This window comes from Mesoplodon densirostris, chromosome 14 (assembly GCF_025265405.1).
Source record: "Mesoplodon densirostris isolate mMesDen1 chromosome 14, mMesDen1 primary haplotype, whole genome shotgun sequence".
Lineage (NCBI taxonomy): Eukaryota > Metazoa > Chordata > Mammalia > Artiodactyla > Ziphiidae > Mesoplodon > Mesoplodon densirostris.
This window is the reverse complement of record NC_082674.1, coordinates 64,890,338-64,958,546: the sequence shown is the minus strand read 5'-3', so window position 1 is coordinate 64,958,546 and position 68,209 is coordinate 64,890,338. Positions and strand designations below refer to the sequence as shown.

Below are 68,209 nucleotides of genomic sequence, written 5' to 3'. Positions count from 1 at the left end.
AGCCCATTTCCTGTAATCAAGAAATGGGGGACACAGAAAGGCTTTTGTGCCCAGGAGCCCACAGGGCCCTGCTCCGTATCATCTGTTACAGAGGCCCACAATTTATTTTGATTTTGCTTTAAACAGTTGATTATCTTAAAGCAATTTAAAAGAAATTTTTTTTATTGGAGTATGGTTGATTTATAGTGTTGTGTTAGTTTCAAGTGTACAGCAAAGTGATTCAGTTACACATACAATTATATCTATATTTTTCAGATTCTTTCTCCTTATATTACAAAATATTGAGTATAGTTCCCTGTGCTATACAGTAGGTCTTTTTAGGTTATCTGTTTTATATATAGTAGTATAATATTAAAGCAATTAAAAAAATAAATTTATTTATTTATTTTTGGCTGCGTTGGGTCTTTGTTGCTGCATGCGGGCTTTCTCTAATTGTGGCGAGTGGGGTCTACTCTTCATTGCGGTGCACGTGCTTCTCATTGCGGTGGCTTCTCTTGTTGCGGAGCTCAGGCTCTAGAGCGCAGGCTCAGTAGTTGTGGCACACGGGCTTAGTTGCTCTGCGACAGGCGGGATCTTCCAGGACCAGGGCTCGAACCCGAGTCCCCTGCATTGGCAGGTGGATTCCTAACCACTGTGCCACCAGGGAAATCCCAAGGCAATATATAAAGTGGAGAAAAACAGTCTTTTATGTTATGTGTTTACTCTTTCCAGTTACTTTGTGTAGATTTGAATTTCCTTTAGGTTTCATTTTTCTTCTGTCTGAAGCATTTCCTTTAACATTTCATGTAATCCAAGTGTGCTAGCAGTGGAGTTTTTCAGCTGTTGTTTGTCTTAATGTCTTTATTTTGCCCATATTTTTGAAAGATACTTTCACTGGCATGGAATTCTAGGTTGACTTTTTTTTTTTTTTTTTTTTTTTTTTGCGGTATGCGGGCCTCTCACTGTTGTGGCCTCCCCCGTTGCGGAGCACAGGCTCCGGACGCGCAGGCTCCGGACGCGCAGGCTCAGCGGCCATGGCTCACGGGCCCAGCCGCTCCGCGGCATATGGGATCCTCCCAGACCGGGGCACGAACCCGTATCCCCTGCATCGGCAGGCGGACTCTCAACCACTTGCGCCACCAGGGAGGCCCTAGGTTGACTTATTTTTATTCAGCATTTGAAAAGGTATTGTCTCTTGGTTTGCATTGTTCTTGATAAGATGTGTTTGTTCATTGTTAACCTAGTTTCTCTTGTAATCGGGAAGAACCTTTGTATCCTGTTACCAGTTAATCACTAAAGGGATTCTGCCTGTAAGCTTAAATTCTACATAACGGCACATCTCGGGGACCCCTGCCTCCCAGATAATGAGCATTCAGCTAAAATACCTGTATTTAGCTTCCGGGAAACCTCCTGAGCAGGCCCACCTGTGAATGACTGCAGGAGGGAGAAATTAACACCTCCCCTCCCGAGGCTGACGGGAACCAGGAAGTGCTTGGCTTTAGTCCCGCCCCTTTTAGTATAAAAGGAGCCTGAATCTAATTCAGCAAGAGGATTCTTTGGGCCACGGGCCCGCCGTCTTGGTCTGCTGGCTTTCTAGATAAAGCCGCTATTCTTTGCCCAGCAACTCACCTCTCAGCTTATTGGCCTGTTGTGTGGTGAGCAGGACGAGCTTGGACTGGGTAACACCATCATTCAGACTCTCTGGAGTCTGCAAGATGTTTCCTTCTATAAGCATCTCTTTTTAAAGCTAGTATTTTTCCCACGTCGGGTAACACCTTAAACGCTGAGATTAACGACTCGGCAGGGAAATGGGGAATAAAGAGGGTAAATAAGGAACCGCGCGGCCCTGGTGAGCACTCCAGGCGTTGCTGTGGAGGCTGCCGCCCTCTCCTCATGTTGTCTCGCCCGGGCCTGCCAAGCGGCTTCCTGATGCCGGAGGTCAGCGCCCCGGCAGCTGCAGACGTGCTTTCTGGGCACCAGCCTGTGCCAACCTGACAGGCGCTCAGCGCCAAGTATTGTTTACGAATGGCTTCCCTCTCGCTTGGAAAGACTCAGGGACGCCAGGGCTCCCCCAGCCGGGCTGGCCTCACAGGGAGGCAGGGCAGCCTCGGACTCCGGCCGCTCTCCTCTGGGCCTCACCCTCCTCCCGGTCCGCTTGGGCAGCAGCACAGCCTGCCTGCTCCCCAGAGTTCACACGGGAGCCCGAGGGGCGTCGGAGGGCTCCCAGGAGCCTCAGAAGCCGCCGGAGTGGGCGGCCCCAGGAGGAGCAGCTGGACATGGCCCTGCCCTTGACCGTCACGGAGCAGGTGTTTCTGTTTCCCGTCAGGCTGTCTGGGTGCAGTTCTGCCTGAGCAGGGCCAGTGCCCTAGTTCTGGGTTTCGTCTCACAACCCCCTCCGGTCCCACACTGAGTAGCCTTTGTCAGCAGTAAAGGGACACATCCTCCAGCAGCTGCATTTTCACTTTGTTTCTCCAGAACTTCGGGGTAGGAAGCTGACCCTCGGGGCAGCCGTCATGAACGTGGAGGAACGGCACCAAGGACGGTGCCGACCGAGTGAGCCAGGGCGAGGCTTCGTGGGACCAGGTGCTCGGCCTCCCCCCAGGCTCCCGGGTCACCACTCCTGACCTGGAACCACCACCGTTGGGACCTGAGGCCGCCGTGCGGGGGCCGGTGCCCTGGGGTGGTTTACTTGTGCGGTTGTCTCCTCCCGGGAGCCTGGGCAGGAGAACTGGAGGTTTGGGGCCACGCGGCTTTGACCTCATGGGTGACCACGGCTTGTGGTGGCTCTGTCCACACAAGCGACGGTTACCACAGAGGCAGGAATTTAAGGAAAGGCTGCTTGGGCCTCCCTCACTGAGGCACAGGCCACTTGCAGGCACCTGAGAGTGGGTGGGCCTTGTGGAGGACCTTGACCTTGACCCCAAACCACAGTTAGACAGGCCTGGGGGCAGCAGAGCCTGAGCACAAGCCAGTTAACAAAAGGGCAGTGGTTGAGGCCAGAGGGGGCAGGCGGGACAGAGCCCAGGACACACCTTCGGGAGCCGAGATTCTTTGCTCGGTGAGACACTCGAGCCTGCCCGGTGGCCGACCCCCTCCCGTCATCGGTGGGCATCTGTGCCACGACCCTGTGGACTCCTGATCCCAGTGCTCTGGCCACAGCTGTATGTGGACTCGCTGCATACACAGCCGTGTCACCTGTGAGGACTGAGGCCCAGCCTATCTTTATTTTTTGCCTCCTGAGGGGGCTGCCAGCTCCGGTGACGTGTCTAATGGAAGGGGACGATTGTGCCAGCCTTCCTCGCCCCCAACCTTAAAGGTGCTTTCAGTGTTGCATCGTAAGTGTGATGCCTGCACTGGTTACTGTTTGCAGATACCCTTTATCAAGGTAAGGAAGTTTCCTTCTATTTGATATTCTAAGAGTCTGTTGTTCTCTTAAATCTCAAAGATGCTAAATTTTATAAATATTTTCTGATTCTACAGGGATGACCATATGATTTTTCTTTTAATATTCATGCTGTGAGTTACACTAGTTAATTTTCTAATGTAAAAACGTCATTGCCTTCCTGGATATGAGGAACTATCTTTTAAAATATATGTTCCTGCATTCAGTTTGTTAGTAATTTGTTTAGGATTTTTGCATGTTTGTTTATGTATGAGATCAGACTATAATTGTCCTTTCTCAGAATGTCTTTATTAGGCTTTGAAATGAAAGCCATGTTGGCCTTGTAAAATGAGTTTGGGATGTTTCTTTTATCCATTTTTAGGGAATGTATTTGTTTCCTATTGCTGCTGTAACCAATTACCACAAACGTAGTGGCTTTAAACAGTACAAATTTATTTATCTTACGATGTTGGTAGTCAGAACCGGACTAAAATCTAAGTGTCAGGCACAGCTGTGCGCCTCTGGAGCCTCCAGGGGAGAATCCCTGTCTGCCGTTTCCAGCCCCTGGAAGCGCCCACGTTCCAAGGCTTGTGGCCTCTTCCGCATCGCAGCCAGCAGTGCTGCCCCTCCGACCCTGCTTCGCCAGCCACACGTCCCTCCAGCGGGCCCCCTAAGACCACCCAGGACCACCTCCCGGTCTCAGGTCCTCTGCAGCCTGCTGCCAGGTGAGGAAGCACACTCGCAGGCCCAGGACCGAGGGCGTGGGCATCTCTGGGGTGGGGGCAGTGTCCCACCTACCACGGGAGAGCTGGTCACATGCCTTTCCTCTTGAGACACCTGAGAGGATTCGCGGCCCAAACTGTAGGGGGATTTTAATTATAAATTGTCTCTTATTAAGACATTTTGTATTTCTTATATCAGTAAATTAACTTTTAAAATTATTTTCTGTTGATGCTTCTGTATTTTCTGATTTATCAGTGACACTTTAATGGCCCAGGATCTGTAGGGAACCCTCTTTTCTCATTCCCCGCTCTTGCCTTTTAACTTTCAGCCTTTAAGAAAAAAGACCGGCTTACTGAGGCATAATGTACAGAGGGGAAAAGGTTGCTGACGTGGCCACTTGCACGTGCTTTACAAACGTCGGTAGCCATGCAGCCCCCTCACGCCATGGGTCTGGGGACCTGCGCCAGCCGCGAGATGCCCTCCTGCCTCGGAGGCCAGGCCGCCCCCCAGCAGGGCTGTCTTCTTCCCTAACGCCGCCCTTGGCCGAAAACGTAGCTACTTTTGGCTCAGCGTACACGATGCACCTTTTCCTATCAGGACAGGAAGCTTTAGCTCACTCTTGTAAAGTGACGCAGCTGATTTTTAAAAACTTCTATCTAGAAAAATCAGAGCATGTGATTACTGATTTATTTGGGTCTAAATCTACCATATTACTAAATGCTTTTTAGCTGTCACACCTATTTTATTCCCTTTATGTCCTTGCTTCCTTTTGGATTATCATTTATGACACCAGTTTTCCTTCTACTGGCTTGAAAGGCACGTGTTCCCACGCATACGTGGTCCTTCCTGAGTCTCACGTTACCCGGCTGATGGGACTTTTATCCTCTTCCCAGTTAATGCAAGAACCTCCTCACTGCATGCGTCCCAGTCTCCCAACTTAACATGCCGCTGCAGTCTTGAATTTTTGTTCCCTCTATATTTCTAGCTCCACAGGACATTTTCATGGTTTTACACAACGTATTCCTTTGTGTGTCAGTGTTTTTGAAACGTGACCTAGTTATCCTCCTGCATATGCAGTAGTAGGACTCCTGGCCTGGACTTGAGTCCACGTCCGCCGGCCCCTGGCCTGGCCCCTCCCCCCAACACACCTCTCCCTCTGCTCCGTGAGCATCTGGCCTGTGAATCAGACTTCCGCCTGCTCACTGGGCTAGGCTTATGAACCCCTTGTCTGTTCCCTGCCTCCATCTTCCCGGTGTTCTCTGTTCACTGAACCTCACCGCCCCCCGGGTGCACAGGCTTCGTTGGGAGCCTGCTGTCCCCAGTATCCGGGTGGCCCTCCTCCCCTCCTGCTTCTGAAGCTGCTTCAGTCCTTCAAGGCCCAGTCACACCCACCCCCTTGCTTCCCTGTGCTCCACGGCCAGGGGCAGGAGCACTTCTCAGGCCGCTCCACAGGGCCCTCATCAGTTTGTGCTCCCATTTCCTGGCCAAATGGGAAAATGGGGCCTAAAATGAGTTCATCTTCAAAATGGGGATAGTACTCATCCCTGCGGTGCCTGGAAGCTGAAATCATGGTCTGTATGAAAGAGCTTAAAAATTCAGAGTCGTCGGTACAAAGATTAATGGTTGGCGGTGAAAGGCAATTCTGTTTTACATGCTTTACGGAAAAAAAATAAAACGTCTAGCTTTATTTTGTTCCCAGGAAATTTATTAACTTAAGCGTCAGTGGATAATACCTCACTGTGACCTTGGAGAATTAATAAGCTTTGTAAGGAGAAGCTGAGCGTTACTCAGGCAGATCTCACTGTATTTGCATATCCTGTGCCGATTGGCGCCATTTTTCCAACAGCATTTGCTCACTTCGTGTCTGTGTTGGTAATTCTCACAGTATTTCAAACTTCCTCATCATTATATTCGTTACGGTGATCTGTGATCGGCGATCTTAATGTTACTGCCACGGCTTGCTGCTTGCTGAAGGCTTGGGATGGTTAGCATTTTTTTTAGCAATTATTAACTAAGGTATGTGCACTGTTCTTTAGACATAAGCTATTGCACACATGACAGACTAAAGCACAGTGTAAACTTAACTTTTATATGCACTGGGAAACCAAAATTCATGTGACTGACTTTATTTGGATACTCGCTTCATTGGGTGGTCTGGACCCGAGCCCGCACTATCTCCGAGGTCTGCCTGTACTGTAATTGTTTAAAAACATTTTTGTTCTTTGCAGTGCAACTCTTCTAAAATAAAATCTTATGTGGAATCCCAGATACACGAAGTGAATTCAGGATTCACACTGTGGGCGTGCACGTGTGGCGAGTCTTCCTCACAGCACAGTCACTAGCAGCCCAAGGTGACGGCCCTTCTGTTCAGCTCCGGGTCTGAGGTAGGTTTCCGTGACCTTTTCAACTAGGAATTGAATAACTGTTTTAACATGCCAGCAACCACTCTGGCATTTAAAAGTAACTTTATGAAAGTTCAGGATAGCTGGTTATACACAGCTTGATATAATAGGCTACGAACAACCACCACTCACTCGCAGCACATCACCGAGCTCGCCGCGTCGCTCCTGGTCTAAGGCTCAGCGCTGCAGCACTGGCCGGGCTTGGGAGGCCAGGCTACCTGCCCTCAGGGACTCACCAACTCTCCCGCTCCCACCTGCCAGAGGCTGGGCATTACTGATCCTGAGAAGAAAGTGCAGAGCTTTTTCTGTGATGCTTGTAACTTACTTTACTAAACTGCAGAAATGCAAAAATGGAATTTAAAGTGTTGGTCCAGATAAGCTGTGCTACAAAATGAAAGGTTTTATTTGCAACTTACGCAAATTCCTGAAAAAAATACACTGCTCAGAATCCGACATGGGCTAAGTAAAACATTCTGTTATCTGAAAAATACTGGTAATATACCTCTGTCTTAAAATAATTCAAACATATAATTAAATTCTCATAGTTCTGGTAAGATGTTTAAGATCACAGTTTGCCAAAAGAAGAGTTACAGTCATTTAAATGCAGTTTAATGAATATGTAGATACATTTTATTTGTCAAGTGTAAATATCAGTTTCATTTAGAATATTCAAGTACAAAAAATGAAAACTTATGACTGTTAAGAAAAAGTTAGAAGCCATTAAATCGTTCTGCAAATACTGAGGCACTGAATTCAAATGTCCTTTACAATACGAATTATCTAAATTTTTATCTTTAACATTCAGATGTTCATAGTAACTTTTTTAAGAAATATTTTTAATAAGATGATTCAACTTTATTATTTATTTTCCCTGGAAGACAGTTTGAAACAAGTATGTAATACAGACTCATGCAAACAGTGTGAAGACACCCAGTTCCAAAGGTACTTATCACCAGAAAAGGGCTTATTTACCTGAGTGTTTCTGCTTTAAACATGTTGTTTCATCACAACAACCCATGGACCACAACACTGAAGCACATACTATGTAATTTGATGCAAAAGCTTAGGATCATGTTACCAACTGGATAACTGTTATGAAAAATTTTAAAGTTCTATAGAACTATTGAGCTTGGAGTTTCAGGTACATAATACGTATGAAAACATATTCCCGAAAGTTTACCTTTAGTATGTACACAAAAGGTTCATCTTGGAATATGTATGCAATCAGAGCCACAATATAAACGAGTCCTGTACTTTCAAAGGCACTGACCCTCTTGTTACAGCCAAGTGATAGCAAGCACTGGGCAGCAGGAGAAATGACCTCAGTTCCTCACAAACCAACAACTTAAACTTCTAACAGTGAATGAGTAACATCATCCAGTCTGGCTCATGTACTGACCTCATACTTTAACTGTGGCCTTTTGCCAGATATAGTATAAGTGATACAGCAAATAAAAACAGCAAGAAAACCAAAGCATACTTCTAACAGTTTAATAACTTTGCTTGTGATGATCTTCTGTGATCTGGAACCTTTGTTTTACATAAAACCGGAGCTGGAAAGAGAAAAAAAAAACCTTTTGATTGGTACAACAGAAAACCATATAGGAATAAAAATCACTTGTTTTTCAAAGCTTTTACAGAAAGAACAGATGTACATCGAGGATATGATAGGATATCTAGCCATGGGACTCTGGAAAAGAAAAGAAAAAACAAACACCACAATTTCTTGAAGGGAAATTTTTCTGAGCTCTCAAACTATGGGCTTGGCCCTGATTTTGCAAACAACAGCCCATACCTTACTTCCACAAGGTGATTGTAAATGGTTTTTCACGTATGGAATAAAGTCAGGCGAGTCCAAATCTAGTAACACTGGACTAAGTTGAGATGATAAGGTAATAGACCCCTTAGCTTTATAATTCGAGGCACACTGAAAAGAAGTTATAAATTATATTTATACACTTGGTCCTATGGATCCGAGGGTTCCACATCTGAGGATCGAAAATACAATATTTGGGAAAAAATAACAGAAAGTTCCAAAAAACAAAACTTGAATTTGCCACTTGCTGGCAACTATATACCTAGCATTTACATTCTATTTACATTGTATTAGGTGTTATAAGTAATCTGTAGATGACTTAAAGTGTACAGGAAAATGTGCATAGGTTCTTTGCAAAAATTGTGCCATTGTATATGAGGGACTTGAGCATCTGTGGATTTTGGTATCCTCGGGGCATCCTGGAACCAGTCCCCCCCACAGATAACGAGGGTGGTTTATCTTTTGAAATTCAGTGTATTCATTTTTTCTAGGCTCTGGGGGTGGATACATCAACAGACAAAACAGAGATCCACTCCCTAGAAGAGCTTAAGTGAAAAGATCATACATGAGAATGCCTTCTTCCCCAAAACCATAAAACCCAGAGGCCAATTAAATGCACCCAAAACCGTGTGGATTTACTTCTCCATAGTTCAAAAATGGAAAGCTATCATCATGGGCAATGTTATGTTCTCCTACCTTTTTGAAGGTGACTTACAATATTCTGAAAATATCAGTCTGAAATATGGTGTGGTCATAAACCTGAGGGCTGCCCTTTGGGGCACGGGAGAACCTGAGCTCCCCACGCGGAGGGGCTGGGTGCTCAACAGAGCGAGCAAACAGGCAAAGTGATGAGGACATTTAAGTGGGAGAAATAAATGAAAAAAAGAAAGGAAGAAAAAAACCTCACTTTCTAAGACTTCGCTTACGTTGTCTTGAACACATACCCCAGACCTACAAGCCTTGGGACCATCCTCCACCTGCTACCAAGGCCGCCCCGATGCACGGGGGCCCCCTCTACCTTCCTCTGCATCTTTACGTCCACCACTCATTTCACAAGCTCTGACATCAAAGCACAGGAGTTCCGATCGATAGCCTGGTTCCCTTATTAAAATAAAAATTCTCAAAAAATCATTATCAGAATTTGTTTTAAAAAAGTAAACCTGGGCCTCCCTGGTGGCGCAAGTGGTTGAGAGTCCGCCTGCCGATGCAGGGGATACGGGTTCGTGCCCCGGTCTGGGAGGATCCCATATGCCGCGGAGCGGCTGGGCCCGTGAGCCATGGCCGCTGAGCCTGCGCGTCCGGAGCCTGCGCGTCCGGAGCCTGTGCTCCGCAACGGGGGAGACCACAACAGTGAGAGGCCCGCATACCGCAAAAAAAAAAAAAAAAAAAAAGTAAACCTAAGAATTAATTTTTTTTATCAACTATTATGTCTATGATTCCCCAATATACAGCCTCTGTCAGGCATGAAATGTGACATAACCAATGGGGGGAGGGGTGGTCAGCAGTTACTGGACGTGCCCTGGAGCAGCCAGGGTCCCAAGGTCGCTGACCCTTAGGTGTTGTAGCAGATTTTTATTTCGTTCATTCATTCACTTCAGACTTTCACTCAAGGATGCACAGAGCACGGAACCCGTGCCAGGTGCCCTTCTAGCTGCTGGGGAATCAATCAGTACAGCAAGAGGGATGAGCTCTCTGCTCTCAAGGAACTGACGTTTTAGCTGCAGGAGCAGACGGGAGTAAGGAGACAGAGTGAAGCGCCCTGAAGGTCGGGGCAGTGAGACAGGCGCGGAGTGTGGGGCGCTTACTTCTTGCGGTCCTTGTCCTTCCTCACGTTACCACCTGGGGTCATAAAGGGCTGGTTTTGGTATATCTCGGAGGTAGCTTTCTTCTTAGAGAAGGCGATTATTTCTTCTTCCAGAAGTCTTCTCTTCTCCTCAAGCCTCAGCTTCTCCTCTTGGTGTACTCTCTTAAGGTGCTCAAACTTGGCCTGGAGCTGTGAAGTGAAGTGCGGTTCCCGCTGAGGACGTGCTGGGGCAGCCCATGCCCCGGCACCTCCCCACTGCAGCCCTGCTCACGCGGCCTGCACAGCGACATGTGGAATTGCTCTAACTTTAATTCTGAATGAGCTCCCATGCAAAAAACGCATGAACAAAACATAAAAACAGCCTCATGCACAAACCTCAGTTTTTTAAACATTTGACCTCTTAGAGTTTTTCTTTTGCTCTACATTTTCCCCACAAATCCTCCACAAATAAAGTTTCAAAAATCCATTCTTAATAAAAGTGAGAGACAAATTACAGAGGCAAGTTATCAAAAAGAGGGAAAAAAGCCCTTATTTTCCAAATAAATTTACTACGTGGTAGTGAAATAGCTGTTGACTATACTGGTGAACCTGTTTGGAAAGCAAGTGTCAGTTTAAATCAAGAACCTTAAAATCTGTTATGTTTTTCCCACAGTCATTCACCTTCTTGAAATCTAAACTAAATCAAAAAGTCCTGAATTTAGATAAAAGTTTTATACATAAAAATACAGTTGACCCTTGAACCTTGCAGGGTTGAAGACGCCAAACCCCGCTGGTTGAAGATTCGAGTGTGTCACAGCTCCGTAAGCACAGACGGTGCAGTCCTGTGGACTCAGTGAGTGAAAAACATCCACGTATAAATGGGCCCATGCAGCTCAAACCCAGGTGGTTCAAGGGTCAGCTGCACTTGCTGGGTTTACACCATAACTGGGAAAATACACCTGTGTCTCTAAGGGAGAGAACATTTTAAAATTCACTTATGCTAAATACACTCAGTGCAGTCATTAAAATGAGTTTTGCCGAAGTTTATAACAGTACAACATGAAAATTCCCTGGTTTGATTGTTGTTTATCTGAAAAAAGATCTAGAGACTTCAGCAGGTTCCTTACGAATCAGCTGTGTGCCAAGAACACAAGCACAACATCTAGAATCTACATAAAAAAAAATAACTTTGGTTTTGATTCTCTGGTCTGGTTAGATAAATTTTCAATTAGTATTTTCAGTTCTGGGCAGCAACCTAACATTTATACAAAAAGTAGGACTTGGTTTCCAGAAAAGATGGCTTATGATCACTGAGGAAATCAGTGAGGAAATCATCAGAGGCTGAGGGCAGAGAGAGCAGAGAGAGCAGAGAGCTATGCTGCCTCCTAATAAAAATCAGATGTTCCAGACACGGAGCGGGCTGGCGAGTGAACCGGCAACCCTGACGGCGGAGTTTACAGAATAGGGTTGAAACAGATGAAGTAAGGCCCGAAGATTCTCTTATTCCTGAGGGTGTCATTTCCAGAGGGATCAGTTCCTTAGTATTTGCTTATGTAAGTGGTTCCTTATAAAGGAAGGAAGCATGTTCTTTATAAAAAGAAACATAAATAAATCGGTGGCATAAATACACAGACTGGCAGCTCTCTGAGCATGCGTGCACCCCGTGGATTTGGGAGAGGAGCGGGGCAGCTGGCGGGTGACGCCTGGAAAGAGAGGCCACAGGGCAGATTTACGTTATGTGAACAGAGATACATCTCTGACCGACACTTAAACGGAGGGTGCACACTTTATATCCTTAAATATCCTGAAAGGTTATGGAGTACTTCATATATCATTTATGAGGTTGACTAAAAATTCCAGGAAAACTATGAAGAGAAAAACGTCTTAGAAAGGGGGCAGGGGGAATGTGACTTATTCACATTCTGTGGAGTTCACGGCTTTTGTCAGTGACAGTCTGCTCCACCTGCAGGAAGCGCTCACTCACGGCTCCAATATTCACTACAAGGCCTTTAACTCAGACACATTTGCAAGGTCTTCTGTGCTGTTGAAACTGCTCGCGGCTGCCCTGAAGCCTCTATGGCCGATGTGGTACCCTGCCGTCTCTTGTAAACCTGCTTCTAAGGACACATACATGCTGTTGTTCAGTGATCCTTTTTAAAGTATCCGTTTTAAAAAGTGAATACCAGAGACAACATTCCTCTCTTGCCAAACTAGTCCGTGTCTTTGACCTGACCTCTGTACTTGGCTGGAGACCCCGGAAGTGTCACTGACAAGCACCCAGCGCTGCGGCTCAGCTGCACCGAGTGCAAAGCTCGCTGCTCGTCCTGGACTCCCCACGTCCAGGTTCTAGTGCAGCTGTACTTGTTTACTGAAAATTATCTAGGATACTTGTAGAAACAGGAGAGGCATAAATACTAAGTGAACAATTAACCAAGAAACATACTTGCATATAAAATTCAGAAGTAGTAAATTTTAATGTTGGTCGTGCACTTCACCTGAGGGATAAATATAAAGTGCACTTTTTCTTGTGCTGGGGAAGGGCTGTGCATCCAGGATGATGTTGACAAAAGATGCACAAAAGAAACCATTTAAACAGTATCCTGACATGATATCTGTCCTGTGCATCTCCCTACTCTAGTTACCTGACGTTCACTGCATTTTCAGCTAACTCTGTACTATACATGAAAATCGGCCAAATTCATACAAAAGGTGAATTAAGAGGTATTTGTTTACAACCATATTGCCAAGGATATTTTAATAACAAGGCCATCTAATACAGACTTAAGTAAGGTTTGGGTTACCTGCCAGTATCTTATCGACGTAACTAGCTTTGAATGTCCCACTTTGCCCAGTAGAGACCTGGTTTACACCCACCTATTGTCCAGTGTAACTAACTACTAAGAAGCCTCCTTTCCCTCTAAAACTGCACTTACACTGACGGTAAATTATACGGCCCTCCTTGGTCCTTCAACTGATGGCTCTTTTTTTTTTTAAAATTTTTGGCTGTGTTGGGTCTTTGTTGCTATGTGCAGGCTTTCTCTAGTTGCAGTGAGTGGGGGCTACTCTTGATTGTGGTGCACAGGCTTCTCATTGTGGTGGCTTCTCTTGTTGCGGAGCACGGGCTCTAGGCCTGCGGGCTTCAGTACTTGTGGCTTGTGGGCTCTAGAGCCAGGGCTCAGTAATTGTGGCTTACGGGTTCTAGAGCGCAGGCTCAGTAGTTGTGGCACACGGGCTTAGTTGCTCCGCGGCATGTGGGATCTTCCCGGACCAGGGCTCGAACCTGTGTTCCCTGCATTGGCAGGTGGATTCTTAACCACTGCGCCACCAGGTAAGTCCTAACTGATGGCTCTTGAGTTAATCATCACTCATGCGAGTGAAGATGACCCCCAGACGCCCTGCATCAGACCTGACTCTAACGTACCAGCCTTGCTGGTCATGAGGGAACTTACTAATATTATTGTAATATTAATGAAACAGGCCAGTAATCTGCTTCTAAACCTATATAATTAAAAGTTTAGAACTCTTGTGACAATTTGAACTAACTTCATTAGTTTTAATACAATGTTCTTAACACGAAACCGCTTGAATCACAAAAATAAACATCTATGAAGCACCTACTGACAAATAATACTTCTCTTTTTCTTTCAAGCATTTGGTCACCCTGAATTTTCAATTTCCTTTTAAACAATGTGCATTTAAGCAAAATATTCTTATGTGGGGTTTTAAAAATTAAAATTCAACTATAAACCACTTCTATGTCTTCTCTCCTCACTGGAGAAACTGAGAACCATGATGTATGAGAGAGAAACTCTTATAAGAGAAGCACCTACTAATCAAAAGAAAAATCAGCACCCTATTTCCTACTCATCACAACTCCTTCCTCAATATTTGTATTTAAAAGTAACTCCAGGGACTTCCCTGGTGGTCCAGTGGTTAAAAATCTGCCTTCCAATGCAGGGGACACGGGTTCTGTCCCTGGTCGGGGAACTAAGAACCCACATGGCGCGGGGCAACTAAGCCTGCATGCCACAACTACTGAGCTCGTGTGCCACAACTAGAGAGGAGCCCACGCATGCGCCACAAGGAAGAACCTGTGCACCACAACGAAAGATCCTGCGTGCCGCAGCTAAGACCCGACACAGCCAATCAATCAATCAATATTTTAAAATAAATAAACAAAAATAACTCAAAACTAGGGACTGTTTTCAAGTAAGAGACTGAACAAAACATAACACCCAAATGCAATATGAGACCTAACATTGAATTCTGGTTCAAAAACAAAAAATCACCAAACAGAAAGCAACAACAAAAGATAATCTTGGGACGAGTGGGGAAATTTGACTGTGCACTGGGGATTAGGAGAGTCTGTGGCATTGCTATTCCTGTTCTTAGGTGTAGTACTGGTACTGTGGTTATGGAGGAAAATGCACCTGAGCTTCAGAGATGCATGAAAGTGCCTGCGATAAAGTGTTGTGATGTCTACAACCAGCTTTCAGACGACCAGGGAAACACGCACACTAAAGACGGCAAAATGTCCATTCTAAATCTAGGTGTGGGCAGGGACACAGGTACCCCGTACTTTCACTTTCCCATTGTTTGAACTTTTTCAAAATAAAGATCAAAATTCAAATTATAAACAAGATAGATTATTTATTTTACAAAACCACTTACTACAGGGTTTATTGAAATAGCAAGTACTATAAAGGTACTTAAAATAATAAATTTGTAGCATTAAATTACTTTACAAATAACTCTTCAGGAACTCTTACATCAGCAAGTTCATTTGTATTAACATTTCTGTCTTCTCTTAGAGATTCCTTTTTGCAGCTCATCCTTTTTGACCCTCATCTTAAATGTGGCCACTTATTTAAAAGCAGCCATTGCAGTAAAGTCTACAGAAAATACCTTAACTCAAGTAAAACTAAAATTGATCCTTGGAGAACCAGAAGCAAACCAAACTCACTGCAGACGGTTTTGCGCCCAGGCTGCCCAGACCACCCACCTCCAGGAAGCCTGACTTCAAGCTCAAAGGCTAGTTAACAGCTTTCAGAGTCACCTACTTCAAACAACAATCCCAAGGACTCAAAACTCTCAGAGAAGGCTTTATCAAGCCACAGCTAAAACAATTCTGGCTACTGGTTAAGGTACTTAAAATGCTTCTTAGTAACCTAGTCCTTTACAAGTCCTCAATAAACCACTTCTAATGGAAGACACCTTGTTCAAAAAGGCAAAAAATTTGTTTCCAGCCTGTGCTTTTTTTGGGAAGTCTGCATCCGAAGAGTATGTATTAAAATACAATAGCTACTTTTTAAGGAACAACTAATTTTCAAAACCATCTCCTAATTCTTGAGATAATTATCCCCAGGTTAACAGGACACCCCAAATAAGTGCACATCCCAGCAAACCAGCGCACTTGCCTCTCTCTCAGCTTCTTTCAATACGGCTTCTTTCTCCTTCACACGCTGCACAAACAACTGCTTCATTTCTTCCTCCTTCCTCTGACGTTCACCATAAAATTCGTGTCTTTTGGCTTCGTAGGTCTCCTGAAGACTGAAAAATTATTTGTGGTACTCTCATGTTAGCAAGATTACATCACAAACTTGCGAACACTTGGTCCGGGTTAGGCCCCGTGACCATCACAGCACATGTGGCTCCAGGGAGCGCGCGTCTGTCTGCGGGTCCCTGCTTTGCCAGTGCTCCCAGAGGTGCTCATCTCACCCCAGATGGATTCCTCCTTCGACCTCTGTTGATTCCTCCCCTCCCCTCATTGCCATGTGCGATCACCAGGCTCTGGGAGCTCAGCCTGAGACCCCGACATCACTTCAGTCCCGTCTTGTTTTGATTTCTACAGATACCGTGTTCAGCCCAACTTGATCTTTGAGCTTTTCTGCCTTCGCTACTGGAATAATCTCCCAGCTGAGCTCTAGGCTTTTAGTTCCTCTTTCTTTCATTTTGTTCTTTCTGCCACTCCTAAGATTTTCCCACCGAAAACAGAGATCTCCGTATCTTTTCCCTCTGCATTAGTTATATTATCTACAGGATAGCAGCACTTCAGAAACTTCACAGTCTGGCCCAACAGACCCAATCTCCCTAAGGTTTCAGCTGTACCAACCTAACCATTGTTCCTAAGATGTGCTACACGTTTCATGCTCCAGCCACTGCCCGCTTCCCAGCCCTCCCTCTACCCACTAGTCCTGTCCCTCGCTTCTCCAGTCTCCCCAGCTGGAATCCACTGTTCCTCCCAAGCACTTCCATGGCTCTTTGTTTATACTTATTCCTGGCATTTACACCCCACCTGCCTCCCTCCCTCTCCTAACAGCTCAGCATCTCTGTAACCCAGCTATCCAGTAGAGCCCTCCAGATGTTTTGGTTTCTTCATAAATGTTCATCTAATGACAGAAACTGCAGGGAAGTAGACACAGTTTAACCAAGCAGAGCAGGGACTGTCCTGGAACTCCACAGCCAGTGCCTGCCTGTCTTACTTGTGGCATTTCAGAAGAACCACAGACCTTATATCTGGCAATGCAGGGCCCTTCCATTTCAGCTCATTTGGAGAATATCCCCAAGGTTTAACAGGGAACACAGATTCACTTTCCAGCTGTGTCACAGTTAGAAATTTCTATGACTTATAAAAATATAGCTAAATAGATTTTACATGTGATGAAATTCAGGAATTTTACTAATGTTATAACTGGAGAAATCTTTCATGGCTAGAACTGTATACATTTAAGGAAAAACAGAGGAAGAAATGTTACACCATAGCACTTATAGCTGAGCCTGAGTGTGTGGTCCTCAGAGCATGTATTCCAAGGAGGAACAAGCCTACACATTGTCTCTAAGAGCAAAGTTCGTAAATGTACAGAATGCCCTAGATGACCACATAAATGCCTCTAATCTTGAGGCATTTTACTTTTTATAAGGTTTTTTGTTTTTCTGTGTTTGTTTTGGTCTTATTTGAAAGAAGCCTCTAAATCGATCAGGCCACCTTCGCCCACATTTCACTGGTCCTACACTGGACTGATAGCCTTTAGTGGCAACCTTAGTTTAAATAATGTATTTAAATCATGTCAAATCAAAGTTTTTAAAAGTTCTCACTAATCTACTTACACAAGCACTTGAGTTGTTCAGGAGGAAAATCAAGCCACCTGGCAAAGAGAAAAGACCAAACGCTTGCGGAATACCTGCCACCAGCAGGGACTGGTCTGGGCTCACTAATTCCCGCAGCGCCACGAAGAACAAGCACTAACACTGTCCTTCAGGTAAGAAGGCGACATTCGGAGAGGTAAAGTCACCTGCACAGAGGGACGGAGTTAGCAAGTACCAAGCTGGGGCTGAAACTTGATCAGACGTGCTCCAAAGCCTGTACCCCTCACCAGAATAAACCCCGCCTACAGTGATGCCTCAGCAAGAGGTAAAGAGGAGACACTGCTGCCGTGTGTTCTGCATCCATCACACACGCCCACCGTGACAGGTAAACTTACAGAGCCAGCTGCAAGGAAGGAGACCGCGCTGTCTTTCGAAAGGTGGTAATGAAACTCTGAGAGGGCCTGCAAGGAGTGGCTGTGAATCTAATACAACCGCTGTTGACTGCCATGGATCTGAGGATGAAAAAGAGCTCTCCTGCTGCCGCGATATTTAATGCAGCATCCGACCCTAGTTGCAAACATCACTGATTGAAGGCAGAGCTGAAAACGAAAGAGGAAGAAAATGCATCCTTGATTGCTCGTGCCCATCCGGAAAACCGCTGCGTCCCCCTCACTCAGGACCTCCTTGAGCTCCAGGTGCAGCTCTCACAGGCCTGATGAGGGTCCACCACAGACCAAGTGCAGAAAGACACAAAATTTATGACACACAAAATTATGCCAAACACTTAAGAAACTCTAAAATACCACACAAATCTCCCTTCCAGACTCTTAGGGCCCAGAGCACTTCACTGATGGTAAACGAGACTGGTTCTGTTCATCTAAAATAACTTGGGGATTTGAGGTTTATAAAAGCATGTTTCCTGTAGTTTACATAATTAAACATCAGTTAATTAAGACTACAGGGGTACACATAATGCCAACCCCCTGGACCTCATGACAAGCATGAGATCGGTGTGGGTACATGGGTACACAAACCATAACTCAGCACAACCATTCAAGTGAAACAGAGATGGAGACACTGCGGGGCTGCAGAGAGAAAGGCCAGGCCATAAAGAGCAGGGCGCAGCCTAACAGGCTCATGCAACTAACTGTTCTTATTGATGGATACAATACTGAGGGACAGATTTTACATGCCAACCAAATTATAGTGACTGCTGTTGTACACATGCCAAATTAAATGGGAAGATTCCTAAGAAAACAGAATACAAGTTCTTAAAACCACACTGGTGAAACCTTCCTAGACCTCAGGCTATAAAGAACTACAGGAATTTTATCAAATAATTTATTCACAAATGAGAAAGCACCAAGAGGAGAGAGATTTTGCTGCGCCTGACCCAAGGAATCCCATCTCGTCAGGACTGCAGGCCTGGGAAGAGCACAGGACCACCAGGTCCTGGGCAAGTGGGCAGGGCCTCCCTCACACTGAGCTCAAGCCCCCGGCCTTCTTGCTTGTCCTCTGCAAGCAACCTGCAGCCACTGCTCCTGCCCACTCTGTAACCTGGCCTCCACTGAAGAGCCTCCTTTCCCAGTTTTCTATTCTTCACCTGTCCAGTGGGCAGACGCTCCCCAAACTGAAGAAATGCTAAAAGACGGCTCTTCTGAGTGCCCGCCCACCATCTCTCTCTCCTGTTGTATTATTATTCTGGTTACCTTTGGAGAGCTACTTCTTCCCACGGGATGCATTCTGGTGGGACAGGCAGTCAGGCTCACACCCACCCAGCCAGAACACGGGCACATGTCCTAAGCTGGGCCCGCTGGACATCCCCCTTCCTGGAAGGAAGGCTGGAAATGGTTTGTTCATGAATGAAACTGGTTTTCTCCCTTCAAATCTGCAAGCCCTGGCCTGTGCTGTCCTTTTTGACTCAGGTGGCGTGTTCCTCCTTATTGTCAAAGAACGGTCAAGGGAGCAACTGGACTGTATCACGCTGCTGTACTTCCACAGCAAAACCCTCTCGCCTTCAACACGGCCCCCTCTCCCTTCCTTCTTGAGACCTTCTTCACTTGGCTTCCGAGACATGACCCTGCTGGTTTCCTCCTTCCTCTACCCTAGGCTTCTCAACCGCTTCTGTCTGCCTCTCCTGCTGACACACATTCAACGGACTCAAGGCTGTTTCCATGGCACCTTTCTTTGCAAATGTACTTCTCTCTCCGGGCATCTCACCCATACGCAGTGTTCAGCTAACCACCTCTTAGTGCCTGGGACTCTGAAGTTCATCCCTTTGGCCCAGCCCTCTCCTCTCTCCTCTGAGCTCCAGATAAACAGCCAAAGTGCCTATGTGACACCATCACTTGGATGTTTCAGAAGAAACTCTAAGTCCCCAGGTCCCAACTGAGCTGGTGATCTCCATCCTGCCCCACAGAACAGCCAGTGCTCCTCCAGAGACACTACCTCATGAGGGTACAACTACCTGCCGAGCTGAAGAAACCACTGATCCAGGCCAGCAGAAGTCTTCTTTTGGCATCTTCTGCTCCTTTACCTCATTATATCTGAACAGTCACTAAGTTCTTTCACTTTTATCTTCTAGATGTCTCTCAAAGACATCCAGTTCTGTTCTTGCTGCTGGCACTTAGCTCCTCAGCACCTCTGCACACCCTCTGACCCCTCCCTCACACTGCAGCCAAGAGTGATCTTTTAAGTGCACATACGGTATCGGTATCACTGCTTCAAACTTTGTGCCTTTCCCTGAGGACAAAGACCAAATCCCCACCAGGCTGCCCTGCTCCCCCCGATCTTCCTGAAGAGACTTAAAGATGGCTTTCTCTGCCTTCCAGGTCTCTGCATATGTCTCCTCTGTTTTCCCCAGGTAGTAAAAGCTCAGAACAATAAGTGCCTCAAGGAAATCTTCCCTAATTTTCCAGCCCTCCCCCCATGATACACCACCTCTCCTTTCGTGCACATTTCACAACCATAATTCGTTGTGCAGTTAGTTGTTTGGTTTTGGCCTCCCTCCCCGTGAGAATGTAAACCCCATGACAGCCGGGACTATATAGTCTCATTCAGTATTACCTCACCAGCACTTAGCCTAGAGCACTGCAAACACTAGATGCAGTATTATTCACTGTTGACTCCAAAGTATCATCTCAGCCTTCACTTCTCCCCAGGCTCCAGATTCATTTATGAAATAACCTACTCTAAGTCTTCACCTGAGTATTTAATAATCAACTTAAATGTAACATGTCCCAAACTTCTCAACTACCCACCAGGAAATCTACCCCTTCCCCAGTCTTGCTCATAACAATAAACATCACCACCGTTCACCCAGTTTCTCAGGTGGAAAACAGTAACTGGAGCCACCACCCTGGATTTCTCTTTCCTTTACATCCATATCCAGACCATCAGAGAGTCCTGTTGACGTCACCTTCCAGTCCCATGTGGTGACCATGCTTCTTACCACCTCCACCACTGCCACGCCAGCACAGGCCTTGGTCTGCTCCTACTTGGATGCCCACAGCAGCCTCCTGCCTGGGCCTCCTCACTCCCCCAGCCCCTGTTCACCACACAGGGCAAGAGCATCTTCCTCTCTGCACCCACGGTGCACACTTGGCCAGTGACCAGCAGGAAGTGTCTGCTGAAGGGCTGAGTGGGCATTTTCATTTAAATGTGATTCTTCGGCTCCATACCCGGAAACTGCGAACCTGCATTTCTGAGTTCTCCACAGGTGACTGATGACTGATCCACCAGGCACCTGAATCCCTCTCCTCCAGCACGCAAGGCTGCCCCGCCCGCTGTCACTCAGGATCCGTGTCTCCTTCAGGCACGTGGGGACCCCTCACCACCCACAGACTTGAAAGAGCAAGAAGTGAAGCCTCCTGGGAAACACAAAGGGAAGCCAATGCTAGATGCTTTCTCTTCAGCAGAGAAAATCATTGCTTTACCAGAGCTGGCCCATAACTAGAAGCACAGCATGCCCAAAATTGGTGAGGAGGGTGAAGTATATAGAATTCTTAATTTATTACGCTACCAGAGCTAAAACACTCATTAATCTGTAGAATGGAAAAACTTTAAAGTTGAGCCTCATCTATTATTAAACCTTCCTGAAGGTCACGTGCAGTGGCAGCTGGACCCAGCGCTCCCCCTTCCTGTGGTGTTTGGTGCAGACGCGGACCCCAGGGAACGACTGGAACGTCAGTAGTGAAACGCAGAGGAACCCTTGGTCCCGTAACAGATTCAGAACAGCGTTGGTCCCGAGCAAAATCGTTTGGGAATGTGACATCAAAACAAATCTGATTTAGTCTGTTAAGGATTAGAGTTCCACCTTTACATAATTTAATGAAAACAAACAAAGAAACAAACACCTCGGGAAGGTAGCAGCATATAAAACTACCAAGCAAGTTTATAACAACGCTTCACACTCTAACCACTGAGCAAGTTATGATTCCTGTAACTTTATGGTAATATTTTCAGTCTTATCTCTGACTCCTGACAAGAACTTTCATGCTTCCTTTACAAGATATTTTCCTAAGTTTAGTCATTCCAAAACTTTCATCAGCATAAAAAACAACAGCTTTGTAGTTTATTTAATATGATTCATAGTCCAGGTTTTAAAAATAATAATCAATACTCTTTCACCTTCTTCACATAAATACAAAAAGAAAACCAAATCATGAGAGACTTTTCCTTTGGTTACTCACTTCACCAGATGCTGAAGTCCTGGGCTTCTGCCCTATGTCCTCCCTTCTACTCAAACTCCCTGAGTCGGATAAGGACAAGACCTCCGAGAGCAGCATGGAAAGCAGAGTCATTAATCGTAGCAGGTGGCACTACCTCACGATGTGGGAGACTCTCCGTCACCCTGGGCAGACAGAGAGGCCCGCCCACCTCCCTCCCTGGCTGCTCACCTGAGCGGCTTGTTCTCGGGGCCTGTGTCGGTGAGGCCCATCTCCTCCAGCTTGCGGCGCCGGTACAGCTCATAATGCCTCGTGTGCGTCTCGTCTCGCAGATCCTCCATGTTAGTACAGATGAGCATCTCCCGGAGCTTGACAGAGTCGCAGTGGCTTTCATTTTCCACTAATAGCGGGAAAACAGAAAACAGCAACACCGATTTTTAATCCTGACATATAATTAGTATTTGTTGAATGGACGAGTCAATGAAAACATGTTTGAAATAACCCAAACAGCAAAATGATCAGTCTGATTAACAGCTACAGTTGTTTCATACAAGTAACCAAGGAAGCAATTCCTGTATTACACACACCGAACTATAGGTGATATTGATTAACAGAGGTTTGCTTAAATTTAGTAGCCAAGGACAAACAGGAAATAGGAAAGAAATACATTCTATTCTGTACCGTATGCTCCAATCATTTCACTAGCATTTTGTTAGCAGTTTATAAACCATCCTCAGGACATTTCACATACCGCCTGAAAAGAGTATGTAATATTTTTTCACTAAAACTTCAAGGTGGTAAACTGCACACTCGAGAAAACCATCTGTGCCTGCTGTAAACATCAAATTCTTGTCACACAATGCCACATTTGTGATTCTGAGTCACATATGTTACTGTGACCAATAGTTTTAAGTACAATTATTACCTTTATATTTTCTACACATTAAAAATGTTAAGTTTTGTCAATATTTTCCACTAATTACAAAATTTGTCAATTTTAAAAAAGCAGCACTGGGAAACCAGTACCAGCAGGGGTAATCCATTCCCCATTAGTTGGCATCATGAATGAATGAGCCAGACAGTGCTAATAACTTACTCACTGTAGAGATAGATAAATGCTAAAAATTTTTAGTTGGCTTACTGGTTTGGGAAATAGTTGGCAATACTTTGATGAGTAAAAATATATAAATTTACAAAGTGGTTTATTGTGTCACAGAATTATCTAGTACTTAGTTTACATACTATGTTTAAACAATACTATTTACACTCAAATTTTGTTCAAAGTACCCGACCAGTGCTTCCCGCCTTCTGAACGTCCTGGTGCACCTGGGCAGGTAACGTGACCTAAGACAGGAAGTAGGGAGGCCGTGCCTGGCCTCTGCAGACGTGGCTAAAACAGAACAGAGCCAACCCTTCTGACAGCCAATCATAACCCCAAATCAGCATCACCTCCTAGAACGCATTAAATGCAGCTTTCAGGCTGTCAGGTAGCGCACGTATCCTCGTTCATCCCCTTTACCTTGTACGATGCCCCAAGGGTACTGGCGAGCTCTGACCATCTTATTTCCAACCTTCACCTCATCCATACTTCCTACCACAGCAAACGGCAGGTGTCCCTGGAAAGGAGCCAGGACATCAATCACATCTCATACCAGTAAAAACAGAGAAGAGAAAATTTACTAAATAACACATGTGTTAAAGCCAAATGACCTGCTGTGCCTCAGCTTTTAAAACGTGCCCTGTGAACATGTGTTCACAGCTGTTCACGTGTATGCCAACTGTTCTACAGAGTCATCTTCAGGCCCTAGAGAGAGAATTATTTACTGAGCAGGCCCCACACGTATTCCTATTTTGCTGCCAGAATACAAAAGCAGAATTCATTTCCCTCACAAGTATCATTTCCCTCATTATTATCTTGGTCCTAGAAGACAAAGATAACGTTGAGGAAATCACACACACACACACACACACACACACACACACACACCCTATGGAACCAAAGTGTATATATATATATAGTGTATATCTACATATATAACACTAATATAAAATAATATTTAAGTCCCAAACTAATGCTAAATACAAATGTTATAGAAATTTAGAGGAGGGAGAGGTCTCTTTGGGCAGCAAGACAACCCAAACTGGAGACGGATCGAGCAGAATAGGAAGAGCTGGCAGAGTAAGGAGAAGATTTTGAACAAAGATACAGTAGCCGGATTTAATGGCAGTGAGTAGACTGTCCTGTCTGAAGCTGAGGATTAATGTAGGGAAAAAGTCTAATGTAAACAGTATTATGTTTAATATTTAATAATTGACAATATTTAGTTTCTTAATTGCACCCCTCTGAAAACTTATTCCAGGTGGGCACAAAAAACAAAATTAGATACAAAGACAGTTTAACCCACAGGAATTAATATCACTTCCTTTACATTAGTCAGCTTTCTATATGAACAAAGTATGAAAAAATCAGAAAAGCAAAAGGAGAGAAATGGAACAAACAGGTACTGAATGTCACTGTGTCAGGCAGTAAACAAAGCTGTATCCTCACAACAACCCTTAAGACAGATATTATTAACCCAATTTCATAGATAAGTTAACAGTCTCAGGGAGGTTAATAATTCCCACAAGAACACATGGTAAAGTCTGACTCCAAAACCCATGATCCGTCAAAATATAACCAAGTATTTAAGAAATTTGGTAGCCTCCCTCAAGTAGCACAAAGAACTTAGTCATCCTCAATCATATTAAGTTATGTATAATTAAAATATACTAAATATATTCTATATTAAAATATAAAAAAGTTATGTGAATATTTCATATGTACCTGTGACCCTGTAAGGGAGAATGAGCTTCAGTACCAGATTAGAAAGCTCTCCTTAAAGATTTTAAGATCCTAAAGCATTCTGAGGGAGGCCATAACATCTTCTCATGTTCTTAAAGACAGGACAGAAAGGAATCTTTCTAAGGCAATTAAATATGGTTCCACAAAAGATGAATCCCGGTCTCACAGATGTATCACTTCATTTAGGTGAAAGTAGGGAGGAAAGAAAAATGCTCAAAAATATATTCTCATTATACTTTTCCAACTCTAGAAAATAAAACATTTCCCTACACTGGACTCTTTCAAAATTCACCTTGTTTTGGAAGAGGTGAAAATACATTAGTAGCAGTGTTACTTACTTATAAATCACTTTTTTCATATGTAAAACAAATAATATTCAGTTAAAAGCTTACATTCATTGAAGAATTGATTTTAGCAATAGTTTCATCATCTGTTGGGAACTGGTATATCTGAACACCATTGCTGACCAATTCACTCATGAGCTTGATCTTAAACTTCTGTAATTCAGTTTTAGAAATTGTATCTGCTTTGGCAATCACTGGTATAATGTTCACCTATTAAGAATAAAGAGAAACAAAATCTCATGATTGAGGATTTATTTTTTAATCCTGAAGTTTTTGCATTCAAAACCACTCAGTCCCTGACAAATTTCCTTGACCTAGATCAGAGGACAGGCAAACTACAGTCCACTCACTGCCTGTTTACATAAATAAAGAGTTACTGGAACACAGCTAGGCCCATTCATTACACATTACATATTTCCTGTGGCCACTTTCATTCTATAATAGCAGAAGTGAGTAGTTATATCAGAGGCCCATGACCTGCAAAGCCTGAAGTATTTACTACCCGGCCCTTCACAGGAAAAGCTTGCCGACTCCTGACGTAGAATCATTGGCTTCATTTTTACCAGATACTCGTATACAACCACTCCTACAAATGCTGGCCTTACGACAACTGCTTTTAAAAAGCAGAGCTCTGGCACTTCCCTGGTGACAACAGTGGTTAAGAATCCGCCTGCCAATGCAGAGGACACGGGTTCAAGCCCTGGTCCGGGAAGATCCCACATGCCACGGAGCACCTAAGCCCGTGCGCCACAACTACTGAGCCTGTGCTATAGAGCCCTCAAGCCACAATTACTGAGCCCACGTGCCACAACTACTGAAGCCCATGTGCCTACAGCCTGCGCTCTGCAACAAGCGAAGCCACCACAATGAGAAGCCCGCGCACCGCAACGAAGAGTAGCCCCCGCTTGCCGCAACTAGAGAAAGCCTGCGGGCAGCAACTAAGATCCAACGCAGCCATCCACCCATCCATCCATCCATATATACATACATAAATAAAGCACAGCTCTTATAAAGTTCATCTTTCATCTAAATTCAGGTTTAGAAATCTCACATTTTCTTCTCTCAGTCTCTGACAATTCCATGATACACAAAATAAAATGTAAGCCGTGAGCTGAAATCAGCTGCATAATTCATTAAGAATTTTTTATTTCTTAATACTCGAAGCACTAAGTAATCAGGGTGACTGATCTCAGCAGACCTACGGAACAGGCCAAGGGCCTCCTTCTGCCTCTCATTTAAGCAGGTCCCTTTTCCCAATGACTTCATCTGACCTGCACCCTATTGTCAGACTCTTACCCAGATGTTGAAAGAAGGAGATTTTACGAATACCAACTAAAAACATTCACGACTCAAAGGAATAACTTTCTCAGCATTATTTTTTTAAATTATTTTATTTTATTTTTGGCTGCGTTGGGTCTTCGTTGCTGCACGCAGGCTTTCTCTAGTTGCACCGAGCGGGGGCTGCTCTTCGTTGCGGTGCACGGGCTTCTCATTGCGGTGGCTTCTCTTGTTGCAGAGCACAGGCTCTAGGCGCATGAGCTTCAGTAGTTGTGGCACATGGGCTCAGCAGCTGTGGCTCGCAGGGCTCTAGAACGCAGGCTCCGTAGTTGTAGCATACGGGCTTAGTTGCTCCGTGGCATGTGGGATCTTCCCATATCAGGGATCGAACCCGTGTCCCCTGCATTGGCAGGTGGATTCTTAACCACTGTGCCACCAGGGAAGTCCCCCTTTCTCAGCATTATTTAAAAGTCCTGTCACTGGCCCAAGAGGAAGAGATGTGGGGTCCTGAAGACCAACTGACCTGCGACGCTAGTTCTGTATGATTAATGTCCCCACCAAAGAGTGATATCTCCACAGATTCAGGGGTTTATAGGTTTTTTGGGTTATTAGTTTGTTTTTAGTGAAAGACTTCAGGCTAAGTAGTCATGTGTGTCAAGAGAGTGAGCTATCAATGTAATTTTCAGAATGAAAGTGAAAACTAAATATCATAATTCCTTTTCTATTCTTAAATGTATTTTTCTTCTCCAATTTCACACTGATATACTGTGCACATTTGGATTTATTGGTCTTAAATACGTTCCAAAGGAGGTAAAGATTTTTCCAACTATCCATGAAATAAACTTTTCAGCAATTGTGGGTAAACAGCTTTGAAGATAAATTAGTCAAAGTATATAAAAATTTGATGCCAAGTTCTTGATTTTGGTATCATATAATATTGATACATAGATATTCAATAAATTATGCCAAGTTAGTAACTTCTAATTGATTCCACTATTAATAGCAGAAGCAGGCCAGTGTACATACCTGACATTAAGCTTTTTCACTGTAGCATATGCGCCTGAAACTGACCTTTGCTGAGGCATCTATTTCAAAGACATCCATTTGAATAAACCCACTGCAGCTGCGGACATAGCAACTGGCTTACCATCAGGTAAGGAACCGGGCAGCCCTGCCTGGAGGACCCCCTTTCAGAAAGCCTAGATGGCTGAGCCTGGAGCGACCTGCCTCTCCCTTGCCAGCCCCAATTCGCACGCTAGTGCTTTAAAGTCACCACCAAAGGGGGAACCTGTGAAACCCCAGATGCCTCACCCTCAGACCCTGATAGAGGCTGAGCCCAGGTTCACGACCCCTCCCTCCCTCCCCCCGATTCTCACCCCACCGTGTGGCCTTGAGTGTGCTGTGTGCCCTCAGGACCCGTAGGGACAACCCTTGCTCCTCGGAGTCCCCTGAGGCTTGTTGCTGATGTGCATCCTGGGACCCTAAGAACCAAGAGGGCCGGCCCAGCCATGACAGTGGCCCTGGCGGAGGGGGACGTGGCACCACCCGCACAGGAGGTAACTCTCCACGTGGAGGGAGCCGCGGAGCCCTGTAGTAAGAACAGGACACACTGTCGATTTAGTCCACCCTCACACCTGCCTTCGAGGTAGATACTCTCCTGGTTCTGGTTTGAGAGGCAGGGAGATGGACGCTCGGAGGGTAGAAACCTGCCAGGAACAAGGGGCGATTAGGTGGCAGAGCGAGTACTGCAGGCACCTCTGCCGCCACCAGACAAGCACAGCCTGAGACAGAGCTGTGCGCTCTTGCGTTTATGTCCGTTGAATAAGATGGGTTTCCTGTATCAGACTCAACTAGGAAAACAACCGGCTAAATGGTAAGAACATCCGATCAGGTAAACAGACTCTTACATGAGCTTCCTCCAGGCCCGTCACAGCCTGGGGACTGCGGTGCTGGTCAGAAGCCAGCCTGTCTCTGCACCGACGCTGCACCCGCTGGCCCGCGTGCCTTCCACACCGACTTCCGTACTAGAAAGCAGCAGTGGCCAGATGCCCTTGCTTTCCCAGTCCTAGATCACGAAATGCTCAGCCAGGTAACGGAGCTGCATTCCTCACACCATCAGAGGTCACAGGAGAACCCTGGAGACTTTTTTAGTATAAGACACTAGTCTTTAACTATCTTTTAAACAAATTAAAAAAATCTGAAGTGAGTTAATTTGTGGATACTATTTTTTACAGCTCCCTGAATTTATACATAGCTCACTGGCTCAGAAATTCAAAAATAGGTTTTCTGGATATGGTTGAAATAAAAATGTAATTTACTGTAATATGTGGTGAGACTTTAGACCTTGATCTTCATCAGTGAGCTGCTTCTAACTTAATAGTGTCATACAGTAAAGTTGGTGTCAAATAAATTCTATAGTTAAATGAAAATGAATACCCATATTCTGGCATGCAATTTAATCACTAAAAAAGGACTAAAATTTTATGTTAATGCTTTTTCTTTGCATCTCATCTCCCAAACTGAATTTCTCTGGAAAATATCCTAAAATTGAAAATTATCAAATGTTTTTAAAATGCACAGAGTAAGAGTTATGACATATATACATATCATAAAGATATTTTAATAGTTCCAAGTGAATGAACTTGGAACTATTAAAATGAACTGAAGCACGATGGTTGGTCCTTTTCCAAACCCACCCTGCTGTCCAGGCTCTTCATGGTCAAGAGATCCAGTGTCTTCAGAGAGTGGCCTGTCGGGGAGATGAAGTAGAGGCACACGTGGATGCGAGAGTCATGGTAGTTAAAGAGGGAGCGTTTGATTTTCAGCTCTTCTTGGAGGTAGGCCTCAAACTGAGCGTCGATGTAGTCAACAATGGGTTGGTAGCTGAAAAAACAATTATTTAAATATTTAATACAATATATTCACGATACCTTAATAAGGTATATGCATAAATCTAAAGTTTGAGATCTGTATTTTTACCAGTGAACAGTTGCTATCTATGCTAAACAGATAACTTAAGTAATAAAACAATGTGCAAACGTGCAGGTACAAAGGCAGTACTTTGAAACTATCAGAACAACCTGTGCTTTAAACCATTTTATAGAAACAACACTGAACATACACTAATTCCCTCTCACACTCATTCACACGCTGGAGCCCTTCTGGCACGGCTTCCCACACTTGCCAGGCTGCTGAAGGAGGTTAGGCGTCTAATTGCAACCAAACTGGACATGGCATATTATTCTGCTGAGAGAAGGCATGAGTATCAACAACTTAAAAGATACTTAAGTCAAATTCCATGACTCCCTGCTTCTGAAATAGGATTGTGAGGCGTGGAAAGCATTAACATAGTAAGGAGGAAGGGCACGCCCATGTGGAAGCGCCTAACTGGTGACGCAGGCATGACTTTATTCTCATTTACTTACAAGCAAGGGAAAGCCTGTCGCAGCCGACACGCGAGTCCTTGCATGGACCCTCCTCCCGCCTGGCGCACCTGCCCCCACAGCTGTTCCCGGCTGTTCACCCTTCAGGGTGCAGCTCACAGCACGGTGCACTGCAGACAATAGTCTGTGAACGGCCTGCTTCATTTCAGTATGCTAAATCACTGTCTGTGGACCTCAATTTTCTATGCGTAACTATTCTCATCAGGCAAATCTGGGCTTCCAAGTGAAAAAAGCAGCAAACGGATCCTCTATCAAATTCCCTGGACACCTTTACACTTATACCTGTAGCCCCCAAATGGAGCAGTAACTGTGCAGCTGAGGTACTAATAAATGTGCATTCAGTGGAACGCCTGGCCCTGCCAGTCCTCGAGGATCATCACCTCCTTCTTTCAAACTCATAGAACCCCTGTTGTCCCCAGGCAGACGGCACGCAGTTGGGGACAGAGACAGGACCTTACGCTTCTGTGCTCTCCACACAACAACACAACAGCACACCTTCACCACATCAGATGTACTATTGGGGACACCATCCTTGGGAAACTGGTCTAAATGTGACCCAACGTGATGCCATCCCCAAAATAATAAAACAGTAAAAATTAATCTGTAAGTACATATTTAACATAAAATTTCCAAAGAAGCTTCTATTAATGACTTAAAATAGATCAATTATAAATAGCCATAAACACTCCTCTATCTGAATGCTTTGCATAATGCCTGTCATAAATGAAAACCATAAACATTTTTTGTTAAATAAATAATAACATTAGAAATTCTTCCACAGTATTTTCCTCTAGGCTTTCCACAGTATTTCCAGTTCCTTGCAGGTTCGATCTTCAATGAAATGAAAGACACTGGCTTAAAATACAAAAACCACCTCCTTTCTCAAAGTACTCATAAAGGGTAAGGAAGTAACCACGTCAAAACTGAAGAGAGTAGAAACAGGGAGGTGAGCAGAGGACCACAGTGAGCTTGGTAAATGGGCCAAATCCAGCCACATTCCTTTGTTATTCATAGTCTGAGGCTGCTTTTTCGCTACAAGCAGAGTAGTTTGGACAGAGGCCGTAGGTTCTGCAAAGCTTGAGATATTTACTTCTCTGGCCTTTACAGAAAAGGTGTACCAGCCCCTGCACTAAAAACATCAGTGCTAGTTTCATCCTGAGGCCAGTTTGTCAATGTGGTTCTTCGGCTTTGCTCCCAAAGGATTTGCGGGACAAGAAGGAAGAAAGCAAAGTCCAGGTCCACACAGGAGACTGCCTCCCCACACTGGGCTGAGGTCCTCAGATCTACACCTTCAGTGCAGGAATGAGCTAGAAGTAAACCCGCAGTTCCTCCCCTCTCCCCAAGGATCTGAGGGAAGGTTGCCCTGGCACTAAATGAAGTTGGGAAAATAAACGGAGAGGGAGAACCAGCCTCAAGAACTTGTGGCCACGGGGTCAGCCCTCGCACGAATCCACGGCCCGGGTTCACACATAGCCTCTGATTCTGAGAACCTCAAGCCACTAAACTAGGATCCTGAGTATTAACACCCAGAGGGACCTAATGTAAGCAAATCCAAATCTGTTCTGAGTATCTCTGCAAATAACTTTTCAAAGACCGTGAGAACGCTAATAAAAAACAACCAAGCATATAGGGGAGAAAAGGCACAATGAATAAGAACCAAAGGAAAAAACAAACATCAGTACAGTAACTACAAAATTGCAATGTACTGGAATTATACGATATAGTTACAAAATAGAGACAAAAGAAATAGAAATAAAGGCGAACTTGAATATACGTGCTGGGAATAGTAAAGTAACAAAAAGTGATCCTGCAGATATGAATATGAACCACACAGAATGTACAGATTTGAAAACTATAATAACCAGAATGAAAAACTCATGGATCAGTTTAAAAGCATATTGGACACAGCTAAAGAGAGAATCAGTATACTGGAGGATAAATCCAAACTAATTATCCAGAAAACAACAGAGAGAAGAAAAAAAAAAAGATAAACCTATAGAAGAGAGATTAATAAACACAGAAGACACAACGAGAAGGTCTAACATACATTTTTACACCGTTTCAGAAGGGGCAGAAACAGCATCTGAAGAGATGATGTCTCAGATTTTTTAAAAGAACTGATGATACTGTTCAGACTCAAGAAGTCAAACAAATCACAATCAGGATAAATTATAAATAAATAAAAACCTAGACATATCATGGTAAAACTGGAGAACAACAAAAACAAAGATCTTAAAAGCACTGGAGGAAAATAAGGAGGATACTCTTAAGGGGAAGACAGACTGACAGCTGCCTTCTCAGCAGTAAAAACAGAAGCCAGGAGACAGTGGAATGGTATCTTCAATGGGAGGAAAGAAAATACATGCCCACCCAGAATTGTATACCCAACTAAAATTTCAAGTATGAGAGTAAAACAGAAAAATTTGGTTAAGAGGGTAGTAAATACTGGCTATACAAAATGATAATAATAATGTCTTGTGTGGTTAGGAAAAAGAGAGAGAAAACATGACAGGGTAAGTTGGCGGAGTGGGGGGGAGGTTAACAGTTTAACTCTTCAAAATTCCATTTTATTGTCTATTTGTATCATCGAGGACAAGTACAAATATTAATTAACCTTAAACGTTGATTAGGTTAGAGATTATGTTTGTAATTTCTAGGGTAACAACTACAAGAATAGAAATCAAGCAAGAAAGGAAAAAGAAACATGGAACTCGTGACAAACAGAAAACTCAAAATAAGATGGTAAATTTAAACCTAAAATATCAGTAAATATATTACCTGTGAATGGACTAAGCACACAATTAAAAATAAATATTGTCACAGTGGATTTAAAAAAAGAAAACCATATGCTTGATCAGAAGCACATCTAAAACACAAGAGTACCCAGAGGCTGGAGTGAAGGAACAGAAGAACACGCCTCCACAAGAAAGTGACGTCTGACAACACAGAAGCCTCACAAGAGGAAAAGGTCGCTACATAGTGATAAAAGTGTCTATTCTTCAGGGTAAAATAAAAGAGAAAATTAAAAGTTAATTGAAATTGGAAATATCAATACTGCATACCAAAATTTGTGGGATGCAGCCACACTTAGAGGGTAAGTATGGGTAAAGCCATACTTAGAGGGTAATTTATAATCTTAAATACATAAGGCTGAGAATCAGTGAGAAATCAGAGCAAATTAGATCAAAATCCAAAGAAAAGTAATTACAGATATAAGAGCAGAAATTAATAAAATAGGAAAAACAATAAGTATAAAATTGATAGGATCGACAAAGCCAAGATTTGAAAAGACCAAGTAAACTTACCACATTTTGTCGAGGCTGACCAAGGAGAAAAGAAACAAGCACAGATAACCAGTACCAGGAAAGGAGGTGTAGATGTCATTACATATGATGAAGACAATGAAAATATATTAGAAGAATATTATCAACATCTTTAAGTAAATATATTTGGGAATTTGGATGAAACAGATTCCTGGAAAATTGTAGCTTTTCAAAACTGTCTCAAAAAACAACTCCAAATTGTCCTATAATCATTAAAGAAAATTAATTAATAACTCAAAATCTCAGAAAACTCCAGGCCCAGATGGTTTTACTGGCAGGTTCCACCAATCATTCCAGGGAAGAATAACTCTAATCTTACACAAAATTTTCCAAAAAACAGAGTGTAAAACTCCCAAAACTCATTTTAGAAGGCTAACATAACCTTTATTTAAAAAAAAAAAAAAAGGATAGTATAAGATACTGGTTGAAACCTCACTTATAGACATAACATGCAAAAATACTAAAAGGAAAAAAAAAATCAGATACAGCACAATATAAAAAGAATACCAAATGGTATCCAAGACTGCCAGGTTAATTTACCAATAAAAAGTCAGTTACTGTAATTCATCTTATTAAAGATTAAAGGAGAGAAATTACAATCTTTTCCACAGAATACAAAAAAAATCTGATAATAATATGTATTCATGATTTTAAAAAAACAACTCTTACTAATAACATAAAGTAACTTCCTTATTCTAACTGAAAAAAAGAAAGCAGCATAATTCAGGGCAAAAAGGAAGCTTTTCCTTTGGAGTCAGGGCAAGGCAAAGATGCCCACTATCTCCACTGACTCCAGTGGAGTACTGCCAGTCCCAGTGCAGTCAGGTATTAAAATGCGAGAAAGGAAGTAAAGACCACTGTCTTCAGCCATGCTGGAGGAGCAGCAACTGGATCCACACCCCGCCCCCACCCCGGCCCAGACCAAATATATGGAAAGGGGGTTTCAGACACAGGACAACAGGCAGTAAAAATGCTGATCACTGGGAGGGAGATGAATATAGGGAGTCTACAGCCTCCCAGCCCACTGCCTGCAGACAAGTTTCTGGGGCCCAGCACAAAAGAGGGCACAAAGCCTGGCAGACCCACTGAGGACGGAGGAGAGACAGGCGCTCAGGGAGGCTAAAGCACCAAGACTTCACCAGAGGGCACTGGGGAGAAGGCACAGTACCGGCCACAGGAGAAAGCACTGCCCCGGGGGAGCCCCTGGGGAAGAAGTGGCCTGCAGGGCACGTGAGGGGACTCAAGGCTGTGGACATTTCTTTAACTGTCGTGGTGGTGGGTAGGAACTACACATTTGTCAAAAGTAACTAAATTGTACACTTAAGCAAACAATGCACTGTATTATTCTATGTAAATTATACAGCAATAGGGCTTCCTTGGTGGTGCAGTGGTTAAGAATCCGCCTGCCGGGCCTCCCTGGTGGCGCAGTGGTTGAGAGTCCGCCTGCCGATGCAGGGGATATGGGTTCGTGCCCCGGTCTGGGAGGATCCCATATGCCGCGGAGCGGCTGGGCCCGTGAGCCATGGCCGCTGAGCCTGCGCGTCCGGAGCCTGTGCTCCGCAACGGGAGAGGCCACAACAGTGAGAGGCCCGCATACCGCAAAAAGAAAAAAAAAAAAAAAAAAAAAAGAATCCGCCTGCCAACGCAGGGGACACGGGTTCAATCCCTGATCCGGGAAGATCCAACATGCCGCGGAGCAACTAAGCCCTGCGCCACAACTACTGAGCCTGCACTCTAGAGCCCGCGAGCCACAACTACTGAGCCTGCACTCTAGGGCCCGTGCTCCGCAACAAGAGAAGCCACCGCAATGAGAAGCCCGTTCACCGCAAGGAAGAGTGGCCCCCGCTTGCTGCAACTAGAGAAAGCCCGCGCACAGCAATGAAGACCCAACGCGGCCAAAAATAAAAACCAAATAAATAAAAAAAAATTATACAGCAATAAAACTTATTTAAAAAGAAGAAACAGAAGAATTAGAAAGGAGGAATATGCCATTATTTGCAGATTATACTATTACATACATAGAAAACCTAAACAAATTTAGAGACGAGTTATTGGAATTAATCAGAGAATTCACAGAAGTGGCTATATGCAAGATCAATTATATTTCCATACACCAAATAGAAAATGAAATATTTGTAAAAGATACCATTTACAAGATCATCGAAACTACCAAACATCTAAGAATAAATGTAAGTGATTTCTACACAGAAAAGGCCTTTGCCTCCTCCACCGACCTGCTTCCTTCAGAAAGCCGACAAAACTGTTTCCTGAAATCTAAAGCAGAACACACAAGTGTTCTGAACAGGCTAACACATAAAGACAGTCAATGATGCAACATATTTTCCCTCTAAAGCAAACTTTTAGGACCTAGGAAACTACCTCTAATAATGAAAATATATAACTTTCAAAAAGGAGAAAGAACAAAAAGTCATTGCTTTGCCCCAGTCTATTTCCTCCTTTTATAGTTTAAATTTCATATAGAATCTATAATCAATCTTTATAATACCATAGGAGGGGCTTCCCTGCTGGTCCAATGGTAAAGTCCACCTGCCAATGTGGGGGACGCAGGTTCGATCCCTGGTTGGGAACTAAGATCCCACAGGTCGCAGAGCAACTAAGCCTGCGCACCGATCTACTGAGCCCGCGCACCTCAACGAGAGAGCCCGCGTGCTGCAAACTACAGAGCCCACGTGCTCTGGAGCCCATGCACCACAACTAGAGAGAGAAACCTCACACGCCACAACAAAGAGCCTGCGGACCGCAACTAAGACCCGTCACAGCCCCCCAAAAAAGAATAAAAATAAATACATAAATAAATAAAATTTAAAAAAAGAATAATTATAATACCATAGAAATAATGCCAAAAGTAGTGACCTAATATAAAATACAATTAAAAATTTCATTATCAAACCTTTCCTGCAATGCTTAATAATGTACCTGGCTAATTTAGTTAGAATTTCACAAAACAATTCATGCACCATGGATTTGGCGATTATATATTAGCCATATATGCCTTTTTTTTTTTCTCAACAAGACAAGTCTTGCCTGAAAATTAGTTAAAATCACTTAATATACACCAAATTGTCATATCAGGAAATAACTAAAACTATTTTTGCTGAAACACACATTTAAAAAATGTGATTCAAATTACTCTAAAGAAATTAGACAACTGGATAGAAAAATGTCAATTTGTTAAAATAATAAAATATTGCTTAATTATTTAAAAAATTTAAGTCTGGAAGGAAAGGCATGGGTTTCCACAGTTGAAAATCAAATCACAGCACATAGGGCAAGAAGGCAGATATCCTGAAATAAGAAAAACCTATTTTATTACAAGAGGAAAGCATGTACCTCTCTTCTTTGTTTATTTGGTCACCAAATCCCACTGTATTCACGATGGTCAATTTCAATCGAACGTTACTTTCCTGGAGTTCATATGTCTGTGCTTTAAGTCTAACATGTGGGTAAAAATGTGAGGATTCATGGTCTTCAAACTTCGTATTAAATAATGTGTCAATCAGCGTTGATTTTCCAATTCCAGTCTCCCCTGAAAGAAATGCAGGTACATCTTCACAGGTGCACAGGATGGATGAAGAAAAACAGAACAGTAAACTCTTACAGTGGTTTCACGGATCCAAATATTTCAAATACTTCAAAGGCTGGATTGTCCCTGAAATAAATACATGCTAAGGCTGGTCCACTGAGTCACCAGCAGAGCATAAAAATGAATCACGTGTGCTAAGTTACTCAGAACTCTGAAGAAAGCACTGAAATGTTTAAAGAACAAACAAAAAGTTTAAAGCAGTACAGCTAAGAAAACCAAAACTGAAAGAATTTAAATAACTGAAAAAAAATCTGTAATCATGATCTTAAGTTGCTAACGTGGGCACCATGCTTCTCATGACAAGAAGGAAGTGAGCACAGGAACAGAAAGGAAGAATCTAGGAGGGCTTGGCACTTACCCACACAGAGAATATTAAAGCAGAAGCCTTGCTGAATTGATCTGTTGACCAGCTGATCAGGCAGACTCTCAAAACCAACATGGCCAGACATGGCTAAAGAACGAGTATTTTCTTTTTTTTGCTGAAAGGAAACAAAAACAACGGCAACAGTTTTTAAAGTTTTACTAAAACAGGATATAGGCACATTAGAGATAAACATAATTTATCAGAAAAAAAATTAAAGACTTTTTTATCATTATACCTCCCCCAAGATACAACTGGTTAAGTCTGTGAGAAACCTGTGTCCAGACCCTCAAAACACATATTTCTTATTATCTTCCTATGATGAGAGTCCAGCACTACTTATGACATAAAAATATTTGATTTCCCCAAACAGGAAAATACTCAAGTAAACTACGGCATAATCATTCACAAAATGAAGTGTGTAAAAGTCATGAAAGATTGGCTTCCCTGGTGGCGCAGTGGTTGAGAATCTGCCTGCCAATGCAGGGGACACGGGTTCGAGCCCTGGTCTGGGAAAATTCCACATGCCACGGAGCAACTGGGCCCGTGAGCCACAACTACTGAGGCTGCGTGTCTGCAGCCTGTGCTCTGCAACAAGAGAGGCCGCGACAGTGAGAGGCCCGTGCACCGCGATGAAGAGTGGCCCCCGCTTGCCACAACTAGAGAAAGCCCTCACACAGAGACAAGGACCCAACACAGCCAAAAATAAATAAATAAATAAAATTTAAAAAGTCATGAAAGATGTTTTTGATAAATGTTTAAGAACTTAAATTTTCACATTAAAATGTCAAGTGAGGGCTTCCCTGGTGGCGCAGTGGTTGAGAGTCCATCTGCCGATGCAGGGGACATGGGTTCGTGCCCCGGTCTGGGAAGATCCCACATGCCGCGGAGAGGCTGGGCCCGTGAGCCATGGCCGCTGAGCCTGTGCATCCGGAGCCTGTGCTCCGCAAAGGGAGAGGCCACAACAGTGAGAGGCCCACGTACCGCAAAAAAAAAAAAAAAAAAGTCAAGTGAAAGAGGTACAGTATGAAATTACAGATACAGTTCCAGTCCCCAGTAACTTATGTCACACCCACCTCCTTGCTAATAACAACTACAATCAGTTCCTTCAGTCACTGAGACACACACATCTGCTAGCTTTTCCCGAGGGCAGACCCCGGTCACTGCCGCACAAGCAGACAGAGTGCAGGATGGAGGTAAGAGTCTCACTGGGGTCAGAAGCCAGTGGAGACAAGGGCAGGCAGGTCAGCTGAAAACTCAAAGGGAAAATCCCAGAAAGGAGCGAGTCCAGCCTTTGCATACACACCATCAAATCTTTGGCTGAGTGCTGAACTGCACACGTATGGGGGAAATGGGAACTGGAAGGAGCCAAACAGAGTTTCCAAGAGGGCCAGCCTGGGGAGCTTGAATTTAAAGTCTGTAAGTTACAGGGGCTCAGTGAACACACAAAACCCTAGATGGGCCTCATTTTAGGAGTGAGGATCACATCCCAGGAATCAGAAATCCTCTCTAGTACTGAAGGCACAACTGAAATAGACCTGCCATAACACAGATCAGTGTGAGCAGCCAGTGACTTAACTGCATGCTAGATCAAAGGCCAACACTCCTCAGAAGACGACAGAGGCCAGCACCTCTACAGTGTATCATCCACAACATCTACTATACAATCAAAGCACTACATAGGAAGAAGCAAAAAAATGTGATTCATAGTCAAGGAAAAAAACAGTCAAAAAAACGAGATCCACAAACGAGCCAGATGTTGAACTAGCTGATAAGAACTTAAAAAGAACTCTGATAAATACGTTGAAGAAGAAAAATGTGCTCTTTTTCTACAGGAAAAAGAGATGTATATAATGGGTGACGTGACAGGGAACTATAAGAGAAACGTGAACGCGCTCAACAACAACGAAAGGCAACAAATGGAATTCCTAGAATGGAAAAATGCAACATCAGAAATTAAAAAGTTATTGAATAGTATTAACAGCAGATCAAACAATGGAAGGAAGCTTTGTTCAATATCATTATCCATGCTAAATATCTTTATTTATCCAAGCTAAAAATCTCTCATAGAAAAGATAAAACTATAACAGAGCCTCAAAAAACTGGCACAATATCAAATGGTCTAACATACCTATAATCGGAATGCCAGGTGGGAAAGAAATGGGAGCCAGAGGAGGGAGGAAAGAAATGTCTAAGTAATAGTGACTGAAAACGTTCTAATTGTTTCGGCATGAACTCACAGATCCAAGAATTCCAGCAAACTACAAATGAAAAAATCACAGCCAGGCACATCAGAGCAAACCATCTAAATGTAAGGATGAAGAAAGCTTTCCAAGCAACCAGGGGTGGGGAGGCATATTACAGACAAGTAAAACATAAGGTGCGCACCAAAAGATGACAGAACAGCACCAGTAAAGCACCAAAGAAGAAGTGACAGCCCAGAGCTCTGTATCCAATGAAAACACACCTCACAGGTGAAGGCAAATGAAGACAGCTACATTTGCTAAATGTACAAATGACATTTACGAAATGTCACGACCAGAAATGCTACACGACAAGAAATGCTAAAAGTTCTCCAAGAGAAAGGAAAATGACAACAGACGGAAACTCAGATCTACAAAAAGGATGAAGACTGTCAGAAAGGTAAAAATATGGGTAAACGTAAGAGAATTTTTTGCTTGTTTTAATTTCTTGAAAATATAGATTGACTGCTTAAAGCAATAACAACAGTGTATTACAGGATTTATGATACATGGAGAAGCAGGATGCATGACTGTGACAGCACAAAAGATGGGAAGGGGAATGGAGTTACACTGTCATAAGGTTTCTACACTATACAGGAAGTGCTGCAACACTGAAGGCAATGAGTGATAAGTTAAAGTCCACATCAATTACTGTTTAAAAAAATAAAAGACCAAAGAGGGTTAGCTAGTAAGCAATCATAAAAATACTCCATTAATCCAAAAGGAGGCAGGAAAAGAAAAAAAAAAGAAAGAACAAATGCAACAAATGGAAAACACATGGCCACAAATGTATGGACACCAAGGGGGGAAGTGGTGGTGGGATGAACTGGGAGGTTGGGATTGACATGTATACACTAATATGTATCAAATGGATAATTAATAAGAACCTGCTGTATAAAAAAATAAAATAAAATTCAAAAAAAACATTAAAAAAAGAAGAAAACACATGGCCAGTTGGTAGACTTAAACCAGCTGCGTCTATAATTAAACAGAAGTGGTCTAAGCCAGCTGTCCAACAGGACCTTCCATGACAATGCTGAGCTGCCAACACGAGCCACCAGCCACGTGCAGACACTGAGCACCTGCACGTGACGCATGCAACCGAGGAAGAAACTTTTAAATTTTATTTAATTTTAACTAATTTAAATTTAAATAGCCATGTGTGGCTAGTGGCCACCATACTAGACAGTGTAGGTCTAAACTTTTCAATTAAAAGGAAATTGTCAGACTAGATAAAAGAGCAAGACCCAAATATATGCTGTCAATACAGCAACTGACACGCTGATGGTAAAGTTCATATGGGAAGGCAGAAGACTTAGAACAGCTACAATGATTGTACAAAAGAGCAAGCTGAAGGACTTACAGTACCTAATCTGAGGCTACAATCACCAAGGAGTGTGGTATTGTGACAGTCTATCATTTACGTATTTGTCTACTTAATCAAAATTAAAAACTTAGAGTCGTCAAGGAATATGCAAGTCACAGACTGGGAGAAAATAGTATATATATGACAAAGCACTTGTATTCAAAATACATAAAGAATTTTGTAAGACTCAATAACAAGACAACCCACTTTAAAAAAAATAGGTAAAACACTTGAACAGACACGTCACAAAAAAGATAACAAAATAGCCAATGAGCAAATGAAAGAGTGTGCAGCATTATTAACAGTTATCAGGAAAATGTGAAGCACAACTACAATAAGATACCCCTGAACAGCCACTAAAATGGCAAAAATTTTAAAGGCTGATAACATCAAGTGTTGGAGATGATGAACAAAAATGGGAACTCTGGTAAGTTCGCTGCTACAAATGCAAAGTGGCACAGCCGCTCTGGAAGGCAGGCAGTGGTTTCTTATAAAGTTAAATACACATAACTGCACAGCCAAAAAACCCCGCTTGCCAGCACCCAAGATAAAGAGCACCCATCCACACAAGGACTGACGCACGGATGGTCATAGCAGCTTTCCTCCAAACAGTCAGAAGTGGCAAGAAACAAGCAAAGGTCCAACAACTGGCAAATGGATAAACAAGTTGTAGTGAATCCACAGGATGGAATCCTGAACGACTGACACATTCCACACGTGGAGAAATCTCAAATGCTAAGTATCTAAACAGTGATTTATTCACTGTGATTTGAGTTTCAAAAAGAAAAAATCTTTTCATATATTCTCATATATATATGAATATGGATGAAGATGTCTCAAAGGGTAGTGACAGACTGTTGGGAGTGGACCTGGAGGTGTAGGTGAGAAAGACGAGCTTGTCACTGTATATGGTGGGAGAGTTCCCACGAGGACCCCAAGACTGCTGGCACCGGGTGTACCCACACCTTCTGGTTATTAAAACACTAATCCAGGTGCTGCGGTGAAGGGGTTTTACAGATGTCATTAAGGTCCCAAATCAGTTAACCTTAGAAAGGGAGATTATCCAGGGTGGACCCTTAAAAGGGCCAGAGCACTTTCGAGTGGAAGGGATTTGAAGCATGAAGGGGCCTTGCCTTTCCAGTTCCCCTTGCTGTATGGGTCGCAAGGACCTAAGAATGATCTCCGGAAGCTGGCAGCAACCGGCCAGCAAAGAACGGAACTCTGCCGACAACCTGGAAGAGTCAGGGTTGGGGGGGTGGGAAGCGGTCCCAGCTGGGAACCAGCAGCCGACATCCTGCACGTGAGGCCTGGGTGGAGAAGCCAGCGGAGACAGCCTGGCTCTCCCGACCCGCAGGCTGGGCGCTAATCAACAGCTGCGGTTTTAAGCAGCTCAGTCCGTGCCATTTGTTACAGGGCAACAGAAAACTAGTCCACGAACGAGTTGTGCCCTTTAAGTCCCTCTTACCAGGTAAGCCTGTTATCTCTGTGATTTAAAAAGAAGAGAGAATGAAGAAACACACTATGCTTCCCAGCTGGCTGTGAGAGCGTTCAAGAGGATTAGAACAGTACTTGTTAGAGTTCCTATCGGAGGCACAAAAGTTGAACTAAATGGCCTATAGAATCCCTCCTGGTTCTAAAGCATGTGATTTTAATGTCATGGAAATAAAAGAAGCTTTTCAAAAATGTGGGAGTGGTCAGCATCATTTAATGAAGAAGAGGGGCTGGAGAAAATGAGGACTAAGCAGTGAGCACTCAGTGCATCAATCACTAAACAATTACAGTAGTTTCAGCAAAGCAACGTGTTACAAGGCAGATTAAGAGTAATTCAGAGCCTGCGAGGTGATAAAATAAACATGGAACAGACTACAATTACCAACGAGAGAACAGAGATAAAATGATGGCAGCTCGGTGGCCAGATGACCAAGTATCAGAACTGGGGGGACCTCAGCACGTGTGGGGAGGCAGAGGCTGCTGGAGCACGGAGCTAAAGCAAAGGGATCTCGTGACCCGTGCTCACGGTTACAGTTTTCTCTTTTAAAACACTGACAACTCACCTCGTTCACCAAATTAAATTTACTCCCTCTTTCTAAATATAATTTTTAATACAAATTACCCAAACGCATCCTTCCTGTGCAGGCACTCAGAAGGCCCTCAGAAGCACTAAGGTCTGACTTCGCACTCAGGAAGGCTCTGACAGGGCCGTCCCGTGGCGTCCCACCCTGTCATCACCAAGGTCTGCAAGGACGCCCGCTACAGCAGTGCCAGGCTCCCCCTGCCTGCCGTGGCAGAGCTGGAACCTGCATCTGCTTAACGTCAGGCAGGGTAGAGACGCTGTGGACAGTCGACACTGATGCAGTTCGTCACTGATTTTTAACTTGGATCAACGTAACAGTTAATTCATATTCAAGGTAAGTAGCAACAAAAGTCTTTCAGGTCTCTCAGTAGTTGTTCTGAAACCACAGAGGCATCCAGAGTACAAGGTGGGTCTACTTAAAAGATATACTCACTTTCTCTTCATTGTCAAATACTTGTGGGGACATATGAGCTGTTTTTGTTGCCATGTGAGAGTGAAAGAGCTGAAAAAGAAAACACAGATATTACTCAAAAAAACCTATATCTAAGTAATGTACTTACATTAAAAAGGAATTCCAGTATTGTCATTATCACCAAGCTTTGACTTGTGATCTACACAAGTGACTCATGTTTAAAACTGTGGTTTTCTTGCTGGAAGGATATCTGCACAGGTTACTAATATGTGATAGTCAACACATGATACACATTATTGCACTTACACCCCCCCCACACAAAAATGTAGAAATTATCATGTATAGAACCCCTACCACATGCCCATCACCATGCCAGCTCACGGAGTACGTGCTCTTATGTGATCCTCAGGACACATCTGAGCTACACACATTACCACTCCACAGCCTGCACGAGAAAGTTAGGATTCTGAAAGGTTAAGTAACTCACCCTAAACCATACAAGCCAGTAAGCTGTAGGCACAGGTCTACTCTGACTGCAAAGCTGGTGTTCGTTCTACTGTACCAAGTGTAGACCAAGTACTCAGTCACCTGGATGCAGGGAGTGGGGAAGACAGTACCAGAGAAGCTGTGGGAATTTAATTTCCGAGCAGCTGCCTCAAGGGCACTGCCACCCTACTCTGGAGGGCAGTGCAAGGCACGGAGGAAACATGGCCTTTTAAAAAAGTAACAGGAACATGGATGTAGTAAGAAAAAACACAAACGGTGCCAATGAGAACACAGAGCAGAATAAGTACGTTCCCTTCCTCCCCTGATTCCCTGCAACCTCGGCAGTGCTCTCCCCAGAGGCCACCTCCTGGGGGTAGAGGATGCGCGTGGTGGGAACATGCAGTCTCTTTGGCTCACAGACATGGCACATAACCCATGCTCTGCAGGGGGTGTTTCCTTTCCACTTAATCTATGGTGGGGGTACTTCCCTGGTGGCGCAGTGGTTAAGAATCCGCCAGCCAATGCAGGGGACATGGGTTCAAGCCCTGGTCCAGGAAGATCCCACATGTCGCAGAGCAGCTAAGCCCACGAGCCACAACTACTGAAGCCCGCGAGCCCAGAGCCCGTGCTCCACAACAAGAGAAGCCACTGTGATGAGAAGCCCGTGCACCACAACAAAGAGTAGCCCCCGCTCGCTGCAACTAGAAAAAGCCCACACGCAGCAACGAAGACCCAAAGCAGCCAAAAATAAGAAATAAAATAAATAAAAATTAAAAAAAAAAAAGGAATCCACCTGCCAATGCAGGGGACACGGGTTCGAGCCCTGGTCCGGGAAGATCCCACATGCCGCGGAGCACCTAAGCCCGTGCATCACAACTACTGAGCCTGCGCTCTAGAGCCTGCAAGCCACAACTACTGAGCCCATGGGCCTAGAGCCCGTGCTCTGCAACAAGAGAAGCCACCACAATGAGAAGCCTGTGCGCCACAACTAGAGAAAGCCTGCGCACAGCAATGAAGACCCAACGCAGCCAAAAATAAATAGCTCGGTGACTCTCTTTAATAAATAAATAAAAAATGAACACACCCTCTTAAAAAAAAAAAAACCTCTGGTGCAGACTGTTTCCGCAGAACCTGAGCTGCCTTGCTCCCTCTACAGGACATTGCTCTGTTCTGTAAACTACACAACATGCGGATGCACTGTCTTTAAATACAGTGAACTACACTGCAGTGAACAGCTTTGCCCACACATGGGACGGGGGACTGGACCCTGCAGCAAAGGAGGGGCGTGTCTGGCGCCTCGAACCGCCCCTCCCCCCACCCTGGGCTGTGAACGCAACGCAACACCACACAGACACACGGGGCACGTCAGGACTGCGTTCTACACAACGCTAACAACCCCCTTCCTCTGGTACTTTCCAGGTGATGTAAGCTTTTGAAGACTGGCCCTGGGACTTAACAGGACACGTTGCCGAGTCCAAACCCTGAGCAGCCAACTGAGTGCACTGTGGCGACAGGTGGCTCTGGCCAGTGGGAAGAGGCCCCATATAAGAGCACAGCTGAGGCTCGGGATGAACACACAAGCACTGGCTGTGTTTTTACCATTTAAAAAGTGAAAAGCACGTAATGATACGAAGCCCACCAGAACTGGCCTAGTGTGGTTTTAACTGTACACACAGCTCCCTGACTCCCCCCAGCCCCTGTCACAGTGTGTCACACGAGCCGGAGAGCACATCCCCACTCTGAGCCAGCACAAAGAGTGAGAGCACTGGGAAAAGAGAGCAGTGGTCAGGGCCACGCACACAAAGAGGAAAGACAGTGACACTGCGCTGGGCCAAGAGATGGCCAAGCATCAGGCGAGGCGGCATAAGGTGGGAAGACCCCTGAGCCCCGGAAGGGAGGCCGGATTTCTTATCTGGATAAAGTGAACCGTGAGGGAAAGTTTGCTGGAAACACAACGCTCATCGTCTCTGGCTGCGAAGTTACGAAGAGGCGAGAAGCCGAACAGGGGCAGACGAGTTGCGGGCTGAGGCCTGGAGTGTCCGCCTGGGCTTGGGACCTGCTGTCGGGACCCAGGCGCCCTCGAAGCTCCGGCTCAGGGCCCCGCGCAGGCCCGGAGGGAAAGCAAGCAGAGCCTTCGCACGGCCATCCATTGCCGTCGGGATGGGAGCGGGTGCCGCCACGTCTAACTGAACTTCATCAACTACAGAACTCTAGTGAAAATTAATCTTTAAAAAACTACACTAAGAAAGTAGTTTTGGGGTTTTAATATAATGGAGAGCATATCGAAATTTTTGTGAAATGCTGCTTAGGAAGCAGTTTCATTGATGTGTAAAATTTGCTTAGAAAAAATGAGATAGGGTTTGTACTCCTTTATGACTAAACTTTAAACTTTGACTAATATAACCAAGGTTACACTTCTGTCATTTATGTAAGTTCATATCAAATATCCACTTTTGTTTATTCATTTCCTGTTTTTCTGAACACCTGCCAAAAAGCTTACTTAAAATCTCTGTGGATAAATATTTTGATGGGGAAGTAAAAATGAGTCACATAAAAGTATTATAAATAGTTGTGTTTAGTATTTTCCACTGGTACTACCTGACTAGTCAAATTTCCAAAACACATTTTAGAATGAAAACAGCTTTTAATAAATTAACAAGACATTATTGAAGGTAAAATAACAAATGGACAAGAGTTGACCCAGTCCCTCTAGTGGCAAACACTAAATTTAAAAAAAATCTGGAAGTGGAATTCTAGTCTGCTCCACCACTGACTAGCTTCTTAGTAAATCCTATGCTGGGAACTGGGTCTCAGGAGGAAAAGACACGGCCCTTGATCTTAAGAACTTATCTCAGAGAAAACACAAGCTCATAATAGGCAATCAAATCTCATTCCAAGGCACCAGGGAAACTAACAAAATCACCATCTACATTTGACGACAGTCAGTAGCTTTTATTTTAAATACAAGCATACGTCATACATACACAAACACACATGTATTTAAATCTCTACATCTACACCCTAGAAAGAAAAACTTTATACAGTACTTTTAACTCCTGGCAAAGTCTAACACATTTTTTTAAAGTTGTAGTATATAACGAATCACAGAAAAAATGCCAGAACATTTTGGGGAAGATCAGGTTCTCCACCTTCTTAAAAATATCAGTTTGGGGAGTATGGGCAACGCAACAGAGGCTGCACACAATCTGTCCTGGAGTCCCTTGGAGACAGGTAGTAGGTGACCTTTTCCTGCCGGTCAGTTGGGAAAATTCGGTGGTTCTTTCACAACGGGACCCTAGATTTCCTGACGACTCTTCTGACTCTCCTGGAAACAGTCCTGTAATGCCTCATCACCTCTCTAGGTACAACAATGAGCTTTGGAGGTACAGAATTATGACCTGGGTTACAATAGCTTCATTTTAACTTCACTTTCCCACAGTTTTTTTTTTTTTTTTTTTTTTTTTTTTTTGCGGTACGCGGGCTTCTCACTGTTGTGGCCTCTCCCGTTGCGGAGCACAGGCTCTGGACGCGCAGGCTCAGCGGCCATAGCTCACGGGCCCAGCCGCTCCGCGGTATGTGGGATCTTCCCGGACCGAGGCACGAACCCGTGTCCCCTGCATCGGCAGGCGGACTCTCAACCACTGCGCCACAAGGGAAGCCCTCCCACAGTTTTTATCTTTGTAAAGCTAATCCAAGAAATAGACCCACAGTTTTCAAATTGTCCTCTGGTACTGCTTGGAGTTCTTTAGGCCAAAAAAAAAAAAAAAAAAAAAAAAAAGTAAGAGAATGAAGAGCAGAGAGGTCAAAATAGTTATCTGGGCCTATTTTATGGGTTTCAAGAGATCCGCATTCTTTGGCTTAAAACAATACTTTGAAAGATTCCACAGATGCGTTATTTAAAATCATTTTATTAAATCTTCAGCTTAAGTAAACTTTAAAAATAAAGTTAATATACTCATCTAAAAGTTTCCTAAAAACAAGTAGTAAAATTACCTTATTCAAATTATACAGAAACTGATTCTGGAAGTGGATACTAATTACAACCAGGGAAAAAAAGAAACAATCCAATTGAATCAATAAGACTGGGCACTGTCACGAGAAGCAACATGCTGGCCTCCTGTCCCTCCAAGACAGTCTTGGTTGACGGCAGTTTAGGGTAGGCCAAGTTCCATCAAAATATCACTTCAATTTTACCACCGTCTCCAATAAACATAAAAGTTAAAGGGTAACTACAAAGTCTCATATGCAGCCTCAAAAGATCATCAAGATTGGAAAATTCTTGATAGTAATTCATATGAAAAAGAGTTAGGGATTTTAAGCTCAAAAAAAAACCCTTACAGTAATGTGTATGTAGCTGCTTCAGATACAAATGCAATCTTATTTTGAAATTACTTTCCCCCACTTAATGAGAAAAAGAGTATTTTATGTTTATTACAGGAAAAAAAAAACACCCTTTCTAATTGTGTCACTTTAATAACACTACCATGAACACTCCTCGGTGGCTGCCCCGCAGGTGTCCCTCCAACAAGAACTGCCCTCTGGCTACACAGGATGCAATGAGCTGATGGTCTCCAGCAGCTGGGCCTGTAGGACTGGACCCACACCACGCCTTCCCAGGCAGCCCTAGCTGAGGCCTGAGCGTGGTGCGGTGTCAGGACCGGGGCTCTTCTGCCCCGCGCAGGCTGCCCTGGCAGGCACTGGGCTGGTGCAGACTCTGCCGGATCCGCATGGCCTCTGAGGGTCTCTCTGTGGATTCTGCTTCCTCCCCTTTCTCCTCCAGGGCGTTACCCTCCCCCGCCCCAGGCCCCACCCCCTCAGTCAATCTCTAACACTCCTGGCTCTTCCTTGAGGATCCCACACACACCTGTACAACCATCGATCACTGTGTACATCTATCTGATAAGTTTTCTCACAAGAAATCCCTAGACTGTAATTACTGGTCAGAGGTATAAACATATTGCCAAACTTAACATTTCCAAAATCAGTATAAAAATAAAGTATCATTCCATTATATAGTCATCAATACAGGTGTTAACAATTTTTAAGTGTCAATCTGTTAGGTAAAAACTGAAATCTTAATTTGATTTCTGGTATTCTGAACATTTTTTTTCAGGTAACTGGCCTAAAAAGTACATAGTATATTTTCATTCATCACCAGTTCACGTTTTCCCATTTGCCTATTAGGGTATTCCTTTTTTGTTTATTAACGAGAGCTGTTGGATGTAACTCCATGCTTGTCATGTGTATTACAAATGTCTTTTCTGGATTTGTCACTGATCTCTGTTTCCATAGAGCTCCATCTATCGATCTTTTCTATTATGGATTCTTCCTTAAATGTAAAGCGTAGAAAATCTTTCCACACTCCAAAGTTTTTGAAAAACATGAATCTAATTTTTTTCTGAGTTCTCTTATGGCTTCATGTCTTACACAGAAGTTTTTAAGCCTTCTAAAAATTACTTTCTAGTTCTGTGTGAGGTACTTTTCCCCAATGTTGTTGGCCTGTTGCAGCATCAGGGGACAGCAAAGCATATTCAAACATCTATAGTCTGTCTCATGGAGATGAATCTCCCAAGGGAAAAAGCAGGACCCATGAATGAACTAGAGAAGCTGACCTGACACAACAAAGAGAAACTTCTGAAGGTCTCAAGGTGTCTAACAAGACAGGATGGGCTTCCCGGGAGGGATTCAGCTGCTGACCCGGGCAAACTGTGGCGCCAGTTCCGGCTCTGATCTTCTAATATCGCTTTCAACTCAGAATGTATGACCTGTGAGCAAGCAATGAGGAAAAGTATGTGATGTGATGGAGAATGAAGGATGAGTCATGGGAAACTGCAAGTACAGACAAGGTGGATTAAGGAAAGACACAACACAACCATACCTAGTTGATATGGAAAGGCTTATTTAAATGAAAAGTAGATGGTTTGCATTCCAGGGAGAGGAAGTATGTCCCAGGCAGCCTAGGTGACAAGCCTATCAAAGTTGAGAAGTCAATTACTTAGGACAGGGGAAGGCAGAAGAACTCATTTAAAGGACTTAAAACTAACAAGGAACATTTGGGGAAGAAAAGAATACTGAGGAATAAGTGGGAAGTCTATCAATATACATTGCTTTTCATTTATTCCACAAATATACACAGTATTTACTAAAACACCTACATTTTCAGGACCCCAGGCATTGAGGCTCAAAGGTGAATAAGTCATATCTTTGCGGTTTGAATTTGAGCACAGGTAGGAGATGTGCGTACAACTATGGACAGGGCACAGGAGTGGCTCGTGGTGAAATGACCCCTGCACGGTGAGAAATGGCACTGCCAAGAAAAGGCTTGAGCTGAGCCTTGAGGGAGAAATAGGAATTTTCCTAGCAAAGGAGAAAAGGACGTAAAGGAGTCAATGTGTGCAGAAGTATGAGTGCACCCCTGGCGTGGCTGGAAGCTGCAGTAAGTGCAGTGTAACCTAAGGCGGCTTCAGTTTAAGTGCGAGGAGGACAGCAGAAGGCAGCAGGGCGGGACATTCCCTCAGCCTCCCAGTGAGGCCAGGAGCACCTCCATGCCTTTCAGACAAAGGTAAACTGATAGGCCGCAGTGCTTAGCAGGAAAGAAAATTTGAGTTTAAGGTTCCTACAGCCCCGGATCCCTCAAGGAGCTTCCACCTAATCACTGGAATCTTCAGTCAAGTGTAAAATAAATCTAGGGTAATTTTTACAGGGTTATTAAAAACAAATACAGTGGTAGTTCCCATTTCTCTTAAAGTGTCCCCTGATTCCATAAGACTTGTACTCTTCCACATAGATGAGAGCACTAAAAATCCAGCCCAGCTCACCAAGCCAGTCAGGTTTACTTTTCAGACAGAACATGGTTAATACTATACTACTTAGTACTATATTCCTAGTAATAGTTTAGAAGTTATTATCCCATTCTTGTAAGTCAGAAAAAGATAAATCTTCAAAAGGAAGGATAAAGTTGCATATACTAAGAGTCTATACTGAAATATTGGCTACAGGGAATATTTTTACAAAGATTAGAAGCAATAATTATGAAAAGAGAAATTATATGTGATATTAACTGGCAAAAAAAGAATATAAGATTTTGTTGACACCATGGTTACAAGTAAAAATTATTTATACATAGGAGCAAGCATGTATAGAGTCTGATTCTAAAGGGAGGAGAATATTTCCTTTTCTTGATATCCATTAATATTATTACTTATGTGAATTTAACAAAGACTAATGTAGAAAAAAGAATATGTCTTCCTCAAATATCTATAAAAACGCATTTATTTAAGAGAGATGAATTGAGTGCCTTCTATATTCCAGGAACTGTCCGAGGCCCTGGGGATGAATAACTTAGTAAAATAGAAGAAAAAACATTAAGTCATTATGGAGCTTCCATTCCAGTTAGGGGAAGAAAGGCAGAAATCAAAGTGAAACACATGCTCTGACGTGATAACAGAGAATAATAAGTGCAGCACAGAACAATAAGGCAGCAAAGGGGGATGGGTATAGGAAATGAGGAGGAGGCATGGCTCAGGGGCACCGCTCTGAGCAGGGTGGTTATAGGGAGACGGCAGCTCCGCGAAGGCCGGAAGGAGCATAGGGAGCGGAGCGGTGAAGGGGCGCCTGGAGGAAGAGCGTTCCTGGCAGAGGGAATGGACACCTGCAAAGATGTGGCAGCTGTGTGCGCTCTTGGGTTCCCGGAAGAGCGAGCAGGCGAAGCAGCAGAGGGAGAGAGAGGCAGAGTGGCGCCGGACCTCACAGGGTTCCCACGGCGTACTGAAGAACTTGGCTTTGAAGGGCTTTTAGCATAAAGGGACGTGAGTTATCTTTGTAGTACAAGATTCATTACAGCTACTGTGTTGAGAGGACACTGAAGGATGGCAAGGCAGAAGCAAGGAGACAAGGTGCAAGGCTACTGCATTAACCCATGGCAGTCTGTTAGTGGTGGAAGAGGTGAGACGTGGGCACATTCTGGATCCACCTCGACAGCAGAGCCAACGGAACTTGCTGAAGGCTCAGTGTAGAATGTGGAGTCATGTGGAGAACGGTTCCAAAGTTCTGGGCTTGAACAACGGGGAGGAGGGAGCTTCCCTTCCTGGAACTGGGAAGACTGCAGAAGGAGGGGTTAGGGAAGGCGGCTCTCCTTGGAACTGGAGATGCCTGCTGGACACTCAAGTGAAGGTCCCGAGTAGGCAGCAGGATGCTCAAGTGGACAGAGCAGAGATACCCGGACTGGAGGTAACAATTGTGACGTCATCCATACACGGCAAGTCCTCAGCGCTGTGGGACGAGGTGAGTCACCCTGGGAGTGAAGGTGCTTAGAAAAGAGAGGGCTCCCAGAACTGAGCCCTGGGGGGACTCTGACACTTCAAGTTTGGGGCACTGGGAGTAATCAGTCCAACTGACTGAGAAGGAACAGTCAAAGAGGGTGAAAGAAATCCGGAGAAGTATGGAGTCCTGGAAGAAAGCACTGGAAGAGAACGAGTACCACCCCCATTCCTTGACCGACCGTGTGCGGCTGCTTTCAGGACACAATGTACACAGAGACCACATGGCCCGCAAAGCCAAAAATGTTTACTATTTGACCCATTAAAGAAAATGTTTGCCAATCGTCGACCTAGAAAGATGAGACGGTGAATAAACGAGGAACATGCGGTACAGTCTGTCGGCAGCATCAAGGCCTCTTGAGCCGAGTGGTCACGACATGAAGGAAGACCACTCAGCACAATGCTCCTCCATCGCATTCGGCTGTGAGGACGCAGGAGCGGAGTCCGGCACCGCTTGACTGCAGGCGGCGTGGGTTTGCCGGAGGAGAATGATGAAGCGAGAGAGGCGGCTGAGACGTGCCACGAAGGGACAAGAGGGCGTGGAGGATGTGAGGGGAAGGGAAAGGCGGCGGGATCAGAGAACCGTGGGACCGGGAGCACCTGGTGGGGTGAACAGAAAGAGGGGAGGTGTGGTCAGACTGAGATCTCAGGGGTGCTCTTATGGATGACAAGGTCAAGGTGCTCCCTACCAGAAGGTGAGGCTAAAGTAGGGTGGAGAGCAGGACACTGAAGGAGAGGAGGCAGGAGGCTGAAATGGGCTGCGATCACACAGGTCACTCGCTGGAGATCCATCAGGCCCTGCGGCAGGAGGCGTTTCAGAGGTGGCTGAACAGAGGCGGTGAGCATACAGTATGCCAGGCCTGTGAGAGTCAAAGCCCGGAACTTTCCAGGATGAGAGCGAATGATGGGGAGTGGTGACCACCTCCCCTCGGGGCTCTGTGCTGCCAGGTGTCCATGAACCACGGGAAGCTTCCACACACAGCCCCCCGCCGCCGGTCCCCTCCGCCCTACGTCCCCCACAGAGGCTCCTCTTCTCCAGTCAAGGAGCTTCTGTCTGAAGAAGGCAAAGGTTTCCTAGCTACAATACCAAAAGCATGATCCACAAGAGAAAAATGATAAACTGAACCTAATAAACTAAAAAACTTCTGCTCTTCAAAACACACTGTTAAGAGAATGAAAAAACAAGACACATACTTGGATAAAAGATTTGTAAATCATTTATCTCATGAAGAACTTATGTCAGAAATATCTATATATTTTTAAAAACTTGTACAACTCAAAAGACAATAACTCAATTTAAAAAAAACAGGAAAAAATTGGAACAGATGCTTCACCAAAGATATAGGGATAGCAAACAAGCACATGACAAGAGGCTCAACATCATTTGTCATCAGACAAATGTAAATTAAAACACAAGGTATCACTACATACCCATCAGAATGACTTAAAAAAAAAAACTATCTGGCAAGGATGCAGAAGCATTGTTAGTGGGAATGCAAATTTTGGCACAAACATTTTGAGAAACAGTTTGGCAGTTTATAAGGTTAAAACACACTTACCGGGCTTCCCTGGTGGCACGGTGGTTAAGAATCCGCCTGCCAATGCAGGGGACACGGGTTCAATCCCTGGTCCAGGAAGATCCCACATGCCACGGAGCAACTAAGCCTGTGCGCCACAACTACTGAGCCTGCGCTCTAGAGCCCGCAAACCACAACTACTGAGCCCGCGCGCCACAACTACTGAGCCTGCGCACCTAGAGCCCGTGCTCCACAACAAGAGAAGCTGCCGCAATGAGAAGCCCGTGCACTGCAATGAAGAGTAGCCCCCGCTCGCCGCAACTAGAGAAAGCCTGCGCGCAGAAACAAAGACCCAACATAGCCAAAAAAAAAAAACCACACGCACACTTATACTCAGCAATCCTACTCCTAGATATCAACCCCAGTACAATGAAAACTATTATTCAAATAAAAACCTGTATGTGAATGTATGTATGTAGTAACTTTATTAAAAACTGAAAAACAGCGCAGATGTTCTTCAACTGGAAAATGGATGAACAAACTAAACTGTGGCCCATCCACACAATAGAATAGCACTTGGCAATAGAGGGACATGAGCAACGTGATGGATGAATCTCACAGGCAGTGCTCTTAGCTAAAGAAGCCAGCTCAAAGGCTATGAGAAGCCCATATGCATGATGCTCTGGCAAAGGCAAAGCAATAGGGGCAGAAAAGTGATAGAGACTAGAAGAACTGCAAAGAAGCACCAAGGAATGTGGGGTGGAGGATGCTGGAACAGTTCTCTATTTTTCATTGTGGCTGTGGTTACCTGACTGTATGTATTCATCAGAACTCATGAAACTTTGTACTAAAAAAGTAAATTCCACTGTGCATAAATTATAGCTTAATAAAAAAGTTAATTCTTAAAGATATAACAAAATTTTAAAGTCTAAGTAAGTAATCAATACATGGGAAAGCAGTAGATAACAAAAACAGAATATCTGAAGACAAACTAAATGATTTAGATGATACATGTATGATTATTTGTGAGAAGCAATAAAAAAGAAAATATTCAACAAAATATGCAAATAAGCAATGAGAATAAAATATTCTCTCCAATTGTTTAAATTACAATTAAGTATTAGGTTCTTTTGGCTCTCAGTCACGTGGAAACTGTAAATTATAATTCTTTTTCACACAACAGAATCTCTGTTACTATATGACAAGCAGCCTATCTTTTCCCGAAACAGAGAGCCCCTAGAAATTGTCTCAATGACCAAGGTCACAAGAGAGAAGGGTTAACATGACATCAGTGTAAATGTATGGCTTAAGAAGGCTGCTGGGACTTCCCTGGTGGCACAGTGGTTAAGAATCCGCCTGCCAGTGCAGAGGACACAGATTCGAGCCCTGGTCCGGGAAGATCCCACATGCCGCGGAGCAACTAAGCCTGTGTGCCACAACTACTGAGCCTGCGCTCTAGGGTCCGCAAGCCACAACTACTGAGCCTGCATGCCCCAACTACTGAAGCCCGCGCGCCTGGAGCCCGTGCTTCGCAACAAGAGAAGCCCCTGCATCGCAACGAAGAGTAGCCCCCGCTCTCCACAACTAGAGAAAGCCTGCGCGCAGCAACGAAGACCCAATGCAACCAAAAATAATTAAATAAAAAATAAAAATAGGGGCTTCCCTGGTGGCACAGTGGTTGAGAATCCGCCTGCCAATGCAGGGGACATGGGTTCGAGCCCTGGTCTGGGAAGATCCCACATGCCGCGGAGCAACTGGGCCCGTGAGCCACAACTACTGAGCCTGTGCATCTGGAGCCTGTGCTCCGCAACAAGAGAGACCACGATAGTGAGAGGCCCGCGCACCGCATGAAGAGTGGCCCCCGCTCACTGCAACTAGAGAAAGGCCTTGCACAGAAACGAAGACCCAACACAACCAAAAATAAATAAATAAATAAATAAATTTAAAAAAATAAATAAATAAAATTTAAAAAGAGGGCTGCTGGAGCTAACTGCTTATGGTTGCAAGAGATGCAAAGGTTGGGAGCACTAAGCAACTGCCAAAGCCATGTGCCAGGGCCCGGGCCAAAGAGGCACCAGCACGAACAGGAGCAAAACAAGAGACAGTCTGTTAACAAATTTTGAGAGAGTTAACCCTCAACCCCCAAAACGGAGATAACAGTACTCGGCTCATGGAGTCGGGAGGAGAAATGTGATAATGCAAGTCAAGCACTTGCCCCAGTGAACGCATGTTAGCACGGGGAGCATTCAGTTACCCCAGTGGTGTCCCATACAAAAATATACCTTGAATACTTTAGTGTTTGCAAAGATCTTTAGAGATTACCAGACCACTAAAAAAGTAAAGATTCATCTAAAGAAGTTGAAAATAATGGTTAAAGTTTCCTTTAGTTTTTAAAAAATATACATTAAATTTTAAAGCTATTTTTTTCATGATTGGCAAATGCAATTCAAAGGCATCTCGTGATATTTTAAGATTGAGTATATAGGCTGAGTCTGAGATGAACAATCTTCTTCCTGCCTAAAATGTTACTTCTCTGCTAATCCATGGCCATCTCTTCCTTTAATACTAAGCTCAATATTGAGTTTTGGCAAAAAGGCCTCACTCTTTATATAAATTTAAAGCTAGCACAAACCACCATCTCACATATAGGTTGTATTTTCCAAAAGTTCATTTTAGTAAGCTTTTTGGATCTAGAATACAGTTTCCATGAAACAACATTATGGTTAAGGTCCTGAGTAGGTTCACAAATGCCTTATTTAACCCATATTGTACAGACGATTTACAGTCTTAGACTAAGTTTTCAAATCCATCAGCAGACAAAGTACACCTGTTGCCCTATTCCTAGAAAAACTAACTCTAGATCATGCATTCTCAATGGGGGTATCCCCCCCACCACAAAGGTGGTAGAAATTGGTTCTTTGGGGACCAAAAAAAAAAAAAATCAGTGGTTTGTGGACCTCCAAAGCTCAATCAACCCTATCTGAAAAAATTTATTCTTTAGTACTGAATTCCTCTCATTAGGGAAAACTTAATTAATTGGATCAATTAATTTAATAAGACTAATTAAATGTTATGAATTAACTAAATTTGATTTAAATTTCATTTTTCTCCAGAAAGGGCAATAATGAAAAATGATAATTACTGCTCTAGACAAAGACTGAAACAGGCCACGTTTGCATGCAGCATTTCCCACCTCCCTCCGCAGCCCTCTCCACGCTGCCCTGCGCTCCAGTCTCTTCACCCAGGTTGGTCCTAAATCAACTGCCCGTTTTCACTGCTAATCAAACTCCTTTCTCCGTTCCCGAGATCTCACCAGGGGTTAGGAAAGTGACCTCTGACTAACCTTCCCTAAGCTAGTTATACTTTCACAAGAGGAGACTTGGTGGGGACACTCAATGCCTTTGTTTCTGAAGCCCTGAGTCACTGCCCTGCAGACTGAGCATCCTAGCTACCAATTTGCCAATGAGGACAATTTCCCACTTACACATACAGGACGGCCCCAGTTAACAACTCATCTTAAAACAAAGCTCCTTTATAACAAAGACATCTTTTAATGTTTGAAAATCATTCAAGCAATCCTGGCTTAATTAATAACGCAAAGTAATAGTCCAGTGAAAGAGTATACACTCAACTAAGCGAAAATATCACTGTGCACAACTTACATTTGTCCATGAAAAAACAAGTACAGACCACTCACAAAACATTTATGGCATCCATCAATATACTCTCTACCTAGCATTTCATTACTTATGGCCTCTTCCTACACATATCAATCACACTGTCTAATAAGAACAAAAGGACTCCTCACTGTCTCCATAAACATGGTCCAAATAGAGGGCAGGATAACCTTGATCCGGTTCTTCAGAGGAGAGGGAAAGGAGACCAGAGACGACGTCCCACAGTTCTTGCACCTCATCTTTGGTAAGCCCTGTGGTTGTGTGACGCTAGGCTGCCTGAAACTGGCTTGGAGGGGCCGGGGACCCCATCACACCTGGCAGGAACCTGCAGGGCCAGCCCGTCCTCCCAGTCCCTCCCACACACACGTCTCAAACAGAAACTGCCTCTTCTCCTTTCCCCCAACCTTAACTCCTTCTTATGCCTCACGATGCATATTTTATTTTTTCAGCATATGTCATAATTTTAATACTTGCTTCAGTTGTTTTACTCAGGTCTGACATCCCAGAAAACAACCCTATTCCTCCTATATAATTTCTACTTCTGGTAATAAGCATTTCTGAAACACATCCTTTGTGAACTAAATGATTACCATGCAACCTCTACTAAACTGCCATGTGCTTACATTTCCATCTGTCACTTGTCTCTGGCCTAGATGTCCGAGTATTTAGGATTGTTTCAACAGGAAAAGATTCCCGATGGCCTTAAATGGAACACGGCTGAGAGGGTGTATCTTTATCCCTCTCCCCTAACAGAGGTTCCACAGTCTCAGCCCTCCATGTTCATATGGCACAGCTGCCACTTCCGCTTACTTGCGTCTCCAGGCATCTTCCCTTGTAACACAAAGAAATGGGAGTGAAATTCTGACACCTAGGTTCATTTTCCTTCACTTCATTTCTCCCAAAGGCTGCATTTCAAAAACCTTTCACATGCTCTGTTTGACTCTACCTTCCTTTTGTAGTCTCAATACCCGGTTCATTTTTTTAAATTTGCCCCAACAATTTAGTTATTCCATAATTTAAATTTTTCTAGTGTCAGAAAAGCAGACTGAAAGAAATATGAAAATTCTAGAATGTAGTCAGTCATGGCTCCTGAGAGAATATGGTCACCATGTTTCTCAAAACAGATGCTCCAAACACATGGTCTAAAAGTATCCCGTCCTTGGAAAGACACCTGTCAACATCATTACAACATCCACTATCAGAGTCAGCAATAAATAACTATACTGTCAAGATCTCTTGAATCATAAAACTTATGCAATTACTAATGGGGGACATGTGGAGACAGTGGCAGGCACAATATGGCCAAAAGCAGACCTCATCATCACTAGCTGTGATTCCTTGAGCATGCACTAAACCTCCCTGAGTCTTTTTAATACAACCTTTGAAGGTCAGTTTCCAGTTACAGTTATTACAAAATACTGGCTATACTCCCTGTGTTGTACAACATATCTTTGAGTCTTAATGTCCTCTTCTATGAAAAAAAAAGGTCTGAAAATCTGAAGAGTTTCAAGTGAGATTTAACACAGAGCTCTTTAAAACCTAAAGGTAGAATGAAAATGAAAATACAACATGCTAAAATCTGTGGAACACAGCTAAAGCCTTGCTGAGAGGGAAATTCATTAACACCACGTGCGTATATTAGAAAGGAGGAAAAGTCTCAAATCAGTGATCTAAGGTCTCCCCTCAAGAACTTAGAAAAAGAAGAGCAAAATAAACCAAAAGCAAGCAAAGGAAATAAAGTGAAGACCAGTAATCAGTTTATTGAAAATACAAAAATAATAGAGAAAAACAAATGAAACAAATAGTTCTTTGAAAAGATCAATGAAATTGACAAACTTCTAGCAAGACTGACAAAGAAAGGCAGAAGATGCAAATTACCAATATCAGGAATGAAACAGGCACTATCACTACAGACTGAAGAAATCAAAAGGATAATAAGATAATATTATGAACAACTCTATATACAGAAATTTGACAACTTGGAAGGAATGGATCACAAAACCACACACCATCACAACTCACCCAGTGTGAAATAACATGAATAGCCAGATAACTATTAAGGAATTTAAATTTGTAAGTTTAAAAGTCCCTCTCCATAAACTAATATGTAGACTTAATGTAATATCTATCAAAATCCCAGCAAAATTCTTTGTAGGTACACAAGACTATTCTAAAATTTATAATGAAAGGCAAAGAAACTAGAATAGCCAAAAAATTTTTTGAAATATAAGAATAAAGTGAGAAGAATCAGTCGACTCTATTTCAAGACTTATTTATATAGCTACAGGAATCAAGACTGCATGCTAACAGAGATGCCAGAAAGAGATCCACAGAAACACGCTCAACTGATTTTTGACAGAAGTGCAAAAGCAATTCAAGAGAGGATAGATAGCCTTTTCAACAAATGCTGGAGCATCCATAAGCCAAAAATGACCCTTGACCTAAGTCTTGTATCTTATACAAAAATTAACTCAAAATGGGTCACAGGTTTAGATGTGAAACAAACTATAAAACTGTTAGGAAAAAATTTAGAGAAAACCTTTGGTATTCTGAGTTAGGCAATGGATTCTTAGACTTGACACAAAGGTACAATCCCTATGATGAAAAACTGATAAAATGGATGTTATTAAAACTTTTAAAAATGTTTGCTCTGCAAAAGGTTCTTTAAGAGGATGAAAAAAACCCCACAAAGAATGAGAAAAAACATTTGCAAACCACATAGCAAGGACTGGTGTCTAGAATATATATTTTAAAAACGTCTAAAATCAGCAGTAAAAAAAAATCCAATTAGACAATGTGCAAAAGAAATGAAGAGACATTTCACTGAAGAGAATATACAGATGGCAAACAAGCACATGAAAAGATGTTTAACATCACTAGCCATTAGAAAAATGCAAGTTAAAACCCCAATATATCATTACATACCTATCAGAAGGTCTAAATGAAAAAACAGGAGCACCAAGCGCTGGGGAGGATGTGGAGAAACTGATCTTGCATACATTGCTGATGGGAATGAAAAACGGTGCAGAAACGCTGGGAAAGAGTTTGGCAGTTTCTTATGAAACTAAACATGCAACTGTCATGTGAATCCCAGAGAACTGACGACTTACGTCTTCCTCATGTTACATTACTAAAGCAGCTTTATTCATACTAGCCCAACACTGGAAACAACCTAGGTGTCCTTCAAACAAAGTGTGGTATATCCACCCCCGGAATACTACTCAGCAATTAAAAGGAACAAACTAATGATACTTGCGACACTTGAATGAACCTCCAGAGGACGCTGCTGAATGAAAAATATCCAATCCCCAAAGGTTACACACTGGGCGATCCCATTATATAACAGTCTCGAAATGACAAACTCATAGAAATCACAGACTGCAGTAGTTGCTGGGGGCTAAGGAGGAGGTGGAGTGGAAAGGAAGCGGCTGTGGCTACAAAAGGGCAGCGAAGGGTCCTGGGGCGAAGGAGAGCTCTGTCCTCACACAGCAGAGTCAGTGTCCTGGGTGTGCTCTTCACTGTGGTTGGTAGCGTGTTATTATTAAGGAAGACTGGGTAAAGGGTGCTGGGGAATTCTGTTACTTCTCACAGTTGCACAAGAATTTACAATTATCTCAAAAAGTTTAATTAAAGGTAAACTTATTGCAAAATAAGCACAGCAACTGACAAGAAATCCACCATCAATTAAATGATTAAACTCTCTCCAGCCCAAGTTTAATTCTGAAGACTGAACTTCACTCTAAACCAAAGAGTTTAAAACACATTTTCCTCACCCACACGTGCACACAACACAGCAACGGTAACAAGGCAGTCCAGACAGGAAAGCTGAGACCTCCCTAACGACAGGACACAGAGGAAAGAGACCTGGGCTGAATCAGGACAAAAACCCTCCTCCAGGCTCTATCAAACAAACGGGCTGTGTGACTTGGGAACATCACCCAACCTCTCAGGTCCCCACAACCTAAACTTTTAATCTGGGAGATTCTGCTTAGACCAGCACTTTTCAAACTTTTTGGTCTCAGGCCCCCGAAGAGCTTTTGTTTACAAGGATTACGACTACTGATATTTATAGTATCAGAAATTAAAACAAAATTTTCAAAAGGCAAGTGGTCCTTCCACAACGTATAGCGTCTGGAAAACTCCACGGCACTCACAAGAGAATGAGAGTGAAAAGGGCAAGGAACAGCTTGGAATGGCCGAGGACACAACTGTGACCATCCCACGGCTTACTTCTGAAATGAGATCAGTGCATAAAAGGGACTTGAAAGGTACAGAACACCGAACAAATCAGCCACATCAGTTCTTTTAACGGAAAAGGGCGCCAAGGCGGGAGAAAAAGGCTTCAATCCCAAGGAGGTCGATACTGGGTAAAATGGGGGCTTCTGAAGGCCTGGGAGGCCGAGTCAGTGGGCCAGCCCGCCACCGGCACGCTCTCGCGCGTTCCGGACTGTTACAGAAAACGCCCCCGCTTCAGTCTCAACTACAGGCAAGACGGGAAGCCCCGCGAAGCCTCGGCCGCCGGGAGGGGCCATGGCAGGAGGGCGGGGGTCCCGGGGAGGGGGGAGGGGGATCGGGGACTCACCAGGTGCCGCGCCACCTCGGAAGACATGGTACGAGGGGGACTGGGCGGGCGGAGGGCCAGCGAGGCGATTGCTGCCGGCCGAGAGGCGCGTCCGGCGGTGGAGGGGCGCTGGGGGCGGGACGGGACGGGACGGGACGGGGCGGGGCGGGCGGGAGGGAGAAAGGGAGGAGCAGCGGAGGGGGCTCCGGCGGCCTCAGTGACGTGGAGGGCCGGGCAGGATGGTGCGGGGCGGGGTCCGGTCGGGAAGGGAGGGGAGCTCAGGGGAGGGGTCCCGCGGCCTCAGTGACGTGGGGTCCGGGCGGGATGGCGCGGGGGGCAGGGGTCCAAGAGGGAGGGGAGGAGAGATGAGAGGAGGGGTCCAGCGGCCTCAGTGGGCTGGGGGGCGGGGCGGGCTGCGCGTCTCCACCGCGCCCAGATGCCGCGCGCGCGAAGCGGGCCTGTCACAGGAGTGCCCGGACCTTTTAGAGAACGACCAGTTAGTGCCGGGGAAGAAATGGAGCACACTCGGGACACGAGGAGAAAGACGCGCGGAAAAGCGGCCTCTGCTTTTCCGACCGTCGGGGTGGGGCTGGAGCACAGATTGCGGCCGGAGCGGGCGCCGGAAGTGGGCGGGGTCGGGGCGTGTCCCCTGGCAGGAGCGGCCATTGCGGACCGCTCACGGGCCGGAAGTGGGTGGAGCCAGGGCGTGTTCTCCGGGGAGAGCACTGATTGCGGCCTGCGCGGGGACTGAAAGGGGGCGGGGCGGAGAGGAGCGGGGCCAGCGGGAGCTGTAAGGCGGCCAGTGTGAAGGCCGGAAGTGGGCGTGTCCGTCCGGCGGGGGCGTGTCCGCGGGCGCGGCCGGGGGGCGGTGGCGGCTAGTCAGGCCGCTTCGGCGCGCGAGGATCCTGAGGAGGGGCCAGTCGCGTTGGTCCGGAGCGGGCCAGGTGCGCGGCCGCGGATGGAGGGTCCAGTAGAGTGCGGGGCCCGGGACCAGGCCGAGCTGGAGCAGCCCGTCGGCGGCGCCCTGGGCGGGACGCCCGAACAGCGCGCCCGCGGCCGCCTCAGGGAGCCGGGGCACTCGGCGGCAGACCCCGCCGACCCCTTCGACCCCGCGGACGGCGCCCCGAGCGCGCCCCCAGGGAGGCGGCCCCGCGGCGGCCCCGCGGAAGAGGGCGCGCGGCCCGAGGTGCCTGGCGATGCGCCGCGGCCCGGCCGCCCCGCGCCCCGGGAGGCGGCGGGCGGCTCACCGCAGCTGCGGCGCGGCCCCGGGGGCGCGGACGGCGCGGCGGCAGAGGAGGAGGGCGCGGGCGCGCTGACGCTGGACCCTCTGGAGCACGCGTGGATGCTGTCGGCCGCCGACGGCCGCTGGGACAGCCTAGAGGGGCTGCTGGCCTGCGAGCCCGGCCTGCTGGCCAAGCGCGACTTCATCACCGGCTTCACCTGCCTGCACTGGGCGGCCAAGCACGGCCGGCAGGAGCTGCTGGCCCTGCTGGTGCGCTTCGCGGGCCAGCACCGGCTGCCGGTGAACATCAACGCGCGCACAAGCGGCGGCTACACCGCGCTGCACCTGGCGGCCATGCACGGGCACGTGGAGGTGGTGAAGCTGCTGGTCGGGGCCTACGACGCGGACGTGGACGTGCGCGACTACAGCGGCAAGAAGCCCTCGCAGTACCTGAGCCCGAGCACCGCCGAGGAGATCCGGACCCTGGTGGGCGCCCTGGACGAGGACGAAGCCGAGAGCGCGGCGGGCAGCGGGGGAGGGCGCTGGAGGCTCTCGAGGGTGCGGCCGTCGACCCTCATCTCCGGCAGGCTCTCGCACGCTCTGGAGGACGGCGGGGACCACCACCACCATCACCATCACCATCACCTGGCCGAGGGATTGGCTGCGGGCAAAGCGAAGGAGCCGGGTCGCAAAGCCTCGGGCAGCTCTAGTGGGCGGATGAAACCCAGACTCAACAAAATCCGCTTCCGAACCCAGATCATCCACACCACACCCTCTTTCAGAGACCCGGAGCAGCCCCTGGAGGAGGGGGAGGACGAAGAGGAGGACCGGTCTTTTAAAGGCCACTCATCCTCATTTAAATTGAGACCCAAGTCCAATGTATTCGGGTAAAAATTATTTCTTTTAGAACGTTCTAAGACTTGTTTGTCGTCTTAGGAATAGGGTACTAGGTGTAGACAAGGAAGTGAGACCAGAAAAGACTTAAGCTAAATGCTGCATTCTTACTTCGGGGGGTTGGAAAGGATGAGGAGGAATTCTCCTTAGCACTATGGCTGCAGTGGATTTCCAAGCGATTCCTCAAACCTTAACCTAGGCCTCTTTTCCCCCTGCCACCCTTCAGCGCTGGAGTCCCTGTTTCTAAGGACTGAAAGTGTATCTAAATCAGGTGCTGAGTTGATGATTGAGGGTCCCTTTGATTGAAACATTGCCGGCTACCATGCAGAGTCAGGAGCATTGCACATTCGTATCTGTTTCTAATAGTGGCAACTCTTCCAAGAGCAACAGGAAATGCAAATTGTAATGAAGCTGGTAGTGTTTGTAAGTGTGAACAAACCGACATACTACCCTGTGTTTTTACTAATTGCATTTGTTTTTTAAGATGCTACTGAAGGTCAGGTCAGAGTTGAAATGCACAAATAATAATTTGAGAATAATGTGAATACAATTGGGAATCTCTCGGTACCCTACTTGTAAGTAGTGTTCACCTCTTTTCAAAAACAATTTCAGCTTTGGTCACTGAACTAAAGAAATAGGCAACATTCACTTTTGAGTTAATCTGTTGTGTGGTTTCCTCTTAATTATCTTTAATACCACTGCACTTAGTATTAAGGTACATTATTAATAACTACACAAATTTTTATTTAAAGAAAACACTTTTAACAACCTATGGTACTTTAAAGTAAATATTACCTCTGCTTCTGATTCTCACTAACTTGTTTTGCTTTTCCAAAAGTCTGATTTGTCGGAGTTTTTATTCTAGGGGTTATTTAACCGTTGGTTCTACTTGGCATGACCCTACTTGACAGTGCTTAAAGTTGAATTGCCTACAGAAACTGTTTCTGGTTTAGATTATTAACAAAAATTGACATAAATGTTAATGAACTGATGCTTCTGTGAAGTAATAATTAAATCAACTTAATGATTCTCACGTAAGGTGTACTTTTTTTTTTTTTTTTTTTTTTTTTTTTTTTTGCGGTACGCGGGCCTCTCACTGTTGTGGCCTCTCCCGTTGCGGAGCACAGCCTCCGGACACGCAGGCTCAGCGGTCATGGCTCACGGGCCTAGCCGCTCTGCGGCATGTGGGATCTTCCTGGACCGGGGCACGAACCTGTGTCCCCTCTATCGGCAGACGGACTCTCAACCACTGCGCCACCAGGGAAGCCCAAGGTACACTTTTAATTTTACTAATGAAATACATTCATAGTCTCAATACTTTGTAGCAATGTTTTGCAAATGTTTAAAATACTCAATCTTTTCAATTTTCCAGTGTTTCCTTGAATCTATTAGAGACATGGAGTGAAGTTATTGGAAAGCTGGCTAGTAAATCTACCCAGTTAAAAATAGCACTTTATAAAAGGGAAAAGAAAATAGATGGGACTATTTCTATATTTAAATGCTGCTGGCTATTGAATCCCTTCACATGTAAGTGAAAAAATATCGGTCATTAAAATTAAAGACTTGTTTAACTGTGGTTCTTAATTATATTTCGTTCAAATGTGTTAGGGTGAATGTCTTTATAATTATTGTTCAATTTAACTCACAGGCATATTAAATTCACTTGTAACAAGATTCAAAACGACTTGTGGGAGACTAATTCCAAAACGTCCTTCTCCCTTGGTCTTTTTGGTCTCAATAGTTGCTGAAATATAAATATTGCAGCCTGTAGTGATGACAGAGTGAGTTAACAGGTTGCAGAGTGAATGAACCAATACATAAATTGCACAGAACTGCAGTGTTTAGAGAGTTCTTAGATCTTTAATTTCCAAAGTTGTAGAAATTTGTAACAAGTGGGTCACACCTCTCTAGACAGCAATTGATTTTGTTTAAAGACTAATGAAAAACAGTCACATAAAATATATAAACTATTGTCCATTTGTGTGCCTTTACTTTTTTTTTTTTTTTTTTTTTGCTGTACGCGGGCCTCTCACTGCTGTGGCCTCTCCCGTTGCGGAGCACAGGCTCCGGACGCACAGGCTCCGCGGCCATGGCTCGCGGGCCCAGCCGCTCCGCGGCATGTGGGATCTTCCGGGATCGGGGCACGAACCCGTGTCCCCTGCATCGGCAGGCGGACTCTCAACCACTGCGCCACCAGGGAAGACCCTGTGTGCCTTTACTTTTGTTCTAGGATTATGGAAGTGGGATATGTACATTTGAGAAGCACTTTTGTCCATACATGTGGGTGAAAATCTAATTTTATATAAATCAAAATTAGGTTCCTTGAAGGTGAAAAGCAGTCATTTGTTCTGAATCATACCCACATTGCCTGTATCTAGTGCGGGATAAGTTGTAACTTCTCACTGAGTCTTCGGTTTCAAGGACGTGTGAAGCCAAAGTGAACCATAAAAACACTGTGGAACCACCTCCATGTTCCACTGAGCAGTGTTAATCTCTCAAATGTGTATGTTAGTGCCTAATTGCACAGAATCTATAACTTGCTAGATCTTTAGGGATTGAGTCAATACTTAACTTGCTTTTCACATTAACGAATTCAACTTTTCAGATAAAATATACTTTAAAATTTCAAAAATCATTCCTGGGGGAACTTTTAGCATTCCTTGTCATGATGTACTTGTGTGCAGTAAGTACAGCATTTTCAGCTACTTAACTCTGTTCCTCTTATTTTTTCAATTTCCAAATTGAGATGATAAAAAGCAAGTGATTTGTGTAATTTGATGTTTGTGGAGTTGTGCCTACCATTAATGGAAATATGCACGTCAGTTACTCTGAGGTTGTTGATGTGAAACTGTGGTTAGAAATTCCAGGTGTGTCGGTGTGTTTCTTATAGGTGCACTGGACACTAGTGAATTTGTCACAGCTGTCTTCACTTTTATGGTGTATAAAGTGCAGCTAGCTTATAAAACTTGAAAATATGGCACTAGTGTCTATTCATGCCTGGAATCTTGGAGTCCAGGATGCCTTGTCTCTTACTTTTCAAATAAGTGAAACTTTGGGAGTTTAGAATGTAAAATTTGTAAAGTTTGTTTTGTCAAAATAAAACGTTCACACTAGATTTTTCCTCTGAATTGTCTAAATCGCTATAGTCCTTTATATTTTTACCTGTCTGGGGTTTTACATTTCACACAGTGCTTTTTGAAGTTTGCATCTATTTGATCCTTTTTCTATCCCTTAAATAACTGGCCATATATCCTTAATTTACAGATAAGGGAATGAAGGTTGATGCTGTTCAGGGTCACAAACTCAATGGCAGTAAGATCTTAAGACTTGGTGCTTTTCCACAACATTATCTTTTCTGCACTTTGAACTGCCAAATTTTGGCAAAGGTGCTGCAGCTGGGCACCAGCGGTGGAGGAATCAGCTTGGGAAGAGGGTAGTACCTCTACCACTACCTTAAAAAAATTGCAAATGAAAGGACCGACAAGGAATTAATCTCCAAAATATGCAAACAATTCATAGAACTCAATATCAAAAAAAAATCAAAAAATAGGTGGAAGATCTAAATAGACATTTCTCCAAAGAAGACATACAGTTGGCCAAAAAGCATATGAAAAGATGCTCAACATCACGAATTATTAGAGAAATGCAAATCAGAACTACAATGAGGTATCACCTCACACCAGGAAGAATGGCCATCATCAAAAAATCTACAAACAAATGCTGGAGAGGGTGTGGAGAAAAGGGAACCCTCTTACACTGTTGGTGGGAAGGTAAACTGGTACAGCCACTATGGAGAACAGTATGGAAGTTCCTTGGAAAACTCAAAATAGAATTACCATATGACCCAGCAATCCCACTCCTGGGCATATATCTGGAGAAAAGTGTAATTTGAAAAGATACACGCACCCCAATGTTCATTGCAGCACTATTTACAATAGCCAGGACACGGAGGCAACCAAAATGTCCATCAACAGAGGAATGGTTAAAGAAGATGTGGTACATATATACAATGGAATATTACTCAGCCATAAAAAAGAATGAAATAGTGCCACTTGCAGCAACATAGATGGACATAGAGATTGTCATACTGAGTGAAGTAAGTCAGACAGAGAAAGACAAATATATGGTATCCCTTGTATGTGGAATCTAAAAAGAGGGGTACAAATGAACTTATTTACAAAACAGAAATAGAGTCACAGATGTAGAAAACAAACATGGTTACCAAGGGGGAAAGGGGGGGGGATAAATTGGGAGATTGGGATTGACATATACACACTACTATATATAAAATAGATAACTAATAAGAACCTACTGTATAGCACAGGGAACTCTATTCAGTACTCTGTAATGACCTATATGGGAAAAAAATCTGAAAAAGAATGGATGTGTATATGAGTGTAACTGAT

The 68,209-nt window shown here is 44.4% G+C and overlaps 2 protein-coding genes across 3 annotated transcripts; one reads left to right on the top strand and one right to left on the bottom strand.

The window, feature by feature from the left end:
- Positions 1 to 7,896: 7,896 nt before the first annotated feature.
- SEPTIN10 (septin 10) lies at positions 7,897 to 61,851 on the bottom strand. 2 transcript variants are annotated; one of them, XM_060117244.1, is made up of 12 exons: positions 61,709 to 61,847; positions 49,227 to 49,379; positions 43,150 to 43,218; positions 37,031 to 37,151; positions 36,420 to 36,615; positions 28,999 to 29,185; positions 25,073 to 25,234; positions 23,358 to 23,454; positions 22,070 to 22,238; positions 15,503 to 15,635; positions 10,108 to 10,295; positions 7,897 to 8,039 (listed from the first exon to the last, which is right to left on the bottom strand). In XM_060117244.1, the coding sequence occupies exons 1-12, from the start codon at positions 61,733 to 61,735 to the stop codon at positions 8,024 to 8,026; spliced, it is 1,518 nt and encodes a 505-aa protein (XP_059973227.1). In that variant the 5' UTR covers positions 61,736 to 61,847; the 3' UTR covers positions 7,897 to 8,023. The 2 variants fall into 2 exon arrangements, with proteins under 2 accessions (XP_059973227.1, XP_059973228.1); XM_060117245.1 differs by lacking the exon at positions 25,073 to 25,234 and having other exon boundaries at positions 61,709 to 61,851.
- A 721-nt stretch (positions 61,852 to 62,572) lies between these two features.
- Positions 62,573 to 64,769, top strand: SOWAHC (sosondowah ankyrin repeat domain family member C). The gene has a single exon (XM_060117516.1). It carries the CDS (start codon positions 62,646 to 62,648, stop codon positions 63,798 to 63,800), a length of 1,155 nt encoding a protein of 384 aa, XP_059973499.1. The 5' UTR covers positions 62,573 to 62,645; the 3' UTR covers positions 63,801 to 64,769.
- The last annotated feature ends 3,440 nt before the right edge of the window (positions 64,770 to 68,209 follow it).

Bases quoted from the DNA above. Each gene is read 5' to 3' on its own strand.
- SOWAHC (XM_060117516.1), top strand. From the start codon at position 62,646: ATGGAGGGTCCAGTAGAGTGCGGGGCCCGGGACCAGGCCGAGCTGGAG.
- SEPTIN10 (XM_060117244.1), bottom strand. From the start codon at position 61,735: ATGTCTTCCGAGGTGGCGCGGCACCTG. The intron at 37,152-43,149 runs GTGAGTATATCT...GTTTCCTTTCAG, and splicing joins TATTTGACAATGAAGAGAAA to CAAAAAAAAGAAAATACTCG. The intron at 22,239-23,357 runs GTAAAGGGGATG...TCCCGCTATTAG, and splicing joins CCCTTGGGGCATCGTACAAG to TGGAAAATGAAAGCCACTGC.